Here is a 72,089-nt window from a genome sequence, read left to right on the forward strand (position 1 = left end):
CGACTTGTCGTGGCTGTTGTCGCGGCTAAAATTTGCTAAATCATACAGCCTAAAAATTCTTCCAGCCTTTTTTTCCTGCCATATTTTTTCAGGGAAGCCTATTTTCCCGCATATTTTCACGCCAATTTTTTAAATGTTTTAATTTATTTAAGAAAATATAAATGATTACAAATATAATTGTATATTAAAATTTAAAATCTAATAAAAAATATAATATATATTTAATTCATGATCATGCTAACGTCTCGTACTAATAAACCAAAATACAAAAGTACTAAAGTCAACTCTTACCACACGTATATCATCAAATGTACTGCAAAATCTTTTTCTTCAATTACATTGCAAATACAACACTATATTTTAGTGTGTGTACAGTATCACGTGTGTTACTGTATCACACGGTAAAATGAAAAAGAATAGTTTTATATTATTTTAGCTTTAATTGATTACAAATTTTAACTTTATTGTACTATTTTATTGATTTTAATAATATAATAATAAAGAATAATACTTTTAGTGTAAAATTTAGTGTTGTGATTGGAGTTGAAAAAAAAATTAGTGCTAAAATACACACAAAAATAGTGTGATTTTAACACAAAATTTAGTGTTACGATTGGAATTGCCCTAACAAACTATATCATATAACGGTCTCGCTACACTTTCCTTTGCCGATGCTCCACTCCCGAAGGTGCTGTAGTCGACATGTCTACAAAGAAAAAAATAATAATAAATAAAAAATAGTAGCAGCAGTGGCGGAGCTAGGAATTGAATTCAGGGGGGACCAAAGAAAAAATTAAACAAAATTAAAGATACATAATATATAATAAAAATATCCAATTCGATGATAAAAGTATTACATATTTCCACGACGGGTTTTTAATTTATCAAAACGATCTATAATGACTTTGATTTTGGTCTCGACCACTTTCAATCTCTCCATTTTTTAATGCTTGAGAAATGTGAGCAATTTGCTTTTCTTGGAGGATGTCGGTGCGTTTGGATGATGCTCCAACAACGTTCACCACACTAGCAACCACACAAAAAAACTCTAGAACTTGAACATGTTTTTTTGTCACGCCAACAAGTGTCAATTGAAGTTGATGAGCAAAACAATGGATGTAATTTGCGATTGGATTCTCCTTCAAAATAAGTGCTTTTAAACCGTTGAACTCTCCTTGCATGTTACTAGCTCCATCATAACCTTGTCTCCGTAGACTAGTTATGCTCAAACCATATCGAGAGAACAATCTAACAATTGACCTCCAAATCTTCACTTCTCTTCTTTGCACTTTTAGCGTGTTCTTCTATTAATGTGGTTGTTGAGTCTACTATTTTCTTTTGAAATATCTCTCCATATCTATACTCATAAAAAAATCAACACCAAATGATTAGAGAAAAAAAATTCATTTGAGACCTTCATCAAACACATGGTATGCATTAAAATATTAGAGAACTCTAATAATAAAAATACAAAATGAGCAATGCACATATGAATCATATATTAAACATTTACCTTGTTAATGATAAATAAGAAATGAGAAGAGTTGAAATGAGAAACTAGAAGAAAAAAAAGTGTATGGTTGCTATTTAGAGTTTTTTTTAACATTGAAGATGAAAGAAGACTTGTTAATGAATATTTTTTTGGCATTTTCTCTTAAAAACGCTGCTGTTTGTATTAAACAAAAAATAAAATACAAATTTTCGTCTAACTGGGATTCGAACCTGGGACACTGCCAACATTTCCCTTAAGCCTTGACCATTTAAGCTGCAACAACTTTGTGATATTATTAGTGTACCTATTATATTTATTAATATGCATTATTTAATTTTTTTAATAATTATAATTAAGCCTATTAATATTTTTTTTGTCCCGAACCAGTGGGGACCCGTGCACCCGCTGGTCCCCACGTAGCTCCGCCCCTGAGTAGCAGTAACAAATATGTATACGTGATAAGAATTATTATTTTTCCTGGGGTGTGAATGTGATGTGTATGTGACCTTTTTTTTAGATATTTTGATAGCGTTAATAAATATGTAGTCTTTCAAAAATAACAATAAAAATTATAGAAACATTAAAATAGAGGGGTTGAAATAACTTTATTTACAGGGGGTTTTAATAGTCAATGCAGAAATGGAAGTTTGGTTGTCATTATAGGTGGTTAATTTTAAATTCATAGTAAGCGATATTGACTTCAACAATTATGGAAAATGGAAATAGATAAGACTATCATTAGTTAGTACCACTGTATGCAGGGCCAACTCTGACTTTTAATAGTGTTGTTTCAATTTCACTTCCTATAAAATGTTGCGGATAGGAACTGATTAATTGCATTTTGGCACTTTCTTGATAAATTTACTGCTTGTATTTTTCCTTTTCTTTTTTATTTTCATGTTGGCCAAAACAAACTTATAGTGCTTAGTGCGTCTAGGGATTTATATATACTATTTTTCTTTGAAATAATTTCGGATCAAGAAATTCGCTAAAAAAAACCTTGAACAAAGCTTATTTGGCACTACTATAAAAATTAGAATTTTACAACGGAAAAAACCGTTGTAGAAAACTGGACTATCTGCAAACAGTTTCGCACTGTGTAGAAAGACAGCAAAAAAAAGAATACTCCGTCGCAGCTAGACGTTCTACAACGATACATAGAGGGACAACAAAAAAACGAATACCTCGCATTGACACAGTGCATTTCTCGTCGCAGCGAGACGTTCTACAACAATTACACAGTGGGAATTATATTCTCGTCGCAGCGGAAATTATAACGCTGCGGCGAGTTGAACCCGCCGAGATGTCTATATAGTAACAAAATCCGTTATATTTTGCATAAGAAATTTAAAAAATTAGATTCACTAATATATATGAAAAAAATTGTGAACGATGCTCCAAGATTATGAATGACGCCACACAACCCTCCAAGATTTTGAATGATGCCAATACTTCATCATCTCCGGCGAGGTCTTCCACTTTCGGACATGTCAAGATTGTTTATTACAACTTTACACATTAATATTATATTGAAATCTCACAACCTATGTTTCACTTTTGAACTTCAGTGCTTTTCTCCTAATTTTAGAATTTTCTAAACCAACGTTTGCTAAATGATGACTAACAATAGCATACAACCCACCACAATGACATCAAACGTCCCCTAAGGACAGAAGACGTTTACTTACAACAAAATACGAAAGCTAACAACATAGAATATCGAACGACAATATACAATACATGCACAATAACATTAAATGATAAATAAAACATTAACCGATCATTTTTTTTCCTGTGACAAGTGCTCAAATTACGTTTATAAGTTAATATAGTGATGTTAGGATTCGACACACAAATCTGACTTAGAATCAGAAAACAAAATTCGCAAAGAACAAAATTAGCACACATAGATTTATAATAATTCACTTTCCATGCAAATCATCATTGTAAGGTCTTCAGTCGTCACATCGTCGTCGATTAGGCTCCACACCTCTAACAAGTAACATAATTATAAAATCATTAGTTTAGTGAAATAGCCAAAATGTGCAGCAATCTGGTTTCAAAAAAAAATTTGACCGCAAGATTAATTTTTTTGAAAGTGATAAATTGCTTATAATAATCGTATAAATTTTTAATCCTGGTTATAAAAAAAATTGGAAAATGTAAATTTGGCTACTTTGCTGAAAATTTGAAACTTTGACTATTTTACTGATAAATAAGTTTCAAATGACTATTTTGTACAATTTTTTTTATACCAAAAACCCTTATATATACCCATCAAGTCCCATCTTTTTTAGCTCCCGAAGATCCACTTTATTTCTATTATTGATCGTGCAAAAAGCATATTCTCTCAAGAATATCACGGAAAATTGTTGTTTTTGATCAACTTTACATAAACACAAAATTTACGTTTTTATGATATTAAGTTTTAACTTCAAATATATTGCCTATGAATTAGCATTTGTACGGTAGTCTACCGTAACAAAATAGGACAATAACTTTTGCCTTTATCAAACCGATATAACTCATTTATATTTTTAGGGAAAATAACACATTTATACCCTGTGTTTTAATGAAATGTCGAGTTTAACTCTCGGTTTTCAAAAATGTCGAGTTCATACCCTCTGTTTAACTAAAATGACGAAATTATATCATTTGTTTAACTAAAATGATAAAATTATACCCTGAAATAACAACAGTGTCACGAATATTCATTTTATTGAATTTTTATTGACTTTTCATTGACGTTGACTATAATACTTATATATAAACACCAATTATCTTTATTCATTCGCGTCATATATCTAATTTATTTAAAAACTAAAAAATAAACAATAGTCACTTAATCGTGAAGAACACAGAAAAAGGCAAAGGGGTAAACATCGATAGTTGATAGTCATCAAAATCGCATATTCGAACAGAGAATCCAGGATTTAGAGTTACAATTCGAACACGGAATGAAGTCATCTCTTAGGAGGTATGAATTTTATTATTTAATTTCAATTTAAGGTTATTTTTATTTCAAAAATGAGAATTTGGAAGTTAGGGTACTGATTTAGATTTGATTCGGTTTTTCTTATATAAGAGTTAATATCAATGAAAGAGAGATTTGTGACGCTGTTATTCATTTCAGGGTATAATTTTGTCATTTTAGTTAAACAGAGGGTATAATTTCGTCATTTTAGTTAAACAGAGGGTATGAACTCGACATTTCACTAAAACACAAGGAATAAATGTGTTATTTTCCCTACTTTTTACGGCACTTTTGCATAAGCGCAGTCAAAACATTTTAACGACACCCGATATAAGGACACTATTGCAAAGTGCCATAAAAAATCTATAACAACATCCGAAATCTTGTAAAAGCGCCGTGAAAAGTGTTTGTACGGCACGTTCGAGCACAATTAATAGCCATTTATATATAGTATTATTTTTTTTTTGACATTTTCGTAAAAAATAAAAATAAAACATGAAGAACGTAGTATAGTATATATGTTGTAGAAAACGGAGCCATATGCAATACGCTATGGCAATATGTGGTCGTCAGTGTTGATAAGTCTATGTGCAGTGCCCCCAGTCAGGGGCGGAGCTACTTTATGTCTAAGAGGGGCTAATGCCTCTCATGAACTTTTAGAAATTTCAATTTTTATCCTAAATTTTTTGGTATTTTTATATTTTTGGCCTAAATATCTATATAATTTTTTCAAATTTACCTCCCCTGATTTTTTTTTTCAAATTTGCCCTCTCTAACTTGACTTTCTGGCTCCACCACTGTCCCGGTATTGTGTTACACCATGCGGTTTCATGCTACGTACGTGAGCCGCTTTTGAAAGAGAGTTTAATTTGAATACTATATTTAAAGAATTCATTAGGTATATAGCCATATTTACACTTTGAGATTGCTATTTAGCCAACGTTTGGCATATATTTAATTGGTAAATAACCACATTCACATTTTTACACGCTTCAATTGATGTAAATACGCCACCATTTTATTTCAATGCAAGGGCAAATCAGGAATAACACGTCATATTTATGGCTATTTATCAAATATTTACCAAATATTGACTATATAACAATCCCAAACGTCTAAACTTACTAGTTGCCTACATTTTTAATATTTAAATGTATATTGGTCAAGATGTGTAGTTTTAGAATTTGGTCACTATTGACATGTCACGACCCGCGAGCGATAGCTCGCCCACGAACCGCGACTGATCAACTCAAATATGTACTTAACTCATAATATAAACACATAAATTAAACATAATATTTCATAAGATTATATAATAAAATAGTTTGCGAAAATTCGGGGAAATTTTTCGCTTTTATAACTTAGAGTCTTATAGCGACTCATATACAAATATGTTCCGGAACGTTTTATCATAAGATACTAACCCCCGATTAAGAAACCCCATAGCCCATAGGTCAAGGCAATACGCGCTCGGTCTCGGTCTTCAATCTCGTTTCCCGCTTACGAGCTTTTCCCTTATCTACATTACCAAGGGACATAAAACTATGAGTCGAATGACTCAGTAAGTGGGAGTCTATCTATAAAGTAAAACAACTAATGCCATGTGACGTGCAAACAAATACACAAGAATGCAAAATGATTGCTAAATGCAGCTAGATTATATGACTAGAGCATGACTGACGCGTGACGTCACACTCTATCTACACACTGGCCGTCCCGCAAGGTTATACACTCCTCACTGCTATAACCTCCGGTCCGACTAGAGACCAGCTTCAGACTTCGAGCAGCAGTCGTCAGCTAATCTAAGTTTTAACATCTGTCTGGGATCCACTAGTGGTACTTTCTTCATCATGACATCAGCGCCACTGGTCTCTGGCATAATGAGCTCGCGAATCGCGACCTTCACCCACTACGCCCCGGGGCGCTCAAGGCAGCCTCCGGTGAGTCTTCCAGCTAACAATGAGCTCGCGATGCGCGACCTTCACCCATTGTTTCGAGTACTCGGCGCACGGACCGGCATGGCCCGCCAAGCACAAGTCAGGGACTTGTGAGTACCACCGACACGAGTTTTAATGTTTGGGTACGCTGCAGCTAGCAGCGTACACGTTAAACTTATATACAGAAGAGCGTAACGGGATAAACCCCGAAAGAAATTATTGTTTCCCTTTGAAGCTCGTTAAGTGTTTTAAGTTGAAAGCTCGAAATGCGACTTCCGAACTCTCTACTCTCGATTGAATTTGAGAGTCTATCGCTCTTCCGTCCTCTCGATTCTAACTTACTTCCTAGAGTTAGAAGAGAAGTCTAACTATGCACAAAGCAAACGTGTCTGGTTCAAGTTAGCGTTTGAACCTACCGGGCGTACCCGAACTAAGTTTTCAAGCAAGAGTGGCCGAAGCCTTAACTTTCGAGTTTATTCATTTTAGGCTTTTACCTACTCTTGTTTACTAGCAAGCAAATGCACAAACAAACAGGGTTATACCCTTGGTAAGTAGTTGACTTATGTCTCCTCACTTACCCGGAAAAGATCGTCTGGAAATTTGTTGACTTCAGGAGTTTCCTTGCTTCTCACGTTTTACGAGACTCTACACGTCCTGAAACGTTAACACGTCCTGAAGCGTCGAGAAACTAAAACCCAAAGTTGAAAACTCATTAGTCAATGATCCGAAAGGTGATGACAAGCTTAAGATTCGTTATCGGGATTCACTGCGAGTCGGTTCAGGGGTTCGAGAATTTAATTCACTTATTTCTCGGCTTTTCGGAATTTAAACTTATTCAAGACTCGTGCGAGTTCGTACCAGAGAACGAGTACGAAATAAAATCCAAATCATTATTTTGACGAGTCTTAAATAATTAAATAATCCGAAACCATACAACCGAGAATTCTAAATGAATTAACCAACAATTAAATTCTCGAACATCTCTTAATTAAATAATTAACAATTCTTGAATACAATCTCAAATTACTAAAGATAACTCGAGTCTAACGCTATAAAGCGATAAACGACTCACGAGTGAGATCGAGCTTTACAAATCCTTTTTTCTGAATTGTCAACTTTCAGGGCTTCAACGCGTTCAGTTCCGCCGGCTCTTCCTCGATCCTATCTGATCCGTGACTGAGCTGTGAAATTCAGAAAACGAACATCGAATAAATTTATAACATCCAACTCCCGACTCGAAACTTAGAACCCGAAAACGAGCAACTAGCACGAATCTCAACTTGTCACAAAATCCACGGCCCGACCGTTCGGCTCGTACTATTCAGACAGCGACTGCAAAATGAATCACAACTTTAGCTACACAAACTCAAATCAAACGATTCCAATTCCATGAGAAAGACAACTTCCGTAGCTTTCTAAAAACATATTATAAGACCAATTTCAAGAATCATAGCTATCTGAAAAACTATCTGAAATTTCCGGTCGCTGTTCTGGAAATTCACATTTCACAGCTTTGAATACCAGATTTCAAAAATTCACAACTCTTTCAATACTCCACGGATTATTACGTTCTTGGTCATTTTAGAAAGCCCATAACGTCTACTTTCATGGAAAAATACTAACAAAAATAATATCAAAGTATATCCGTTTACTCTCAGATTTTGTCCAAAATCAAACCACACAAGAAAACGAGTTCAAACCTTCAATTCAACACTCAAGAAACACCCTTGGACATAAAATGAGAGGTTCAAACCGAGTTCAACACCAAATCCCCAATTCCAAAATTCGAAACCCTAGCCCAGATTCAAGATTGGGGGAAACCGAAACCTCACCTCAATTCGTGAAATCTCTTCTCTTTGGTGTTCTCTGCCTCGTTTCCCGGCGTCGCCTCTCGGTCCGGCGCCCTCGGCGTGCTCGCGGCGGCGCTCGCTCTCTCTCGGCCGTGCGCGGGTGGCGCTAAGGCTCAGTGGCTGTCGGCCGAGCCTCCTCACCTTCAGTCGCTCGGTCTCCTTCTCTCCTTCTTCTCCGGCGAGTTTCTCTGCTCCGGCGTCCTCGGCTTGCCCGCGGCGGCGTTGGTTCCTTCTCGACCGCGTGTGGGTGGCGCTCGAGCTTGGTGGCTGTCGGCCGAGCGTCCCCTTCGCGAGCTCACCCTCGTCTCGCTCTCCCGCTCTCTTCCTCTCTCTCACTCTCTCGGCTCTCTCTCTCTTTCTCCCGCGCTCTCTTCTTCTTTCTCTTTTCTTTTCCTTTCTTTTTTTTTCGCTCTTCTTCCTGAGCGTTTCTTTTCTTGCTCACTCTTTATATATTTGGCCAAGATAGGTGATGGCATTGTGAATGGGACCCACATAAAGGATAACGTCCATATCCTTTTCCTGGTTGCATTTTATCTTGTTCGGCAAAGTGATATACCTCACTTAAGGAATATTGCCCTCATTAATGACGTGGAGAGGATAGGAACAAGTGTGAGAAATTTCCAAAATTCTCACTTGGCCTTCTTTGCCCACTTTTATATCAAATGAGTCCCTTAAAAATTGTTACAACCACGTCCTTTCATATAATTATTTAATTAAATCCATAACCGAATGGATTATAATTATATGATTCGAACCGATAATTTTCTCGTTCGTTCTCGATTAATTTAAATATATTCAAGGTTTCTCGGAAATAATTCTCGTCCTTGAGAATTTATTTCTTAAATTAAATTCCGACATATATCATCGGAAAATAATTTATTATTCGAGGCGAACTCGATAAATCCTTTATTTATTCCGAGATTTTCCATTACCTTAAAATAATTTAAATTAACTCGATAAACTTATACGTCCATCATTCACTCATTAATTTAATTGTAACAAACGGAAGCTCGTTTATTCAACGTAAATTACAAACGGCGAGATCCAAAAGTTATCCTTTACATGACATAAAGCTTAACTTGAGCACTTATGCACATAGAAAATAAAATAATAAAATTTCTCTTCTGGAGGAAGTTAATGAGATTTATTTGAGGTGAAATGTTATCATTTGTCCAAAACTAGAAATACAAACTTAATAGTAATATCATGAAGATATTTTTTTATATGGGATCTATTTGATAAAATCTCTCCTTTACATTTAGATTTACTCGAAAGAAACTTGTCTCGCCTTACTTTTGCTACTTGGTTTGCCATTTTTGTTTCTCCTTATTCTTTCTTAAAATAGTGATAGTTGTGGCAGTGATCAACAGTCATGAGATCTTTTTCTAGCTAGACAACTGAATCTTTCAAAAATATGGCTTACTTCAGGAAATACTTCAACACAAGAACGCAACATTCTTAAACACAACTATGAAACAAACCAAATAAAACAGCCCATGTTCTTAAAACCATAAAATAGTACTAAAACGAAGAATGACATAGAAAGTTAAACATCATGATCATAGATTAATGAAACTGATTCTGATGCAGATGATCATGATCAGTCACCAAAGCTGATTCGGGTTCGGTACGTCATTCTGAGTCGATGTAGGCGAGTTCACAAAAGTCTTCATAAGCTCGCCCGCTTCTTCCCACCATTTATCATCAACTTTGGCCGATAAATTGTCCTCATCGTTCCAGTCTTGCCCTTTGTCTGCCTCTTTATTATCATTTTTATGCACCAAGCCCGGAAGTTGATCAGGAACATTTTCATCTATATTACTTGTTCCATAACGATCTCCAATATTCCCAAATAAGGAAAACAATATTTTTTATTTTTTTTTTGGGAAAAAGTGATTGAATAATATAAGTTAACTGAACGATGACATGACATTGAATGTGCACTAATCCAATCTTCAGCTTGAGGATTACCTTGATGAGAAATATTGGGGTAAGATTGGTTGAAGTTCATATCAGGTTGGCTCACTTGCTGAACGCAATCTTCAGCTTGAGGATTACTAATTTGTAATTCCCAGTTCACATGCATTGCATTATATGCTTCCAATTCTCTAAGTTGCTGAAGATTCATGTTACGTATTGCTATCTTGGTTTCAACCTCACCTATGCATACATATATAATATTAAATTAGCATATTATTGAAGTATGCAAAGTGGATGAGAGCTAAAAAAGATTTATAAAGTCATGGCTTAATTTACTTGTTTTATTATTAATTGTTTTCTAGATAGAATCAGAGCTCAACAAAATTCAAACTGATATATAATCCAATTTTTGAGATTTCAGCTCAACACGAGTGAACGCAAATAGACATCATCTTAAAGAGGAATATTAAAAATATCACGTTAATAATTAAAAGTGAATGAGAACTAAGAATGAAATTTCGTGAATAGCCCCTTTCAAAGACAGAGCTAGAGAGAATCTCAAGGGGGCCAAAAAGTAAACTTGTGGGGTAAAATAAAAATATATACTTAAAACAATAATATCTAAAGAAATATTGATATTTAAGGCATGGCTTAAAATTAAGTCCTACCTATTCTTCTGATTGTGACATGTGATCATTCTAATTAGTGAGATTAGGGATCTGACTGAGTTATGGATTAGCAGCAAAAATACTTAATATTTTCTCAAAATCATACTTATATACCTAATTTTTTTTCGATGGCAAAAATACTTAATGTTACGTTTTAGTTGCACCGTAGGTACCTCTAGGCCGTTAAGTTGCATGAAAAAATACGTGGCGACGGCCTTAGATTTAATGAAAAATTAATATTTTTTTCTTCTTAAAACTAATTAAATATTAATTTTATAATACAAAAAAATTCAAAAGAAAAAACTTTATCCTCATTAGTATACAAAAATCATTAATATTTTCTTAAAAGTAAATAAAAATTAATCACATCAGTTTAGATTTTTTTTTAATCTAAAAGAAATTGTAAAATTACCATTAAAGTTAAATTAGTTTTAGACAAAGTAGTGATAAATAATTTTGTATTATAAAATAATTTAATTAATGTTTAATTCTTTTTATGAAAAAATACTATTAATAATTTTGTATTATAAAATAATGAAGTTAATGTTTAATTATTTTTAAGAAAAATTATTGAAAAATAAATTATAAAATGATATAATTAATGTTTAATTAATTTTAAGAGAATTACTAAAAAGGTGTATATAAAATTATATAATTAATATTTAATTAGTTTTAAGAAAAAGTTAATAGCGTTTTTATATTAAGGAGGAGAGACATTTTTTTTCTTATAATTGTTTTGTATCATAAAATTATATAATTAATATATGTTTATTTTTAAGGAAAAATATTATTTTTTCATTAGTTTTGGGGCTGTCACGTGTGTTTCTATCTTACTTATTAACGGTCTAGGTACCTACGTTGCAACTAAAACATAACACTAGGTATTTTTGTCACCGAAAAATAAAATAAATATATTAGTATGATTTTGGGACAACATTATGTATTTTTTCCGCTAATAACTCTATAGTTAATTACCGGAAGATATTAGCTCTTTAGCTGTTTCCTCGCACAACCGTTGATTCAGTCTCTTGTTCTCCATTTTTAGATTATAATGGTGTAGTCTGGAGCTAGACACTTGCGGAGATAGCATCGCCACACGAGCCTGCTCAAAAATGAATATTTAATTAACCAATCGTACATTATATTATATGCATTTTCAGAAACAAATATCGTTACATTTTGCGTTATGACATATTTATCACTCAACTCCTATTTGTTATAATTAGTGTTCTCCCCTCTTTATTTAATTTCACTTATATTGTATATGTAGGTTAATATGATGTGGTTTGGGAGTGGGAATAAAAATGGGGTTTTTATAATTTTCTTCTTTAATATGAAGTACTTTTCAAGCACAGAATCTATTTCCTTTTCTGTAGTTCGACAAATTAATCATAATGGGAGACCACATTAATTATTATATAGTATCATAATTTCACAAAGTACATAAGGTACTTACGATTCATGAATATAAATTCGCAACCTTTATTACAAAAAAGAAATGTGTCCATAATTTACTGCTCTCTGAAAATAAAATCCGGTGTGTCTGAGACAGATAGAATAGTACTTTGACATCAGTGATCAGTCAATGAGGGTCTAATGATTACAAAATCGTGCGTCCGTGTGTTAATTGTTGAATAACCCAATAATCTAACTACTTTAGAGATATCCTTAAAATGAACCTCCCGAATTTTATTTTTTTAGGAAATGAAAGTCATGGTTGTATATTAAATTAATTACCTCCCAAGCCCTCACTTGGTTTTCCATATCCTCAACATATTCGCGCCTCCTTCTTCTAGTTCTTTGAGAGGAAGCCCGGTTAGCAAGGATCCTAAAAAAAACACAAAAGCTTCTAATTATATATATATATATATATATATATATATATGTATATGTATGTATATGATCAATATAAGAAAAGGGAGATCGAGAGATAGAAGTCCTATTTTGATTCCGACAAAAATTGTGATAGCCATAAAAACTAAATAATAATGAATAAATAAACAAAAAGACACTAATTAATGTATCATGTCACGTAAACTCGGACATTTACGAAAACGTAAATATTTTTGAACCTTTTATTTTCATACGTGTAAAAAAGAAGAAAGAGAGAGTACCAACCCTCGGAGTTTAGCCTCGGCGAGTCTAGAGGCAGTATCGTCATGGACTCCATTGACACTACTCTCAGCCTTGCTGTCACTTCCACCAGCGATATCATCAGCAAGTGATTTTGAGATTTCATCGGAAAGTCCAGCCGGAGGAAGATCAGATTCAGAGTCGTGAACTCTGAGGAGTTTCTCCGGCAAAGTAATAAGACTAGTGTTTGGATCCGAAACTTTGCGGCCATAGTTTTCAGTTTCAGTGGTCTTAATGGCACATGGTTTCATGGGAACCCTAAGTGATTGAGGTACAGGCAAGCTCACATTGTGACCATGCCTTTTGTTAGTCGCAATCAATGAGCTCTGCATAGTTGGAACTTTTTTCTCTGGAAATAAAGAAACCGATAAAAAGAGGGAAAATTGTATATGTGTAATAACTTATATTCTATTGCTGAAGAATGCTTATTATAAAAAGAGAAAAAAAAAAAGAAATAAACATGAGCTAATAAGCTTGAAATGGAAGAGGAAGACAAAATAGCCTTATTGGTACTCTCTTGTATTAAGAAGAGGCGATATTTGTGTGTGTGAAGAGAAAAAGCCTAAGCTTAAGGTTGTTTATATAGTGAAAGAAAAAAAAGAAGGTAATGCAAAATTTCCATTTTATCTTCTTCTTCTAGTAAGAACAGCGAGGTAGAAAGACTAGGTTTAGTACAAAACTATCCCTGGTAATTAACTTCATAAGAATCTCACGTTCATGCGTTATTTTGGTTTGGCAAGGGTATTTGGTGTAAAATCTGTAGGTTTGCCTCGTGTGGTTTACGTGGTTAAATTTGTATCTTCGCGTGTTTTATTTGGAGTTTTTTTTTTTTTTATTATTCTGAGGGAATATTGGTTAGTAATTATTATGGCCACTCTATACTTTGTATTTGGAGAATATTACAGACCGAACACAACGTTAAGTAACTGAAAATTCTGAAGCATGCAACTTCAATAATAATTACAAACATTATACAAACCAATGCCTCGGGACAGCTTGCAAAATTTCCAATTTTTTTTTTTTTTTTTAATTTTCTCTTTGTTTATTCGTTAATAATAATGTACTTTCACACTCTAAGTTTGTGTTTCACACTACGCACTAGGACGCAATATTTATAAGTATATGTGGGACACGATACAGTTTGTCTGATGTGAATATATGTACATACTGTTGTTCAGAAACAAATTAGCAGTAAATACTTTTACCAAAAGTTTGCATTTTTCCAAGGAAAAAAATGCCGATTTCGTTGCCGTTTCGAGCCTCTTGATTTACGGAAATTCGTCATGCCGATGGAATTTCGAACGGAAAAATTGTGGAAATGGGCAAGTAAAATGCCGTTTTCAAATGCCGATTTCCATGGAAATTCGACGTGCCGACGGAAAACCGAACGGAAATAATGTGACATAATATGTTAAATATATATATATATATATATATATATATATATCTTTCAATTTTTAAACTTGAAATTTATGTCGACTACATTTTATAATCTTCAATACCTAATTGTTTTTGCATCAATATAATATATAATACCAACAACTCGTTAATTTCACCAATCCATTGGAAACTATATTTTATAATCTTAATACGTAATTATTTATACACCAATCTAATATATAATATTTCAATACGCACAACTTGTTAATTTGAATCTCACATAACATATTTATACCCAATACACAAATTTATACACACACATATATATGGATATATCTATGTATTATTTATATATATAAATATTATTTCTTAAATCAAGATGAGATTTTTAAGTTTTTATGTGATATATTTTTTATAATTTAATTTACAATGTTATATAAATTTATCAATAATTAATTTATATTTTAATTATGTTTTATATTAAGTTGATGGTTTTTATGTACAAATCTTATATTAAACATGTCCATAATATAACAAAGTCGATGCTCAACACATTGGTATATCCAGACTGTCCCAGGCGTGTGACTGGAGTTCGAATCTCAGGTCCAGCTTTAATTTTTAAGTTAAAAACGACATAAGCAGCAAACGACGATATTCGACGAAAAACGACGATATTCGGCGAAAAACGACGACGAAACGAAATACTTGCTCTTCGTCGGCCGTTGACCCGTGGAAATGGAAATTCCAGCCGAATTTCCGGGAATTTCTCCGGCATTTAGTTCCTTGCATTTTTCTATGTCAACCATTGTATAATTATTTTTTTTTTACTTATTTTCAACAAGTTTGCTAGAATAGTTAGGTGTTTTAATAATTACTACTCATTGAAACTTATATGTATGAAATAATTAAAAACTCGAGAATTTAGATTGCACGACGGTCATTAAAATCAAGTTTATTTTACGTCAACGTCATTCTCTTAAATATGTTGCTTGATCTAGATACATCATGAAATAAAAATAATTATCTTTATACATTTACGAGATCCCAATTTGATATTTTCTCTTTAGCTAGATTTTGCTAAGGCGAAGATTGCTTTTCGGTCAATCAATTCCCGAAATAGGAAAAAAAATCGAGGCTCTCTATATGTTCTAGAAACTAGATCAAACAGCATATTAAAGAGAACGGCGTTGACGTAAGATAAATTAATTGTTTGTACTAACCTTCATGCAAGCTAGATCAATATTAATAACATTAATGTATTTAAGAGGAACTTGTGACATTTTTCCTCTAGCTAGATTTTGATAACGCGGAGATCGCTTTCCAATTAGTTATTTGTAGATCACGAAAGGACGGTTAGCGCGATTAACATAACATTAACTTAATTCTAGCTAATCTCATTTTTTTTCTTTCAAAATATTGCCCTGGTCATGTACAATGCCATTTTTCGATTATACTAATTTTCTTAATTAAGTCGAGAGAAGTATAATATTACTTACACTACACTTTGCTAGGATGCTCATTTATCTTTGGTTTTTCTACCACTGCCTAACAAGGCAAGGTTCGTCTTGCAAGCTGATAGTATGTCCATGAGCTATAATTATATCAATTATTAACTTCGCATTTACCATGTTTAACGAGTTTTAATCAATCATACGATTCGTAAGAATTGGCTGCTATTACACGTCGCTCGCTATTAGAATGCCGTGTAAAATTAATTTTGAATATTTTGTTTTATAATCGTCTTACATGCTGCTCTTCTGTCGATAAAGATTTTTTTTTTTTTCTGATGATGGCATCTTCATATTGGAACTTTTTTTTTATTTTTTATTTAATGAACTAGTTAGTTGCAAAAAGTTTATAACATCGCCTTTTCATAAAAACGACGTAGCTTAAGTGACTTTTATTCCGTTTTATGTTAATGTGTGATTTTTTTTTTCCTGTTGAATTTATTATTAGCTATTTATCATAGCCAGAAGTCTCTTTTTTTTTTTTCTTTTTCTTTTTAATCATATAAGTCTTTCAAACTAATGAGATAGCACTTAATTTAACAAAAAAAAAATGACATCATATTTTTTTTCCCGCAGACTCTAGCTGGTAAATTTTTATGACACCCTCATCTCCCCCAGGTTTTATGAGGTAATTTATATGCTTCCTGTTTTTTTTTTCTCTCTTTATGTGTTCATTAACTGCTTACATTTTTTTAATAATAAATAATTATAATAAATTGAAGTGACATCCTATTTATGTTAATAGTGTAAATTACGCGTAGTTTGTTTCCTGACCGTTAGTTTACCAAATGTCAATATTGAGACATGTCATAAAAAATAGTTTCCCATGTTGAATACTTTATATGTTTCCCGCTTACTGAAAAAAAAAACATATATATATATATATATATATATATATATATATATATATATTCAATATATTCAAATCTATTATAAAAGCAAGGACAAGTTATTTTAATAATTAATTAGAAAAATAGTCAACTTAAACGTTTGACATTGCTAAATAGTCAACGTTTTGTAAATCTTAGTTAAATAACCATTGTCTTTTATTTACAAGCGCAGTTTTACAAGAATACCTATACATATCACGTTGGCTATTTAAATGAATTTGATAAAAACGTCTCTCTTAACACGATTAAGTCAACTAAATAATTAATTTCTAAATTTAAACACATAACACAATCCAAATTTAAATGAATGACTCACAAAAATATTCAAATAAAAACGTAGAAAAAATATGTTAATATGTGTCAATAATTGTAAATATTATGTAAATATATGTAAATATGTATAAATGTGAACTACGATTTTAAAGAGCACAAAATCAGAAAAATAATTGTTGCGTATATTTTGGGCATTGATATGCTATCAGGAATCCACGAAATAATGTAGAAATAACTGTTTTCTATATTTTTGAAAATATAAGAGAGAATTTAAAATTCAATTTTTTTTAAAAAAAATTGCCTTAAATAAATTGCTGAATTAATTATCAAAATTTAAATGAAAATTCGAAAATAAAAAGGAGGGACAAACCTTAAAAGTATAAAATTTTCTGATAGGGTCACGTCATCTTTGTGGCTATTTAACTAAGATTTACGAAACGTTGGCTATTTAGTAATATCAAACATTAAAGTTGACTATTTTCCTAATGGACCCTTATTTTAAGGACGTTATATTTATGTAGTCGATTTCAAACTTGATTTTAAAGAACTAGCCAACGTTTCATTTATTTTAGTAAATTAGTCATTTACCGCCACTTACTAAAATTAACATTTAAAATGTCAAAGACAATCATGTAAAATACTATATGATTAATGAGGTCACATCATCAAATGTGTCTAAATTTTAAACATATATAAAATATTAGCTAAATTGCAAATCCAACATTTCAAAGGGCCTAGTCCGTGAAATTTTTCTTCTTTTATTTTATAGAGATAAAACTAAACTTATGACAGTTAAAATAGTTTTGAACCAAAATCTATTAATTTTATTTAATTCAAAATTATGACCTACTCATAAGTGAGAGAAATGTCTTAATATCAAAATACCCTTATGATTAGTCATTTTATTTTCTTTAGTGTTTACATCTTTTAATTATTTCATTTAATTGAATTTAATATATTAACTACATTTAATATTTTAACTAACACATGTAATCTCAGTTATTCCAATTCTCAACCATACCTCTCTCTCTCTCTCTCTCTCTCTCTCTCTCTCTCTCTCTCTCTCTCTTGCGCGCGCGCCTGATTATATGTGTTGCTGAATGTTCACGGTGTCGCACTACATACAATCGAGGTAAGGTTCATATTTCGTTCTTAATATTATATGTGAAGTTCAATTTATGATTTCGACTTTTTTTTAAGTTTTTTGGAATCCGGAAGTTTTTGGTTTGAAGATCAGTGACATGTTTGTCAATAAATTTATGGATGTCAATAAATCTTCATAGATCAAGAAATTTCTCTGAAGATTTATTGACATCTATGAATTTATTGACAAACATATCAATAAATCTTCAATGGATCTGGAAATTTCTTTGAAGATTTATTGACTTGTTTGCCAATAAATTTTTGGATGTCAATAAATCTTCAAATAATCTTGGAATGCCTTTGAATATTTATCGACATGTTTACAATAAATTTTTGGATGTCATCTTAAAAGAATTTGGAGCTTTTCTTTGAAGATTATTGACATGTTTGTCTATAAATTTGTGGATGTTAATAAATTTGGTACATTTTCTTTAGGGTTATGTAAGTATATAGCCACGCGGCTATAGAGGTTTTGGTTTTAGCCAACCTTTTGTTAATTTTCTGTTAATAGCCACAGCAATCTATTTACAGTATGTTAAAAGACGTATGACCTCAAATAACCCTAACCAAATTCACGCCCATTATTTTCAGCCTATTAATTTAAATGGAAAAAAAAATATTTGGTCATAACTACTCGCACAAATTGAGGGAGGATTTAAAACTCAATAAATATGTTAATTACTCTCCCCAGCCCGTGAAATCAAACCCAAATCAGTTTCTCACCCTCTCCTCTTTTCCAGATCTGTGACAAGGGCAGAGGCGGTGAAGGACGAGGTGGTCAGATCGAGATCCGGCGGTCGGATCGGTGTCGAAGAGGCTGTGAGGCGCCACGTCAAGTTCTGTCAGCAGTTCCGATCGTCGAGTCCTCCGGTGAGTCCCGGCGACGATTTGATCTCCGCCGTGAAGCATATTCTCCGACGAGGCCTCGACGGTGGATGCCGACCTCTCGGGCGGTCCAAGAGCTGCTTCGCCGCCATTCCAGAGGCTCCGAGTGAGTGATTGAACCAGAAAGGGGACGAAATGAGAACAGGAAAGCAATAGTTTATTTGGATTTTGGATTAGTTCCATTTGCTTTTATAGTGATGAAAAAACACATACAGTATGGAATATGTTAATTACTTCTGATTTTTGTGATTAGTTTAGCGAATTAATCGCCAGTAGTACTATTATGTTTTGGAGCTTTTATTTGTTAAGACTGTAAATGCTGATTTGATCTTTTTTTGCTGGAATTTCAATCAGTTCTTGATCTGCATAGTTCATTCATTGATTTGTTACTAGAAAACAATTTTATTTTACAAATCGTTCATCGACGAAGTTTATCAACAATGGAATAAGAGGGCCAGAGATAGAGATAGACATACATTCTGTGTATTGTAAATAGGACGTTGATTTACAGTTAATTGTACAGTATATTCATGTAAATACAAAGCTTATTTACAGTATATTCATTGTAAATATAAAGCATATTTAAAGTATATTCGTGTAAATAAATTGAAAAAAATTCTGGAAATATTTTGGACGTTCTAAAATTATGAATATGGAATACAAAATAATATCAATAAATGAAGAATATATTTACAGATTTTATATATGATGAATTGCCACGAAAATAGAAACTAATTAACTAAAGTCAATGCTGAAAACTTTAAAATACACGATAACAATAAACATGCGTTGGGAACTTTCAAAATCTGCTGGAAAATTCAAATTTCAAATTTGAAAACTTCCCAATTCGGTTTCAATATTTGATTCAAAATTTAAAAAAACAACTGCCTAATTAAAATAGCGGCCGAATTAAATAAGGGCAAATGTGTAAAACTAATTCAATTAATAAGATGCCACGTAAGCAAGATGGTTATTTACGGGAAATTAATGAAATGTTGGCTAAAACCAAATTGCTAGTGTTTAAGATGGCTACGTAGCCAATTATTTGTTTTTTTTTTTATGATTTAAATCTTTAAAAAGTCATTTCAAATGTTAAAAATAGAAATTTAACACCTCGGTTACATTCTGTTTTATGTAGTAACGTGCGTAGACGAAGAGGAATATGCATGGAGAAGAAGAGGAATTGACATGGAGAAGTGACGGACCAAGAAGACAACTAATGGAATTTGATCCAAAACTATTGAAATAGTCGTAGTTTTGATATTATCTATATCTTATATGTTTTTTTTAATATATCGAAAGATCGTATTTTTCTTCGCCGGCGACTTCGTCTTCATTTTTACCGGCAACTTTATCTTCTTTGCGCGGACTGGAACTCTCTTCTTGGCAGGTGATTTCATCTTTGGAGTCGTTTGAGTTCTTTTTTTTTTATTATGTTCTATATTTATGATTTATTACGTATTGTATTTATATTATACATTATTTTTTTTTATTTACGTGGCCACACCGTTATTCAATTTTAATAAAAGGACCATATTTTTATGAAAGCAGTACTATAAGGTCAAGTATGCTATTTTTCGAATATCATGAGACTAGCTGTTACGATCGTACGAGTTAAGGGGGATTTAAGAGAATTTTAGACTTCTCACATGTTTAAAACCTTGATTTTTTGGAAGTGCACCAAAAAAACCTTTGTTTTCAAATGTGGTACCTGATGAACACTATTTTATTATCAAGTTTCCCCCAAAGAAAAAAAAAACCGGGTCACGAGCGTCTAAACTTAAAATCATTAACTTCATAAGTGAAAATGGTCTGAAGTTACCAATAAAATCAAATTAAGATCTACTAATTTAGTCCACTGTGCTGAATTTAAATCAATTGTCAACTCCATATTGCAGTAATAATAATATTACAAAAAAATGTAGTAGCTAGTTTGGTTCAAGCATCATGTAATGCAGAAATGGATGCCATTTTATAAACGAATAATTTATCATTTTTTCAGTTTAATATCTATGTACTAAATTATCTATTAATATATCTTGTAATTTTGCCTCACTTATTATTATTATATATATATATCTATAATATATAATAAGTGGGAATAAAAAAATCACTGTTCATATACTGTTCATTATCATTTTAACAAATTAGATGACGACACATCATAATTTTTTTTCATCATTTACTGTTTATATTGTTTTCAACCAATAAGAGTACGACACCTCATCTCTTTCCCAACTTCTTCTCTCTTTCGCCGACTTCTCAATCTCAAGCCAAACCAACAATTGTGTCCATCATAATATTGGTTTCAACCAATAAGAGTACGACACCTCATCTCTTTCCCAACTTCTTCGCTCTCTTTCGCCACCTTCTCAATCTCAAGCCAAAGCCAACAGTTGTGTCCATCAGAGTGTGATTCGATTCGATTCGATTAAGCCAACAGTTGTGTGTATCTATTTATCTAGCCACTATGAATATTCAACCGCTTCATATTCATTCTCCACACTGAGCTGGTTTTTATGCTTTTCCCTTCTTTCTATGTTTTTTCAACTTTCAATAACAAGATCATTTATTCTTATCGATTTTATATAATTGATATATTGATTTCAGGTTGATAGCGCAAGCAAAGAGGCGAGGAAGTTTGTTGGAAGCGGTCCAGGTTCTGATGGGTTTAAACCTCATAATCAGGAGAGCCTGCATTCATCTGACGGAGAATGGTTCGTGGATCGTTAGTTTAGATTAGCTTTTCAATTTTAGTTTTTGTGTCCAAGATCTTAATTATAATCATAATCCTTACTTTATGATCAGGGTCCTCTGTCCCTCTATCTTTCATTTTATTTTATTCTCTCTAAAAAATGGTTGAAACATTTTTATATCGTTGGTCCACAGTTCTCCTCTTAAAAATCGTTCATGCAAACCTGAATTGACCATAGTTCGACACTCAAAAGCAGCCAACCATTTTCCAACTTCCTATATTGAAGGTTAACTTTTTTTTTAAAATATCATTCATTGATATATTTACAAAAATTAGGACTATTTTGGATTTGTCTACAGTCAAGTTCACCAGACATTAATGAACGATTTTTTTAAAAGCGCGATATGGATGTCATCTTTGTTGCAGAGCTCGAAGTTTGGTTGGAAAGCCACGGTGGCAATGGAGATGACGGGTCAGTTGAGGGAGCTTGATCAGACGCCGAACTTAGTGGCCGCCGGAGTTTGCACTGTCATAATCATCATCCCCATTGTCTTGGAGAAAGTACTTCACAAGTTTGACGGTGTAAGTGCTTGTTGTGTTTCTTTTTGTCGCTACAAAGTGATTAGGATATTGGTCTTTGTTTTTTACTGTTTTGAAATGAAGTTTGGTTCTTTGTTTTGTGAAATAAAAGCGGAAGCATAAGTTTGATTTATTTGAATAATTTTTCATGGTTTTATTTTATATAGGCTTGCTGTCTGTATGAAACTCTTGAGAAGGTCAAAACAGGTAGATTTTACTGAGTTCTGTTTTTCAGGGCTGATATTAAGTTATGTGAATTCTGATATAGTGTGATTTTGGGTGTATCAATTTCACCGAGCTGTTGATTCTCTGGGCTTCATTTCGTTGCTCTTAACTTTAAGTATGTATCCCCATTAAAATTGCAGAGACCATGTTACCATGTTCTATCAAGGAAACGAAATCGAGCGATGAGGAACACGGGAGCACCCCCAAGTCCATGGAGTGTGGTAGTTAGCGGCAATCCCAAATCCACGACCCGAGTTAGTCTGTGGCATTGCCAAGTCTACGATGCTAGGTAGTCTGCGGCACTCTCAAGTCCATGACACGAGGTAGTATGCGGAATCCGCTCTAGTCGTTCGATAGGTTGAGACCAGAAAACATCCGCTCGTCAAAGACCTGAAGAACATGTTCCTAGCATGCTTCGCTACTTTTATGGCTTAGAAAAAAGACCAAGATGTCCTTATGGTCCATCAGGCAAGAGAACGGACAATTTGTAAGGAAATACCTCGCCTGATTCACTGAGGAATCGAACAAAGTCGACAGATTCAACGATAGAGATGTGACAACCGCGATCATCGAAGGCTTGCGCACTACCGACTTCCTAAAGTTTGTTGTCGGTCGTATTTCTACAAGAAGGACTGAGCTAATAGCGCGATCCAAAAGCTACATGGGGTTCGAGGATTACCTTAATGGGAGATAAGGCAAGAGCCAAAGTTCTTGCCGTTGAGATGAGCATGACAACGAGCACACATAATTCCGAAAGAAAAAGAACACAGGAGGTCAGGCTTCCAATAGCCAACCACCTACGACTCAGAAGCCACAACTTGCGAAAGACTTCCAAAAATACTACACGTTCACGCCGTTGAACACGCCGCCAGATCGGATCCTGACTTTGGCACGTGGCAATTTCACGGTCCAACTCCCATCCGGAAGGACCCCACAATTCGGGACGAGAAAAAATGCGATTTCCATCAACGCCATGGTCATCTAACCTCCAAGAGCTTCCACCTCATAAAGCAATTGCGAAACTCAAGGATTTTGTGCTGCGTCTGATCGGTACCGATGATCCTTCCCCGAGTCGACCACAACCCAACAAGGGAGAAGGAACGGTAACTGTTACTAACCAAACACGAGTCAGTGGCACCATCGAATTGCAACTTCATGTCGTGACCACCATAATATATGGGCTTGAGTACGGCGAGTTGGTTCGACAAAGGAAGAAATACTTGAGGGCTGCCTCAAAATTCCACGAAATTTGCTAAGTATCTAATGCACCCGATGTTGCTAGTTTTCGGACAACGATTTAGAAGCTCCAAACTGTTTGATCCAAGACCGGATCAAGCTTGAGCGTCCTGAACTCGGTATCCCGAGTTCATCCTTAGCTGTGGTTGATCCTGAAATTCTGATTAGTCACAAAGACAAGATGTCGCACACAATGTGTTGACAATGTGTCCGACAACTTTCAGATCTGGGTAGGGATTGGGTCAATGCTATGTAATCTGTTGTACGGGCTTTTTCTTTTTTACTTTTTCGGAGCTGGTTATGGTTTTTATCAGCTCTAATTATGCTGTAATCTATTTGGCTGAGCCGCTTTATTTATAAAGGCCAAGTTTCTTTTTAAAAAAAGGTGTATCAGTCTGTCAGTGAAGTTCATTCATTAGTAACTTGCATTAAGGTTGAGAAAGGCTATTTAGTAAATAATATTCCGTTGCAGAACACATATTCACAGGAATCTAACTCTTCTTGCATACATGCGGATTATGTTGTCATCAATTCTGGTTGTTATTATGTTTATAAATTTTGGTGTGTGTTTGCTCACGGCCAGGTTTTTGGTCAAAGTTACTTTCTTTTGATGTATATTCCCATCGTTTATTAATTATACTTGGTTGTTTCGCAGTTCCCGATTTCAGAGGAGACGCTGGTTGCGTGGAAAAGGTCGCGACATCCGGGTTAGATGTCTTTGCTCATAACATAGAAACAGTGGAGGAGCTTCAGAGTTGTGTTCGGGATCATCGTGCTAATTTCAAGCAGTCCATCGATGTTTTGATGATGGCTAAAGAGTATGCTCCTGCGGGGACGCTTACAAAGACATCAGTAATGTTGGGTTGCGGTGAAACACTCGATCAAGTTGTGAAGACAATGGAGAAGGTGAGAGCCGCCGGGATCGATGTGATGACATTCGGTCAGTACATGCGACCTTCGAAGCGACACATGCCTGTTTCCGAGTACATCACTCCAGAGGCCTTTGACAAATATCGAGCTCTTGGCATGGATATGGTATGGCCTCATTATATCTCTTTTAATAATAACATTCACCCATGATCACCATAGTATAAGTTTGATGCTTTGTGTGATTGTGTCATTCATTTTTTCCTCAACCCTCCATATGAAATTCAATCTTTTATCACCTACTTCGTTAATTGCAAAATATATATTTATTATTATTATTATTTTCTTCTGCATGTATCCTTAAGAAAAACTAATGAGATTTTAATCCTAGTATATAAATAAAAGTAGAGAGTCGGTAGAAAGTAGTGCAATAAAGATGCAATAAATAGAAATTATAGAATAGAGTGAGCTGATTTTTCATTTCCAAAGAAATGTAAATTAACTAGATAAAATATAAAAAAAATTGGTGGGGGGGAGTTAATTCAACCACGTGAGGTCCGAAGCCTGGGTGGCACCGGACCGTACCCTTCCGCTTTCTTAATTATATAAAAATGGTTGGGTTTGGGTTAGCCTTGCCTTCATCTTCTTCATTACTCTCTCTCCTTCACCACCGTGACCATCCACTCAACCGGAATCATCTTCCGCGGCCTCGCCGGAGTCCGACGTCATCATCCTCCGCCGCGATGCTGGCCGAAAACGCCGTCGTCTCGGACATCTTAGCGTCCGCTGTCACCGGAGGCGTAGCTCTCTCCAGCCTCCAGGTCTGGGCCCACACTGCCAAGCGAGGCCTCTTCGACCAGGTCCCACTCTATTTTCTTCTTCCTGTTTTATTAATGGTGGTCCAAGAGTTGTACAAGGAAGTTCAGTGCCTGAATCTACCAGGAATGGAAATGAATCTTTATTATTTTTTTTTTTTTTGTGTTAGTCTTAGTGTTTTTATTTAGATTGGTTTGAGCTGTGATGTTCGGGAATCTAGAATTGGTAGGTTGGATTGGAATAAATATGGCCGTTGACTTTGTTTAGTCTTGTGATTTTGTAAATTTGGGAACGAATCTTGGCATTGTTAAGTTAATTGAAGACTAAATTTGGTAATCGAAAGACTGAAAATTCCACAATGTGATTATAATAATACATACGCTGCTTAGCTTGAGTCTGATTTAGCACTTTCATTATGAACAGAGGAATTTGATTTTCTTTTTTCCTATTTGGCTTTGTTGTATAGAAACTAAATAGGAAGCTTGTGCACACAAGTATTGGGCTAGTGTTTATGCTTTGCTGGCCACTTTTCAGGTAAACAATCCAATCTATACAAAAAAAAAAAAAAAAAAAAAAGTTTGACATATATCAATCTTTTTGTTTTCGCTGATACGCGCATATCACAGTCCCGGGTCTCGGGGTGCAGTTTTAGCGGCTTCTGTTCCAGGAATCAACATCATAAAGATGCTTCTCTTGGGTCTTGGAATATGGAAAGACGAGGCTACAGTGAAATCGATGAGCAGATATGGTGATCACAGGTAGGTTCAGAATCAACTTGCCCTCGTAAGAGTGGCTCATACTCGAATATCACATCACATCATATCGAATCGTATTGTATCGTATCAGGGAGCTTCTTAAGGGCCCGCTATACTATGCCGCAGCTATTACCTTTGCTTGTGCGCTGTACTGGCGGACTTCCCCAGTCGCCATCGCGGCAATATGCAATCTCTGCGCCGGAGACGGTAATCATCGAGCATTTATATATATCAAAGATCATATAGTCACAAAAAAAAAAAAATTGAACTTATTTTTCTTGATTCAGGCTTAGCCGATATTATAGGAAGGCGATTTGGCACCACAAAGCTTCCCTATAACCGAAACAAATCTGTGGCTGGGAGCGTCGCGATGGCTAGCGCCGGCTTCTTAGCATCCGTTGGGTGAGTCTCTCTCTCTCTCTCTCTCTGTGATTCGAACAGTGGTCATGAAATCGGTCGAGAAAGTGTGCTCATGAGAGTAGTTTCGTTGGTTTTTGGTTGGCAGGTATATGTACTATTTCTCATTGTTTGGGTTCATAGAGCCAAGCTTGGGAATGGTTTTCAGATTCTTGGCCGTGTCTCTGGCCTCGGCTCTGGTGGAATCACTCCCTATAAGCACCGATCTCGACGACAATCTTACCGTTCCATTGACCTCCGTTCTTCTCGGAACGCTAGTGTTCTGACACCAATGTTCAAAAGGATCACAACCAAGCTAATATAGGAGCCAGAGTTTTGTAACTCAGCTTAGATCTTGCACGTGTCTGTATGTGATTCGAACGCTGTTGTATCTTAATACAATTTCTTACAACTCTAGAATTGAAACTAGAAAGTTGTGTAGCTCATATCTGAGTAGAAATAATCCTACTTGTAAATAGCACACACAGACAAAACAAATCATTGCAATAATTTGTGAAAGTAAAGCTTTGATTTTTTGCCTGGAAGACAAAAAAAAAATATATATCTATATGAATAGAATCAGATAAATACAACCTCGGTATTGGTAAATAGCCTATGGCTTTTGTTTCTATAGATATAAAAACAGAGATCATATTGGTATGCCCGTATACCGATACCGATAAAGACCTGATGTTTACGCAAATAAATAGCCTATGGCTTTTGTCTATGATTTGCAAAATTCAAATTGATCATATTGAATTTATTAATTGATCAAACGTCCGAAATAGCCTATGGATTTTTTGTTTCTATAGACAAAAGCCATCAGGTATAAATACAACCTCGGTATTGGTATGCCCGTATAATATAAAAACAGAAAATAAATTATAAAAATTTATCCAGAGAAAGGATAATAATCAGGTACCACAGAAACGGCGTATCTATTTCTTTTTGAGCCACCATTTTTTTGTTTTTTTTTTTTTCACACTTTCCTCTCTTCTTTGGCAGGCGAGTTTTTCCATGTCCGCGACGACTCAACTCCGTCTGCTTCGTCGTCGCTGAAACCCTTCCTGCGAAGACGATTTAAGCAGGGAATCACAGCGGCGACGCAGATGAAAGAAGCGAAGACCGTGAAGAGAACGAGCATCAGAATCTTGCCGTGAAACGCGTACCGGTGGTCCCGCACGAACGGAAGCTCCCCCTGCGCCGCCGCGGGTCCGTTCGCCGGCGCCGCCGCACCAATCGTCGTGAAGGCGCTTGGTGTGCGCGACTGTATTGTTGCCATATAATATACTTAACGCTATTACTACTTCTATACTAAATAGTAAATACTCTTATCGCTATTTCCAAACACTGATCAATGGTGGGCCATATTGCACCTTCTCACTCCTTTCCTCATAATTAAGTGCAAAAAATAGAAAATTAACAGTAATTTTGAGGATCGAGGAAAGGTGAGAGTGAGACCACAAATATGGTCACTATTATTATAATTATTGATTACCAGGTATAAAAGTCTCGGAAAATTTTACAATACATATTCTGCTTGTTGGGTGTGATGGATGGGACAGAAGGGTTTGTAATTGGAACTACACATCAATGTGCGAGTCACGTTCGTGACGTTCAACAGTAACAATCGTCGTGTTTTCAAATAATTCAAGGCACGGTTCTTAAAATGATCATTATGATGATTAGTATTTGGGAGTTGATCCTACGGTCAGAACTGGATGATGAACATGGGAATCCCTGATCAATCGGTAGTCTATGTAAGAGATACGGATCATATCAAGTAGGGTCAGTTGTACTTGTATTGTATCACCGGTCATAGATGTCAAATAAGAGCGTTAACTATAATTTCGTGCAGGTGTTTTTCCGCGTGGGGTTTTAAACCAAAGAAGTTTACGCAAATAAATAGACTATGGCTTTTGTCTATGATTTGCAAAATTCAAATTGATCATATTGAATTTATTAATTGATCAAACGTCCGAAATACTCTTTCTCTATGTAATTATGATTTCAAAGTATTGACCCTCCTCGAGTGTATTCGTTGCCTTGGCTAATGTGAATGATTTGTATTTGAGTGTTGTAAATAATATTAGCTAATTATAATTAAGGGTAATTAAGCTAAGTAGCCTCCTAAAAATAGCCAATTTATTTTTAGCCAACGTTCTGTAAATAAGTGGTAAATAGCCCGGACGATTTATTAACAGCCAAAATTTGACTAGACTACCCTTTTTCATTTTCCCGCCCCGTTTCATTTTTAATCAGCACAAAAATTTCGTAATTAATGCTGGCGAAAATCTAGGAAAGTAATTAAAACCGTGTATATGCGTTCACACACAACCGCCCACATTAATTTCCATAAAAAAAGAAGAAGAACCGCTGCAACGATAATATCCTCTCCAAATCTGTTGCAGCGATTTCTGCAGGCTGGTGCTCGAGCCGTGCCTGAGAAGGAGATCCTCAACCGGGTCAAGCTACAGTGGCTGGCGACGCACGCGAGGGAAGCCGCGAGCGACGATGGCGGAGATCGAGTCGCGTCGGACCGTCGGAGAGCGCGCGCGAAGAAGATCCAACCGGCGATGGCTGGGAAAAGCGCGCGCGAAGAAGATCCAACCGGCGATGGCTGGGAAAAGCGACCACGAGCCGATCCAAGAACCAAGCCGCGAACGAGTCACCATCGCCGGTCCATTTTGATGGTGGTCACGTCACCATCGCCGCCGGTGACCTCCGAGGTCCGCGTAGGAAGAGACAGACATGATTAAATAAGAACAGTTTTTTTTTTTTTTTTTTTTGTTGCTGTTCATAGAAAACATATTTACAGCTGCCTCGTGTAAATAAGAAGCATATTTACAGTATATTCAGTGTAAATAAGAAGCTTATTTACAGTATATTTACAGTATATTTGAACTGAAATAAAAATTCTGGAAATATTTTGAGCACGAAAATTCTGGAAAATATGAATATTGAACTGCATCCACTTCTTCAATAATTTCGCCATTTTTGAATATTGAATAATTAAAACTTGCTGTAATTTTTTTCAAAATTCAAACAAAAAAACTTCCTAAAAACTTGACGAAATTTTGAATAATTAAATCTTGCTGAAATTAAAACTTGCCATTTTGAATAACTGCTTCCACGTTTTAAGTAACTGCATCCAAATCATAATAACTGCAGCCACGTTTTCCATAAATTCGGGATTTTGATTATTGAATAATTAAAAGTTGCCGAATTTTTTTTCAAAATTCAAACTAAAAAACTGCCTAAAAAAGAATTACATATTCGGTCAATCAAGGGCAAATGAGTAAAAAAATCTTCTTAAATGAGCTGCCACGTAATCATCTAGGCTATTTACGGATTATTAACAAAACGTTGGCTAATTTTAAATTGGCCGAGTTTCAGTGGCTTATACAGCCAATTTTTTGTATAATTAATGATTAGAGTCTAATAATTTCTAAAAGTCTTATGCTATTTAAATTATGTTGCATTCGTAGAAAATAACTCGTACATAGAGTTGCGAATGAAACAAAAAAAAAAAAAAAAAAAAAAAAAAAAAAAAAAAAAAAACTAGTGGGTCCGTCTCCGGTGGTCCGTGACATGTGTAACGAGTAACGACACGACGAGTCCAATTCATTTACTCAGTTTTTGGCTCTTGATAGCGACGTTCGAGGACAAATTACTGTGGGGCTTAATAATTAAACAAGAAATTAGAATTTATCTTAACACCAACATAAAACATCAATTCCGTTGTCGTCCAGCGGTTAGGATATCTGGCTTTCACCCAGGCGACCCGGGTTCGATTCCCGGCAACGGAAATTTTGTTACTTTCTAGTTTTTTAAGATTTATGTGATAAAGCTTTTATTAATATTTAAAATAGTACTAAAGTAAACACCAATCCGTTGTCGTCCAGCGGTTAGGATATCTGGCTTTCACCCCGGCGACCCGGGTTCGATTCCCGGCAACGGAACTTTTTAGTTCTATTACTTTACTGGGACAGGTGTCAAACCACGATTTGACGGAATCAGTAGCTGGAAAAATAGGCGCAAACCAGCGAATCATTCGCGTCTGCAAAACCCCCCTTTTTTCATCAGACACTCTCTACATTGGCTCTCTGCAATTTCGTCATCCGAATCAGAATAGCGACTCTAGGCAAGTTCAGGTCTCACAGGTTCACATTCGTGATAGATCTGTACAAACACGCTCTCCATTCTACTTGAAATCCCTAGGTTTTTTTTCTTTTTTTTTCCTTCTTCTTTCTTTTCCTGTGAAATCACAGTTTGTTTACCACAACGAGGACTTAACTATAACCTTGTTCGCAGGCTATAAAGAGATTAGCATTAATCAGATCACTAGTAATCCTTGATGTCTAATGAGGATGATTTGTCTCCTCACTCTCAGGTACATCAACTGTTTTTTCGATTCTCTGTCGAATGCAATTTTTTTTTTTAATCAGATCATAAGCAATCGAGCTTAGTGAAATCGACTCAAAAGTAATTAATTGGAATCGGTCTGGTCTCAGCTCTCGTCTCATTTCCTGTGGGACCTGCTGGACTCGATAATCGCTGACGTGGCGTCGGAGTGTCACCGGATAGCCCGGCTGGGTCTGGAGCGGAGCGTGGAGGAAGAGGAGTCGGAGATTAGGGCATCGGCTCAGGCGAGGATGAGTTTGGCCGACCCAAGCAACAGCGCCGAAGCCAACGGAAAGTACGTTCTCGACATCTTCGGGCAGACCCACCCTTCCGTCGCCAGCGACCTCTTCGACTGCATGAACTGCGGTCGCTCTGTCGTCGCCGGAAAGTTCGCTCCTCATCTCGAAAAGTGCATGGGAAAGGTCCACAATTCCCTAATTTTAACCAACCCTGAAATAGATTTACTCAAATTCATAATATATGTATCACAGTTAAGTGGGTGATTTGGGTTTATAATGTCATGATTTTACTATTAATAATCTCATTGCTAGTTGGTTACAAGATGAAACTTGAAGATACTTAATATGGTATCGGAGTCCCAACAACCTCAAACGGGTGTCATTGCTAATTGGTTTTGAGATGAAAACTCATGATACTTCACACGGCGAGTACTGCTCAGTAGTAACTATAATGGAGTATTAGACTAGAACCCTTTTTTGTTGCTTCGCTATTGGTTTATGGATTTGTTGTTTGTGGTGCAGGGAAGGAAGGCTCGTCTGAAGGTGACGAGGAGCAGCGCGGCGGCACAGAGCCGAGGGTCTCGGGGCGGGCCCGCCTCGTCGTCCCCGTACTCAAACCGTCTGTCGAATGGGACATCGAGCCTCGCTTTGGATGAGTACTCCAATGGCTCGCTCGACGACCACCATTGACGACGAGCAAGAGCGGATCTTTGTTCCCGCCACAACGTATTGCTTCTAACAGGGTGTTCCCACGGTTGTTTTGACTGGATTATTAGTTATCTATCTATCATATCAGTAAATATCAATTGATTTTCCTTGTCACACAGAAATCCAAATATTAGTGTCAACTATCTATTGTAGGCTGTTTTGAGTTTTAGAGTATCTCTTATTGACAGCGTGAGTCCCAATGTAAAATTCTCTTATTTTTTATGTTTTGAAGTTTAAAAAAGTGATGTGATTTTTGTTTTGTTTTTTAAACTGGTTTGCAATTGGATAAGAGTTTCTAAAGGGAAAGGGAAAAAAAATAATGTATATAATTTCCGTTGCCGGGACTTGAACCCGGGTCTTTCGGGTGAGAGCCGAATATCCTGACCAACTAGACTACAACGGATCTGTTGGCGAGTTGAGGATTTGAATTAGTTAAAAAATATAAATTTCATTTGATTTAATAAAAAAATAGCACTCGAATTGGAGACACCGATGTATTTATGAAAACACGAAGTAGATCAGAAATTAGTAACTTTTACTTTTAGGGCTGAAGTTGGTCTTGTAAATCTCGTCTGAACTTAATATTGAATCGCCTGACCAAGTCCAAATAAAAGCCTTTATTTTAGATTTGTACTTAATAGAGATAAACCACCATAGTTGGGCGGGTGACTAAATCTCTACAAGAACTTATGTGTTTTGAATGACAAAAAGGTGGCCATAACTCTTCTTAATAGCAAGCATTGACCAAGCATAATCTCAAACCAAGAATTGTACATAGATAGCATTTGAATATAGCATCAAAACTTTTTAAAAACACTAATATTCATTTTGATACAAAAAAAATTTACATGGAAGAAATTGAAAGGCTCTCTCTTTCATGTATCAGTCGAAAAGCTCCCATTGGTGAGTGATTTTTGTGGAAGATTTCACCGGCGCTGAGAGGCTCCCGAGCCCCGACTCAAAGGTCTCCCACTTGGTAGTCACTGAAAACGCCTCGCTGGCTCTGCCAAATGGACTCGAACCGCCGTTATTTGTCCTCGCTCTAAGGCCATCGAGCACATCGACCAAGCCCTGAACACGCCTAACCTGTTGACCACAATCTATGTTACAATTACCATATTTTGTCACACCGTGATCAAGCCCATTCGGGTCACCAAATACTCCGACAAACCTCGATTCGCCTCTGCGCTCTGGCTTCCCCGTCGGCCTCTATCAAATCAAGCTTGAGAAGCTGAGTCATGAGAAGCTCGGTCACGACGACGAGCTCCTTATCCGCCACCCTGGCGACCCCACCGCGCATCGTTGTTTCCAACGCCACGACCTGAGATTATCGATCTATTTCAAGGACTAATTGTTTGAAGTGTTTTGTAGTTTGGAATTCGGATATAGCCCAAGCTTACCTTTTGAGAGAGCAAATCCACCTCGGCTCTCACTTGGGACACGGACTCGTAGGCCTTCGATAGGCCTCGGTTCTTCTCGATGGCCTCGAGCTTTCTTTCTTTGCTGGCCGGGTCTTCGAGTAATACAATCTTCGACGAGTCTTTCACTCCCGCCATGTCCAAGCACTCCTTGTCCTCCTTCTCTTTCCCTCTGAACAACACTCTCTGATCTCTCGGCTCTAGACCCGTCTCACGGGCCAAAACCCTTTTCAGGTCACCTTTACCTCATTAAAAACACCGAAAAAAAATTCTTGTAAGAAAAAAGAAGAAGAAAAAAAGGTTGATCTTGTGTGGCAAAGTAAAGGACATTACCAAAAGTGCAGTGAGAAGGGACGGTGATATGATGGTGATAAGAGGCGTGAGAGACGCTGATCTTTATCATAACGTGCCCAGAAGAGGCTTCTTGGTCGCCATTGATATCTCTCTTCTGTACAAGCATACCACCAGGCCTTAGCTCCCACTCTATCTCCCTATTCTCCCCAATGCTATTATTATTATTACTATTACTGTTACTATTAATACCCTTCTTCTTGTTATGGCTCACACTCGTGCCTTTTCTTGAAATTGAGTATCTTTTCATTATCCTGGACTACAAGCTAGCTAGCTATCCAATTCCTCAATGAGAAGAATGATCATGAAAACAGAATATGAGGAAAAAAAAAAAAAAAGTAAAGTTTTTTTTTTTTTTTTGGAGAGAGAGAGATTAGTGTTGTTGAGTCAGACACATGAACGAAAAGACACAGAGGGACATGGACTACTCAACAAAATATCAATTTAGAGCCTAGGCGGTTGGTCGGTTCTGACCTCTAAAAACAGTTGGTGAGTTTCCTTAACAGAGAGAGAGAGAGAGAGAGAGACAGAGATAGATAACTTAACTCAAACACAAACCATTTTCCTTGATCACTGCTGAAAATAAGAGCTTTACTAAAAGGTGGCAATATTGCATTTAAGGCTTATTTTGCAGTTAATGAATTTTATGGGCGGAGAAAGATTGACGCCTCTATTTTTTTTTTTTTTTTTTTGGTTTTAAATATATTTAGCATCTGCACTTTTTCAAAACCTTGACACCTTGTTCGTATCTAATATAGCCAAATAGAACTTTAAGTTTTTGCAAAATAACCATAGTTTGTCAATTATAAGTAAACTAGCCGAAATAAGATTAATCTAGGTTGGATTAAATTTAATCCCAACGAATTATAAAGACAGAATATAAGCTTTATGAAGACTGAATTAAAATTAATCGAAGCAGGATTAAAAATCATAATACTCTCAATTGGCTATTTTGCTATACCTAATGAAACTACGACTATTTTGCAAAAGTCATAATTTGAATTGGCTATTTCATACCATTTTTCCTTTTTGAAATTCATGTATTTTTGTACTTTGAATTAATTTTGTTTTCATTCCATCTACGCAACTCAGCGGAGTTCGTAATTTTCTAATAATCAATTACAACATAGCATTTTATCATTAAAAAATATTTAAAAAAAAAAATTTCATAACTAACTTAAAACATGTATCACTTTTCATATTTCGCTCATATTTTCATAATATTTAATCAGTAACTATTCCTCTTTTTTTTCGGACAAAAATACCCAAATGTTTCAGAAATTTAGCCTAACAATTATTGAAATTTGATCACTAATTATTGAAATCTGGTCAACAACTATTGAAATCTGGTTGACTGTTATTGAAATATACTTAACCGTTATTAAAATATGGTTAAAAGTTATGTAAATTTGATCAATAGTTATTGGAGTATGATCAATAACTATTGAAATTTGTTAACTGTTATTGAAATCTGGTCAACAACTATTGAAATCTGATTAATTGTTATTGAAAATAGTTATTTATGAAAATTAGAAAGTTCATCGGTTAATATTGAAAAAAATTATAGAAAACGATTACTTTCGACTATTTTCACAAAACATAAAGTCTCATGGAGTTAAGCTTAAAGCCCACATATACAAAGTTTAAGAAGTATAGGAATCGGCTTTAAGGTGGAATTAAAATTATCGTCAAATTATCATTTAATTAAAAAATAGTTAATCTTGTATTATCTTCTCAAATAATCATTTTTAATATAGGAGAATCGAAATTGTTAAAATTCATAATCCCATTCATAATCGTTTCTTTTCTCTACAAATTTGAATATAGGTTCGAATTCTAATAATTTTTGTTGCTAAGCTTTTTTTTTTTTTTTTAATATTTGGTTGAGTTGTCTAGGTTTGTGACCTAATCCTCTCAATATCTACACACCTCTTAGTTGCTCCTTTGTAAATCTCTGTTTTTTTCATTATTTATCATTAAGAACTTCGTTTATAGTGAGTTCATATAATAAAATTCATAATAAGTTCCATGTATTTTTAATCGTCAATTTTAGGTTTATTATTAACCGCATGTACAGTATATATTGTTAACCATATATACAATAAATATTATTAACCAAACTATGTTCATTAGTGATTCATGGCTATTAATATCAATGTAGGAGAAACATCGACCGTCGACGAGATTCACACTATGGTGATAATATGGTGGTAAATTGTTTGAGTATTTGCTGTTTAGATATATAACGGGAATATTGAATTGTTGTAATTTTCTTAAATATATAGATAATTACACTAAAATGATGAATTTATCACAATTTGTAAATTGAAGAGACCACATCTGCAAACAAAATTTATTGTAATTGCTTATGTATGTGAACTTTTAGTTGCAACTGAATAAATTTTAGGAGAGTGCTTATAATAGCTTAAATAATAATAATAATAATACAAAAAAATTAGAAAAATAGCCAACTTAAACGTTTGATATTGCTAAATAGCCAAGGTTTGGTAAATATTAGGTAAATAGCCATAAATGATGACGTGGCTTAATATGGCATGACTATTTACTTAATATTTACGTTTGTAAATATATAAAATTGGCTATTTACATAATATTTACCAAACCTTGGCTATTTAGCAATTACCAACGTTTAAATTGACTATTTTGCTAAATTACCCATAATAATAATAATAATAATAATAATAATAATAATAATAATAATAATAATAATAATGAACGCCAAGTTGTTGTAAGCAAGGATTGACTTTTCGGGGAAATCGACCGGAAACCGCCTTACCGGAGAGTACCGGTATCAGTTCGACATTTACCGTCTTCGTTTCAGTTTACCGGCACTTTCCGGCTACTTCCGATGCTTTCTGGTGGTTTCCGGTACTTTTCGGTGCTTTCCGGGGGTTTTCGTTCGTCGCAAGCTTTTTTTGTCAACTTTCTTTGGTTTTCGGTAGGTAAGTTTCGGGGGTTTATTAAATTTTTGGATTTTTCATTTTTTTTTATCATTTTTTTACTTTAATCCATGATTTCAAGGGTTTGAGCAATGAATATGAGTTTATTGGTTGTTTTGTATAGTTTTCTATGTATTTTTAGGTTTAATCCGAATTAAAATGTTGATTTTTAATCCGAATCTGAGTTTTTTGATGTTGTAGATGATGATTTAATGATGAATATATGATGTTCTTGAGTAGATGTTCTTGAAATCAATATGATGCTTATGATGTTTAATGATGATTAATGATGTTTTTGAGTTGAATATGATGATTTGATGATACATATGATGATTTATGATGATGAATTGATATCATGTATTTGTTGTATAAATTATGAAGTTTGAACTATGAAAAACATATTTATTTTTGTAAAATATTTGTCTGAATACCCCTTGGTTTTTACATTTTTTGTCGTTTTTCTCTATGGTAATCGGTTTTTTGTCGGTATCGATTTCTTTTTTTTGTCTGAATACCCATCGATTTGCCCTCCGGTAAGCAGTTTACCCCCAAAATTGAAATCTCAGTACGATAACGATAATGGTAGGGCGGACTTTGGTTGTAAGATGTTATTATTCTTAAAAAAAAAAAAAAAAAAAATTATGAAGATTCAGGGAACAACAGTTATTATTATTACCGTACATGTGCTGAAAATTACTAATACAGGTTAATATCGTATCGTACTTGTGTAGTTGAGTTGAGTTGAGTTGAGTATACTGTTTCATGCAAAATAATATTTTTTAATAATAATAATAATATTTTTTTTAATAATAATAATAATATTTTTTAATAATAATTATTATAATAATAATATTTTTTAATAATAATTATTATAATAATATTTTTTTATAATAATAATAATATTTTTTTTATTAATAATAATAATAATATTTTTTTATTATTAATAATAATATTTTTTTATTATTAATAATAATATTTTTTTATTATTAATAATAATATTTTTTTAAATAATAATAATAATATTTTTTATCAATAATAATAATAATAATATTTTTTTATCAATAATAATAATAATATTTTTTTATCAATAATAATAATAATATTTTTTTATCAATAATAATAATAATATTTTTTTTATCAATAATAATAATATTTTTTTATTAATAATAATAATATTTTTTATTAATAATAATAATATTTTTTTATTAATAATAATAATATTTTTTATTAATAATAATAAGATTTTTTATTAATAATAATAAGATTTTTTTATTAATAATAATAAGATTTTTTTATTAATAATAGTAATAAATATACTAATAATTTTAAATAATAATAATAATAATAATAATAATTTTTAATAATAATAATAATAATTTTTAATAATAATAATAATTTTTAATAATAATAATATTATATTGTGACTAGTGAGTCATAGGATTCTTCTGAACTACTCTACCGCGAGTTTGGTCAATAAGTTTGATTACGATTTAGAAAGCTGGATAGCCATCCAAAATATAATTTGAATTTCCATCTTAATAATTATTGAACTTGTTTTGGTTTATAGCAAAATTGAATATATCAGGACATTAATTTCCCCATCCAGGTCATTTTTGAGCTTTATCGGTCGTTAGTATTTAATTAATACAACATAAATTCGGAGACATAAGTCAATTTTGTCCAAAAATAAAAAGCAGTGGCCAAATTTATCTCACGAATATTAATTGATGCTTACGCTATTTTTTCTTGTTAGTCCTTTAACTTTTTCTTTGTTTTCAAAGTTCTGTGTTTTTATTTATTTATTGTATTTTGTTAATAAACAAAGTTACCTATTGTAGATTTTGCACCATATATTTATGCTTAAAATTGTTTTGAAACTAAAATTAGATATCAAAAAATAAAATATACTACTGAATCTCAAAAACAAATTCAACAAATAAAAGAGACTTTTCATTCAATAACAGATAAAATACTTACAAATACATATATCAAACACCAATCCACAAAGAAAGGTATGACATCAAATTGAATAAGATTCAAAACTAGAATCGAATATGGCACATCATGTGTAAATAATCATACACATTATATTTATAACAACTTCATGGCACCCGAGGGTCACCAACCACGAGAAAAGACGTCTGAGTACTTATACAGTCAAACTTCAAGTAGATAAATCAGAAAGACGAAAAATGTGATTTCGGGATATAAACCCACAACTTAAATGTGAAAACACAAAATCATAACTCAAACATAATAATAATAATGTATAAAAAAGATGTATAAAACAAAACAAAAATTATGGATCTGGCAAATCCAGCTGAATATTAAATAATCATAAACTCGTAAATATATAGATTGGATAAATTTAAAAATAAATGTTATAAAAGTCGTTTAACAGCATCAAACAAAAAATATATACATTCTTTTTTAAAAATAACCTTTTCTTTGAAAAGTCTTCATTTATTCCTCAAAAGTACGGCCTTTAATTCAGAGGTCTTCCAGTTATAGTGTTTTATGAGCATGAAAAGACACATGAAGAGGAGCCTCAGTGCTTTTAACTTGTTAGGAATTTTCTATATAACCTCTTGAGGGCACAATAATTGACTATATATCAATGCATCGAGTATAACTCATATGCATTTTTGTTGGTGCTATTTGTGCTTTATTTTGATTCTTTGTTTTATTATTCTCCCTCATGCACTTCCATATGAAGCACCGTTAATACCTTACAATGGCGCTCTAAGAAGCACTGAGACTAATGTAGCACTGCATTGATAAATCGCCGTTGAAAGGAACGACGACGTTTTACCGCTAATAATCAGGGAAGATTAGGTTTCGCATTTCTTATTAAAGTGCCATTGAAAATGTTAAATTAAATGATATTTTGGTTTGTCACAGTCAAGGATTGAAATTCTGTGAAAACCGGACGTAAACCAAAGTAACCAGAGTTTTGAACATAATTATTGCCATTACATGAGTTGACTACATATGAACAGGTACGACTATCATTTAGACGGGTACTTGACTACATATGCTCATTACATGAGTTTGTATGGTTATTGTATGCCCGTTCCCCCGGTGGTTTATCCGGAGTAGTCATTTTATTGGTTTTCGTTTTTGTTAAACTATGTTATTTGGGGGACGTGTTGAACTTTTTCATTTTGATTTGTACTTTTTATTGAACTATTTCATTTAGTTTTGTGTTGGGTTGTGTTGAACTATTTCATATGATTTATTTTGAAATTATTTGAATTATGGCTTTGTAATGAAGATATTGTAGACTATTTCTATTTTTATCCTATGTTATGAACAAAGTTATATAAATATTTATTCATTGGATACTCCTCGGTAAATCCGGTATTTGACGGTTTACGACGTTAACGCTAACTTCATCAATGCAGTTTACTTCTTCCTTTACCGTATACGTACATTGGTAAACCATTGGTTTACCATGCTATACCAGCAACATTTGAGTCATGGCACGACAACAGTAACAGTATTTCGATCATTGGTCAAAGCACACATGGTGGGCGGGTGTTGGACCGATAATAACAATGCTATTTTAGAGGAAAAATTTGATGGACTAGGCCACTTGAAACGTTGGATTTGTGAAAAATATTAAATGATAATTATTCACGTTGTTTGAAAAAAGTTATGTGTGAAATTACTTGACGTGATGTTAGATGGTTGTTCAACTAAATTGTTGTGACTACTTGTTGAACAACTGATTGATTTTAGCATGATTAATTAAATTAACAATCAATCAAACGATAAACCGAAAGCAGTAAACGACACACCAAATTCTTAACTCTGTTCGGTGAAATAACATATATTCAAGGGGACTGATACGTCCGGGGTGAAAGCAATCTACTAACTCAAATAGTCAACTGTACATGAATATTAAGTTTGACGACTCTTTGCTGCAAATACCTTCGTCTATGACTTTCTCCGATGGATTTTGCAATCTAAGTTCCCATTAGATTTGAGACTCCTTCTCACTTTCACCTGATCTTCTCCCGAAGATTCACAAGCATATTTTTTTGGAATATTCCCCCTATATTTTTTAACACCCTTATCATAAAAAAAAAGTATTTTATTTATTTATTTTAACAAACATCTTGATGATTTGATCATGTATGAATAGGGTTAGCCCACACTTGTGTCTCGGTCGATTTGGAATATTTTGTTTTCATATTAAAAGTTTCAGAAAATTGAGGTGTTATTGCATGTGTTGTTGACTGATTTTTTAGTCGTAATTTCTCATGGCAAGATGTCTTGTAACATGACCCATAATATGTTGAGACATCTTGGTCGCTGCTTTCAAATCTCGCGATATCTTATTTAGTCTGATATCTTTGGGAATTTTTCAGTTTTTCTGAAGATTGTTTGTGCAAGATCTTCTACGAATATTTTCTATGCATGTATGGGTATGAAATTCCTATTACTTCTAGCCGTGTTGACCACTATAAAAGGAACCTATTACCCCTAGTGTGTGTGTATGTGTGTGCGCGCGCGTGCGTATGCGTGTGTAATTCGTGACTATTGTTCATGTTCATTGTAATCGAAAGAAACAAACACTTGTGTGACTGTTTGAGTGGAAGTTAGGGTATCTCAAATTTAGGGGGGAAATTGAGTTGAAATTAACGGGTAATAATAGTAAAAAGCCTGTGATCACCGATGATCATTCATATAAGACCATTGTATATTATTGACTACTTATTGATTAGTGGATTTCTTTTCCAATGGGAAACCATCTTCTAAAGGTAAGTGACATTGCACTAAACTAGGTCAACAATTGATTGTGTCATTTACATTTATGCATTTTTTTAAATTGTCTATCATTCACAAGATCATAGTTTTACACTCATTGTCCCAACATGGTGTGCGACATATTGTCTCTGTCTAATAAAAATTTCATGAAAAATTTTAAAAAAAAAACTTCATTAGATTAAGTAAAACATCATGGGAATGAAACACCTATGTAGCTCTTGAATTGTCCTTTAAACAAGACATTCTCTTATACTCCTCGAAAATAATAATCATCGATTCTTTTAAATATCTTATAAGAGTATTACATACGTGTTCATAATTTGTGCACTTTTTTTTTATAAAATAATTTGCGCACTTCTAAACATGTCGATTTTTAACACAGGGGACGATGCAACTAATAAATTGAAAATTATGACTTGACTTGAACACCTTTCATTATATTCATTATTGTTGTTAATATATACATTTTTTTACATAGGTTTTTTTTTTTTGTATTGTTTTGTTTTATGTTAGTGATGGTAATAAGAGATTGTTTAGCAAATTTAATTTTTTTTAGAAACATTAAATATTATATTTAATTTCTCCTACAATATTCATTTGTTTATAATAATAAAAAAATATTATAAATAATCATAATGGCAAAAATATAATTAGATGACGACAAAAACAACATTAATATCCAAATATGACATCGCTCGCTCCACGTTTGCCACATTGACTAAGAACTTCGACGCATCGTTTCACTCCTTCTTCGATAAATGTCGTCACATCCAAATACGGCATCGCTTGCTCTACGTTTGCCACATAGACTAAGACCCTCGACGCATCATTTCACTCTTTCTTCAATAAATGTCGTCACATTTACTAATTATTTTTTAGCTACGTTATAATCATCATTAAAGCTATCGTCATAGATGTACGATCTTTGAAGATAATAGGTAGTAATGTGGAGATATTCCTTGCAGCAAGAGCACACAATCATTCTTAACTCTAGTAGGAGATGTACAATTGATATCTATAATATATTATAAGTCAGAATCATCAAATCACTATTCATAGACTATTCATACTTTTTTAACCAATTAGATGACGACACGTCATAGCTTTTTTCATGTGACACCTCATCTCTTTCACAACTTCTTCTCTCTCCTTTGCCGACTTCTCAATCTCAAGCGAAAGCCAACCGTTGTGTCCATCAATGTGATTCGATTCCATTAAGCCAACAGTTGTGTGTATCTATTTATCTACCCACAATGAATTTTCAACCGCTTCATATTATCTCTCCAACTCACTTTCATTTTATATTCCTCTCTGACTGTTCAATTCTCTGTAAGTGCGGGTGATGACCGATATTCGCCAGTTTCGTACGCCTGAGAACAGTGCGGCAGCGATAACCCTTCGGCTAACAATCAGCCTCTCTAATTAGGTTTTCTAGGATTTCATTTTGACTACACCGTCGCACACCCCAGGCTGCCACGACGCTCGGTGAAGCTTTTCAATGGTAAGTGTTTTTCCTTCATTCTATGTTAACACTAATTCTTTTCAAATTGCTTTTAATAATCGTGCAGAGTTGATCTAAGGTTTCATAAACGCACTTTGTTATCGGTTAGACTCTCCACGCGGGTCACCAGTTTGTCCCTCTCCCCCTTTCAATTGGTATAAGTACGGTAATAGAAGGTAGAAGAATACACGTTTGTGAGGTTTGACTCGTTATTCTTGAGCAATAGATATTAATTAATTTAATTTTTTTATTCAATTTGTAATCTGTTAAATTTTATTAGGGTTTCAGATTATCAGTATTCATGGATTCGTATTTTGGTTGTGGAATTGATGCTCTCATAATCCCGAGAGACGGATGGGTATCCGATACATTTCTGTCATCGGATAGATGGTTGGAGTGGGGGGATAAACAAGCCCGGAATCTTCCAATCGACCGGCAAAGAAGACTAGAAGAGTCTCTCTAAAGATGTAGAGATGGAGGCTTCTCCGATGAGTGTTCTCAAAGAACCAAGGCTCCAAAATTAAAGGCTTGCATTGGTGGGATCTCCGAGCATTAATGGCATTTTCTTGTACAACTGTAACTTCTGCGATTGTAACATTCTCTTCAATTTATTGCTGTAGGAACTTGAAACATAAAGCTTTAGAAAATATTATATACATGTGGAAATTTTCTTATATGCTCGATGTTTTTTGTTAATTGTTTTTTTGGTTCAATTTTCTGATCTCTTTGTACATTTTGGCTCTTATTCAGGCGTTCACTGAATGAAGATCTTCCCTGGATTAAGACCATTGATGAATCGTATTAATCTTCTCCTTGATCTCATCTGAGTGGGCGAGAGATAGAGTGTGAGAGCTTGAGTTATCTATAGACTCGTACCTTTTCTCTACCTTTGGAGATCGCTGCGTGTGATTTGAGAGGAGAGATAATGATCTTTATACTGAGGTAAGGCTCTATATCTTTGATCAGAGTTTTTAACTTAAAGTTGAAGATGTGAACTCTGTATTCTAAGTTCAAGGTCTCAAAGCCCATTGGGCTGAATCGGCCCACAATCCGCTCTATATATATATATATATATATATATATATATATATATATATATATATATATATATACACGGAAATCTTTATTCGAGTCTAATTCGAAGTATTCTTATATGTTACACAATTACCTGTGGGAATTCTAACAATATTTCTTTAAGGAAAAATTACAGGATTAATGTTTTAAAGCGCAATATTTTTTCTAAAAAATATTGATTTTTCAACTCCTTTTAAAAGTAAATAAACAAAGTTAAATATAGCACAAATTAGAGAGTAATTTTTTTATTGAAAAAACGCACATCGTACAATTTTCACTCTCTATTTCTTTAATAGCATTAATTATGATCCGAGTCAATCTGTTTTAAATATACACATTTTAGCATATGCTTAAGTACATAAATAAAAACAACTGACGCAAATATACTATCATGTATTGCATGAAAGCAATAGTATTTACATTTTCTTTATAAGCATACACCACGTCTTGATCAAATAATAGATGCAAAATTAATAGTAAGACTAATAATAGAGGCGTACGGAAAGCATACCATCTTCTATGTGGGCCAATCGAATGTGTGCGGGGCCCACAATAGATCCTCCGTTGCTCGGCCTTTGGATTCGCAAATCGCTTTGATAGTGAGTGAATGGCGTGTCTGTTTCTTTTTCTGGTCAGCAAAAAAATGAGATATTATTATTATCCGAAAGTGGACAAGCTCCATCAATTAGACCAACTCCCATTGAGATGCACATTGCATCAATTTTTAGAGAATTTGCTCCAATAAAAAATGTAAATGTTGATCCATTTTCTATATCTCTTTGCAACAGTGGTTATCCAAATATATATCATCATTATTCATATATATAAATTTTATTTAATACCAAAATTTTTAATAATTCTAAAATAAAAAATTATACGAACTAACCCATGTGAAATGCTGAAATTGCAAACAAGCCAACGTTTCAAGATTTTTGTTCAAATAACCAATTTTGATAATGTGACAATCAATCCAATTTTTTGTTTCCAATTTTACCCTTTTTGTTTAAATGTTTAATTGAATAAAAATATAATTATATAAATGATTTGCTTCTGATTTTATGCTTGTATATTAAGATCTCATTTATTATATATTTCTCTCTCCAATTGTTACATTAAAAACATTTTATTCTCTCTCTCTCTCTCTCTCTCTCTCTCTCTCTCTCTCTCTAAGCAACAACGCCGGATCTACCATAGGTTGGAGCGGCTCGGCAAACCATAGACGAGAACTGCGTCAAAAAAAAAATAATCAGAAGGCCGGCTGTCGCTGATGACTCCAAGGTCATACATGGCGTCTCCACCGTAGGGTTTGAGGAGTCTATCACCGAGAAATCCATCGTCTCCGCTCATGCAAGGGAAAGAACCTTTGGCTTCGACTCATTTTGCAACCTTTCTCGTCCTTCCAATTCGGTGCAGTTTCAAAACCGTACTCCATCGATAACTCGAGTGGTGGTATCTCTCTCTCTCTCTCTCTCTCTCTCTCTCTCTCTCGTGGTGGTACATCACTCTCTCTCTCTCTCGCTCTCTCTCTCTCTCTCTCTGCAAATTTTTCAAATTCGGATTCAGATGTGTATTTGAATTGTAAATGGGCGAAATTATCCGTGTTCTCTTAATTTTCTTTATTCTATTAACTTTTCTTACAGTATTCTCTTTATTTGCTATTTCTTACATTATTCTGTTTATTTGCTTACAATACTGTTTAGATTTTATTTGATTTTTTTCTCTGTAAAATAGTTTTTTTTAATATGGACGAAAAATTTAAAATAAAGAGAGATTTGTGAAAGGTTTGAAAACACAATTCATAGAATTAGCATATCCAAATGAGTTATTTCTGTAACGCTCTCTTATTATTTTTAAAAGAATCGGACGCCAGAGTAAACGAAACAAACTGATACTAATTTAAAACTAATTGATTAATAAAATAGCCAAATTTTGTAACTTTTAAAAAATGTATTAAAGTTACAGTCCGCAATTTTTTTTGTTTGTCACTGCCAATACAAATATTGGACCCTATATTTAAAAAAATGACCAGCTATTGAACCTTGTATTTAAGAAATTTACCTCTTTCAATATATTTATAGAAAAAAATATCAATAATTTGTTGCAACTACACATTTCTTTGACTTCTTTTAAGATTTTAGCTAAATTTTTATTTTATTAAAAAAATAGTTCATCATGCCTACAATAAATTAATTAACTAAAAAATAAATTTAACTAAATTTATCATTTAGTTAATTAATTTACTACAGACTTGGTGTGGACTATTTTTTAATAAAATGAAACTTAGACAATTTTTTAAAAGAAAAGTGAACTATTTGGCTACTGGTCTAATTGCCCCAAAAAAATTCATATTTGGCATTAATAATTTGTTTTTTATTTTGACTATTTTAATAATTATATACAAAGTTTGACTTATTTGGAAATATATTAATTCCAATTGCATATTTAGCTAAAACACCATATTAGTAATACTAAAATCAAGAAATTTTGTTGACAGAAATAATAAAAGTTACAAGAATAAATTTAGTAAATTAATACACCCATTTTCCTCTCTCTTTCTCTTTTAGTCTTTACCCCCTCTATCTTTATTTTTAATTATTTAAAATTATTAAGACTTGATAGGTTTATATATGTAATATTGAGCATAATACGTGGGCAATTACTTTATTATATTAAAAATAAGAGATAATTACTCCAATATATAAACAATTACACAATTTAGAGGAGTTTTGTAGCGACTTTAAGTTTTAAGATTAATTTTGTAAATTAAGTTAATCCAAGGACGGGAAAATTATGTAAATTAATTTTCTAAGAAGTATTTCCAATATTTTTGGATTTGGGATGATAATTTTATCGAATTAATTTTAAATATATCAAGGTAAGGAGAAATCTCGAAATAAAATAAAGGATTTATCGAGTTCGTTTCGTATAATAAATTATTTTCCGAGGAGATATTCCGGAATTTAATTTAAGAAATTAAATTCTCAAGGACGAGAATTAATTCCGAGAAACCTTGAATATATTTGAATTAATCGAGAACGAACGAGAAAATTCTCGGTTTGAATCATTTAATTAAAAGTTCGATCGGTTATGGCTGAAGTCACAAAATTTTGTGACAAGGACGTGATTGTAAGGTTTTCTGGACTCAATTGCAATAAAAAGCTTGAGTTGGGGTTGGTTTACAAGCGGTGGAGTTAAGAGGGATTTATTTGCAAGAATTTGAAGAAATTCTTCTACACTCTTCTTCTCCTTTTTCTCTTCTTCGATACTTTTCTTCTTCTTCTCCTCATTGCCGCTCGTCACCTGCAAGAAAACAGAGAAAAAAAAAAAAAAAACAACATCCGACAACCAAGAACAAGTCTCGGCCGGATCCTCATCTTCATCTCATTTTCTTCTTCTTCGCTTGTCTTCATCCTCGCGTGCGCGCCACCACCTCCAAGACAGAGCTTCACCGCGCCGTGGCCGAGAAGAAAACGCCGCGCGCTGTCAAGGACACCGGACCGAGAACGAGCACCGGTGACCGAGAAAGGAAGTGCCGATGAGTTGAATCTCACGAAAATTGGTAAGAAATCGAAACCCAAAACTTGATTTCGTGATTTAGGGTTTGTAATCCGAAATTGGGGATTTTGATTTTTCTTGTTTGATTTCGTGAATCGATGAGTCTTGGTTGTTGTTGAAGATTGATTTGAGATGGGTTGTTGAGATTTGTGGATTTTTGGACTTGGCCGTGAGTGTATTTCTTGGCCGTGTGATGTTTGTTTTGAAATTATGATGTTTGGGTGATTAATGATTTGAGAATGATTAAGTATGGTTTGTTAGCTCGGGTTCGCAGTGATGATTAGAATTGTGACATGTTAACGTGTTTTGTCGCTTTGTTGTGAGTTTTACTTGTCGAGGGTCTAGACTCGAGATAGGCTGGCTACGCAGAGCCCACAACGACTGTTCGGGGCGGCGAGGACGAGGTCGGGAAATGACGGAGCTACGCGCGAGCATCGACGAGGCGAAGCCGAGACCGGGTGAATAACGGCGTTCGGTTTTGGCTCAATGACTCGCGCAGCGTCTGTTTAGATTTAGTGAAATTATTTTGTTTAGATTTAGTGAAATTATTTTGACGTTTTTATGTAGTTACGACGTTTAAGGTTATTGTATTCGAATCGTGCCAAGTTAGTACGTTAATATGTTTTACTTTAAGGACCATCTCGATGTAAGTTGTAAAGAGAAAAAAAAATGGATTATCTCGTTATTATTATTAAGCTCGTTTAAGGATTTTAAGAGTTAAGACTCGATTGTGAGTTAAGGTTGGATTTCTCGGTTACTCGAGCTTAGTAACAATAAAATTTAAGTATTTCTTTTGGAATTCGGAAAAGAAAAGAACGATACTTGCTTGCTAGAGTTACCTTTCGGGTTTTCAGAGATTGATCGTGGATTTTCCGTTCGAGTTTTCTTGTTCTCCCATCGTTTGGATTTTTTTATTCTGAGAACTTGGATTCCTTATAGTGGATATGTCTTTGGGTTATACGATTCTTTTAAATTGTACGTTTGAGTTTGAGTATTGTGGATTACTCATAGGATTCTGATTCAGGATCGGTTTGATTTACCGTGATAGGACTCAAGACTGAAAGTCGTTTAGAGGGTTCACAGAGTAAGTGAACGTCTGGAGTCTCGGTTTTAGTGAATATTCAGGTTCACAGGACGAGCGAACGTCTCGTGGAAGAGCGACATAGACGCTTACTCTCGAGGTAGGTTATTATAACCCTTCTCTCATGATTTTATGGTTTGGCCTCAAGTATATATATTATTTTCGAAATGAAAATGGTTGTGAACGTGCCACGAAACCTAAACCGTTCTTAGAAAATGTGGCGGAACTTCATCTCAGGATATCTGATCATGAAGTTGAGAATATTTTCGATATTATACATATATCCCGTATTTGCGAAATAAAATGTTTTGTATATCCTGATAGAGCCGGAAACGTATATATATGAAGCGGAGAGTGCAATCGTATATATATAAGGGTGTGGAGAGTGCACCATTCTGATCAGAGGACTGTCACGGGTTATGTTGACAAGGGCTCAGGAAATAGTATACGTTTAAATGAGCGTAGATGCACATTTAAATCCAATTGCATTTCTTGCATTTACATTTCTAGCATCAGCATTCCGTCATTTACATTTCTGTCATTTACATTCATGCAATTTACATTCCTGCAAGTTATACTTGTGCGTGTATGGTGATTTACACGTATAAGACTATTATTATACTTGTACGTGTATGGTGATTTACGCGTGACAAAGATATTATTATTATAAAGTAGGTATTATTTTCGAAATTTTTTTTAAAAATCAAACCATTACTATAGCACCTACTGAGCCTCAGGCTCACCCCTATTTCCTCAAATTTTTCTTATAATCAGGATGTGAGAAGGAGAAGGGTTAGGAAGACCTCGGGATTAAGTGCGGTCGAGAGTTTGAAGGTTTTCGTTGGATAGACTATCAAGTGTCGAATGTTGGTTTTATTTTTCGTTTTCTTTCTTTTATCTTTGGACTTGTAAAGTAAATAACTGAGTATGCACCGTGGGATAGTTATATAAAGTTTATTAGTTTATTTTATATTCAATAATCACACCCCACTTTCCCGCGGCGTGACAAGTTTCGTATTAAGGACACACGTGGCACTTAGCACTTGGACAATACACTCTTCTAGACACTATTTAATCACTTACAGCTTGTATAAAACTCTTTTTCTTGATTACTTGGATACACAACTCAAAGACAAACTTATTGAGAGTTGGCTAAGGAACCAACTATCAACTCCTAGAACAATTTAGACTTGTAGAGTTAATCACTAAGTTCGAAAACTCTAGACACTTGTTTTTTTTATTTTTCATATCTTAAAAATCTTCACAAAATATCTACCACAATTTCTACATGATTCTAGAAGCTTCAAGTTGATTACGACAATTCAATATGTAACAAGTTAATATGATATCTCCAAGCATAGTTAATATTGGATAATAATGTATTATCAAAGATAATTCAAATATAATATTTCTATTTTTGACAGATTAGGGTTATAAAAAAGCTAGATTACTTGTCACAAAATCTCAAATTGACAAATTCAGATTTGTTATTTGCACAAATTTGTAGTTTGAGCACCAGTAACTCACATGCCTTAACATATATATATCAAGATAAGAATAAAAACTACCTTCTGGACCTTTGAAGAATAAGATAAACTCGGAATTTTCAGATGAAAAAGTGCCAGTTTGAACTCAGAGACGAAGTATTTTGGCTAGAAGACAAACAAGGATGGTTCCTTTAAACATCCATTTTTTTTTTGTTTACTTGTGATAGTAATTACTTCATTTATTTTTCATTTTATAAATACTATTTCATAATAAACGTTAAAAAAATTGCTCAGTGACATGACTTGATCATACGAAGCCGACGAGAGAAAGTAAGAAAAGTGAAGGGAAGATTTTTGTATTGAAATGAAGTAAAAAAGTCGTTAAAGAAATGTCAGCGTGTGACATAATAACACTTCTAGCTCAGCACTCATGCTAGATTGGGCCGGCTGGCAGTAAAAATCTTCTCTAATACCCCAAAAAAAAAAAAAAAAAAAATTTACAAAACAAGTTGTATTCATCTAAAGTTAAATTACGTATGACCAAGATCAATTTTTTTTAAGGATATATGAGAACTGTGTAAACATAATTTAAACCAATCTAAATGATCAAGATCTTAGAATTATATGATTTTCACCTATCATTAGAGATTAGAAAAACCTACCTCGATCTATGACGAGAGCGACGACGACGGTGGCGAAATCATCGAAATTGATTTCTCTCTCTTGACCCCTTTAGTCTTGATAGCTTTCTTGTGATGGCTCAAGAAAACTGCATAATGCGTTGAGAGATGACCAATCCCTAGGGTTAGCTTTATATAGACCCCACCATCAGGGTATATAGGGAAATTACTTTTTATTTATTAACCAATAGAATTTGTCTTATTTGTTATTAAACTCTAATAGATAATACACTTGTGCCACATTATTTCCCACATACAAAGCCCACTAATGGGCCTTAGGAAATACTCGGTCACATTCTTCCACTTGGCCCATGTGTCATGCCATATACCTTAATAATAACCGTAATTGCGCATAGTATGAGATAAATCCATCATTATATTGGTTATATCATAAAGTCTCTTTTAAGCATGAAAACTAATAGGGATCATAACAGTTGTACGTCAATTTGTCGACATAGTCCCTTCCATCATACCACAATACTAACTTCACACTTAACATGACACATAATAAGGTATTCATAATGGTCCGAATCTTGAACATATAATGCATTCATGTATATACTAATCATAAAAGAAAACAAGATTCATTATTTCATATCAGAAACAAAATAAACGAGCTCAAAGTGTCAATCACATGAACATAAAACATAAAAATAACATCAACGATGACATCAAAGGATCCTCATTCTTTCGACTTGTTCAGTAAATGCCTTTGGGGAGAATCATTTCGTTAATGGATCTGCTACCATAAGCTTTGTGCAAATGTGCTCGATTGACACCCTTTGTTTCTGAACTTCTTCTTTAACGGTAAAGTAGTTTATCTCCATATGCTTAGCATCATTCGAATACTTGTCGTTCTTAGAAAAGAAGACTGCTGCGGAATTATCACAGTAAATTTTCAGCGGCTTGGCGATAATGTCGACAATTCCAAGTCCTGAAATAAAGTTCCGCAACCATAAGCCATAAATCTTAGGTCAAAGCATGCTACGATTTCAGCTTCAATAGTGGATGCACCAATGAGAAACTACTTCACACTTACATAAAATCACTAATTTGATTCAAAGAACAAACAACCAAAAGAGGATTTTCTGTAATCCACGCATCCGGCAAAATCTGAATCTAAATATCCAATCACCTCAAGGTGATCAGATCTCTTATAAGTGTGCATATGATCTTTCATTCATTGCAGATACCTCAGTACTTTCTTTGCAGCTTACCAATGATCTATTTCATGATTACTTTGATACCTGCCCAGCATTCCGCCCAGCATTCCGACATCAAAACTGATGTTTGGCCTGGTACAAGTCTGTGCATACATCAAGCTTCCAACAATAGACGCATAAGGAATTTGTTCCATTTGCTTATGTTCCAATTCATTCTTTGGACATTGATTGCGACTAAATTTGTCTTACTTCTGAATTGGAACCACACTTGCAGAGCATTTGTCCATCTTGAATCTCTCAAGAACCTTATTAATATATGCTTTATGAAACAATCCCAACCATCCTTGTGAATTTATCATGAGATATCTCTATCCCGATAACATAGAATGCCTCATCCATATCTTTCATTTCAAAGTTCTTACAGAGAAAATATTTGGTTTGACGTAATAAACCAAGATCGTTAATAGCAAGCAAGATGTCGTCAACATACAAAACCAGAATTATAAAATTACTCCCACTGATCTTCAGATATATACATCGGTCGACGATGTTTTCTTTAAATCCAAAAGATGTGATGGTATCGTTGAACTTAAGGTACCATTGTCGGGAAGTTTGTTTAAGTTTGTGTATTGACTTTTTCGGTTTATACAACATATGTTCCTTTCTGTCAACCACAAAACCTTAAGGTTGATCCATGAACACTTCTTCATCTAAATTCTAATTTAGAAAAGCAGTTTTCACATCCATTTGATGGAGCTCTAAATCATAATGAGATACCATAGCTATAACTATCCCCAGAGAGTCCTTTTTAGAGACAGGTGAAAATGTCTCCTTGTAGTCAACACCATCTTTCTGAGTAAAACCTTTGGCAACGAGTCTGGCCTTGTGCCTTTCGATATAGCCATTTGAGTCGAGCTTGGTCTTGAAGCCCACTTGTACCCGACTCGTTTACAACCTTCAGGCAATTCAATAAGGTCTTAAACTTCGTTGTGATCTATTGATTTTAGCTCTTGTTTCATGGCGTCTAACCACTTCATAGAATTCTCACTTTCTATGGATTGTGAAAACAAATTTGGATCATTATCAATTCCTAAGTCGTATTCTGATTCTTAATGCGACTTCTTGTGGTTCATCTATGATAAGTTCATTTGGTACGACCTCATTCAGTGGTGTTTGGTCGTTAATTTGTTGTTCTTACAAATCATTATCATGGTCAACACGAACAACAACAACAAAAACTAGAGAAGAAGGTAGAGACAAATGTACTTGCACTCTAACTTCTTGGATTTCCACATTACGTGGTTCCAAACTCTCACTGACTTCACCATTTTCGATGAACCTAGCATTACCAGTTTCAAAAATTATCGTATTATGGTTAGGACAATAGAATCGATACCCTTTAGATTTTTCTGGATAACCAATGAAGAAACCACTGATTGTTCTTGAGTCCAGTTTTCTTTCATGTGGATTATAAATTCTTACTTTCGCTGGGCAACCAAAAACATGCAGGTGCCTTAAACTAGGTTTTCTTCCTGTCCACATTTTAAAAGGTGTCTTAGGAACTGCCTTACAGGGAACCCTGTTCAATAAATATACAACGGTCTTTAAAACATGCATCCACAAAGATTTGGGTAAAGAAGAATAACTTAACATACTCCTAACCATATCCATTAAAGTACGATTACGTTTCAGGAAATCATTCCGATAGTGTCTAATATTTCTACAGAAATGGCATGTATCTTTGGCTCGTTCCTTCTTGTGGATTTGGATAGATGACTGATTAAGCTTTGATAGTCCTTGCTTGCCTTTTCCATTATTCTTCTGTGGTTTCTTTCCAGCTCCTTTATGACCAACGAGATTGGCAGAATGATACATACATCCACAAAAATTTGGGTAAAGAAGAAGTACTTAACATACTCCTAACCATATCCATTAAAGTACGATTACATTTCAGGAAATCATTCCGATAGTGTCTAATATTTCAACAGAAATGGCATGTATCTTTGGCTCGTTCCTTCTTGTGGATTTGGACAGATGACTGATTAAGCTTTGATAGTCCTTGCTTGCCTTTTCTATTATTCTTCCGTGGTTTCTTTGCAGCTCCTTTATGACCAACGAGATTGGCAGAATGATTTTCAGGTTTCTTAAGCCTTGCTTCCTCTTGAATGAGCATACTTTGTAATTCATGCACATTCTATTTATCGTTTGGAGTAATGCATATGAAATGTGACATACTCAGAAGGTAATGAATTAAGGATGAAAGTTACTAGGAAATCTTCATTCACTTCCATTCATGTTTCAATCTTGCTGCAAGATTCATCATATCAACGATATGCTCATGGATAGTACGAGAACCATCAAATTTCATGGTGGTTAACGTACCCATTAGTGCCACAGCACGAGACTTATCAGAAGAGTCGAACTGAGAGCTATCTTCCACAGATTTCATAGATCCCTTAGCACTTTCAGTTTTCTTAAATGTGGACTTGATGTTGTTTTCTACAGTCATTCGCATAAACATTAAGCTCAGCCTGTTAGATCTTTCCCAAGATTTATGGAAAGATCTCTGCTCAACGCTGCTTTCTTCAGAAGGAGCAGCGAGTTTCTCACTTAAGAGAGCTAAATCAGGATCTAGAACACTAAGGTGAAACTGAATTTGTTCAGACCATTCAGAGAAATTGAGTCTATTAAACTTAATAAAAGACGTAGCTTGGGAGTGATAAAAAACGTGAATAGAGGCTACAAAATACATAATATATATGCTCACACATAAATGATTTGATTAATAAACTTTATCTGTAATATAGATTAAAAAACATAAATAACATCAGGTATATATTGTAGTTACCTTTGGGCAAAACAACAATATATACGATAAGGTAATATAATTGATGCTTAAAATAATTTTTCACATAATAGGTAATTGACATACTTAAATTAGACATATTTGCAATCTTTGGATATACTAAACATATCTAACCAAGCATATCAATTTACCACCATAATGTTCATGAATTATAAAACGAATAATCAACCTTTGGGCGATTCCGAAAGATTTTATAACCATGAACTTCAATTTACTCATGATAAGAACCAGAAAATACCATAATGTCATTTAACTTAAAAGTATAGCATAAACATGAGTAATTGAATTATTTAATTTGATACAAAAAATAAAACATTATAATTTGGCCATTTTGGTGACTACCAAATTAATCATAATATAGATATCAAACTTAAAATATAAACTTGATTATGGCTACATAAGACTTTATCAAACCACGTCACTTTGGTGATCAGATTTAGTATTAAAAAAAATTAATTTTCCACTCATAAAACTTAAATGTGCTATCACTTTGGTGATTAACAACACAAGCAACCATATTCAATGAATCGGAAATAAACTTAAGCACCAAATAAAAATTAAACCAAAACCAAATTTTGATATGGTAAATGATTAGGCTTTATTTATTCATCAAGTGAATAATTCAAAACTTTAATTTACCAAGAATCTCATATGCATTTTCACATCATATCCAATTAGTCATGATATAAAATAAACTTCATAAAATAAACAATGTAATTGGCATGATAGACAATTTTGATCGTTATAAGGTCAAAAGAATTAGACCATCAATTTCCACTCTCCTAGATCCATGCATTAAACCCAAATCAAATAGAAACACCGATTAAAAGCATAAATCCGCAATAACTCACAATCAATTATTCATGATATTGATGAGCAATATTCCTAAACCCTAAACCCAGATCACATCAAAACGCAAGGCACAAGATAAATATGTCCGATAAAGGCACATATTTTAATCAGCGATTATATATGAAAATAAAGAACAATTTCAAAAGCAGTTTCTAATGATTCTATCATTCAATGATAAAGATCGTGTTTCAATAATCGTTGAAAGGAAGCTTAAGACACCAATAGACTTTATTCGGTGCTCGATTCACAGATCCAATGAAAATAAATGCAATAACAATAATAATTTGCAGCGTACATGAAATCATTCTCGTTCGGAAAATCAAAAGTTTGCAATCAAGGTTCTGATACCACATGTAAATATAATTTAAACAATCCTAAATGACCAAGATCTTAGAGCTATATAATTTTCACATATCATTAGAGATCAGAAAAACCTACCTCGATCTATGACGAGAGTGACGACGACGGTGACGTATAATCACCGGAATTGATTTCTCTCTCTTGATCCCTTTAGTCTTGATAGCTTTCTTGTGATGGCTCAGTAAAACTGCATAATGGGTTGAGAGATGACCAATTCTTAGGATTAGCTTTATATAGACTCACTATCAAGGTATATAAGAAAATTACATTTTATTTATTAATCAATAAAATTTGTCTTATTTATTATTAAACCCTAATAAGTAATACACTTGAGCAACGTTATTTCCCACATACGAAGCCCACTAATGGGTTTTAAGAAATATTGGTCTAACAAACTGAAGTGGAATGACAAACAGTTACATATGGATAGAGCATATGGAGAGAAAACAACAGGCTGTGATAGTAAAAATATGAAAGGAGATCTGTTTTGTTTTATTTTATTTTAAAGCTAATGCCAGGGAAAGTTGTTCCAAACTTGATGATTATGGGTGCGTTGTTGTGATTACGAAAATGGCAAATTGTGTTGTCGCTTCGGCTTTATGCCTTTTTTTTTTTTTTTTTTTTTTTTTTTTTTTTTTTTTGTGTGGAGAAAGTTCGGCTTTATACCTTTCAATGAAGTTTATTTTTTTTTATTATCAGACTTAATGAAGTTTATTTGCAACCAAAGAAGACTTGGTTAATAAGAGCATAAATTTAGAAATAGGATCATTTATCCCCTTTTAATGTCTCTTTTCTGGTGTCCCTCCAATTAATATAAGCCATCATTTTACTTAATTATTAATTTATAAATTTAATAATTATAATTTAAATCCGGCCCACACACATCCACTAGCTTATTAAAATGAAATGAATTTACAAGCTTATTAATTGTAACAATAAGACAAAAGTCAGCCAAAATATATTTTTTTTGGAAAATATTAATGATATAAAGTCAAGCATTTGGCAAACAAAATTATTTTTGAACCAAGGGGATCTTATACGATCCAATAACGCCATTATTGAGTAATCTACAAAAATAGCCGACAAAGCCTCGGAGTTTTGGTATACATTTTTTTTTTCAGGAAAGCTCATTTAAATTTTATAATTTAATTGCTGCGACTATTTTAACAAAAATCATACCGCTTCCCTCTTCCCTAATTCAAAACTTCTTTAGCTCTTTCAAGAAAGTAATTTTAAATTGCTGGGAATATTTTTTTATGATTTATGCGCAGATCCAATATCACTTTCATATAACTTAAAAATAATGGATTTTTTTGTCATTGTTTAGATTAAATTAAAATTTAAATAAATATATTTTTATGTAAATAAAATAATAAGATTCAACGATTTAAATATAAAGTTGGAAGCTTATATTAAAAAATTTAGAAGTATATATGGAGGATGTTTTTGTTTAGTAAAGCATATCTTATCTAAGATTTCCAGATTTAAATATCTTATATTATCATTTGAAAATCACTAATATGCAACAGCCTATTTGACATGTCACGATGTCAGTTTTGCTCCCGACTGTTCTAATAGTTTACTATCTTAATAGAAAAATTAAGTGTCGCATGCCTTTTAAAATTAATAACGTTTTTATGGTTAATAAAGTATTCATTATTATTTTAGTAAACTAATAACTTTTTATGTTTCTCGTTGTTCTCTTATTGAATGCCCCAAAATTATGTATAGTTTAAGCAACGAAATTTGAAAAATTTACCCCGTTTTGGTTATGTTTTCTATCTCTGTTTTCTGTTTTCTGATTCTAAATTCTAGAAAACAGTTTTAGAAAAACTGTTTGGTTATAAATTCAGAAAACAGATTAGAATCATGAATCTGTTTTCTTTGAAATTTGTTTAGAAAACAGAAAACAATGAAAAGTTGTTTTCTATTTTATCTCTATACAATTGAATGAAAAACATAACCAAACAACATTTAAAATATTCTGAAACCTAATTCTAAATCTGTTTTTTAAATTTAAAAATTAGAATCAGAAAACAGAATTTAAAAACAGAAAATGAGTTTAGAAAACTAAACCAAACGGCCCCCTAGGGTTTTAGAGATTTTTTTTAGAAAAATTATATTTTAGTCAACGTTTCGAGATTTTTTTATATTAAAATGGTCAAATTGATGACGTATCAGTTAAATTAAAATGTTGTGTACCGATTATATCCTTGTTGTTAATCAATAAGTTATATATGAAACGTTGAAATAAAAAAAGAGCATTAGCAATTGGTGGCGAGAAGAAAAAGCGAAAGCTTGCTGATGACCAGAAATCTCCGTGAGTTGCGTGAACTGCGTGAAGTAGAAGTCGGCCGAGAGAGGAGGTCACCGAAGTTGTTTCGTTCTTCATGAGAGTTCAAATTTACAGTGTTTGAACAAATTGGAGATTTTATTCTCTTAAGAATTTTGGCATGATTCTATGGAGGTGATAAGATTGTGAAGCTCACTGGTGTTGTCTTCGTGATCGAGGTAAGGAAATCCTATCTATTTTGGTACGAATTTGAGATGGAAGTTTAGGGTTTACTTTGTTCTGTTGTTTGGATTCCGAAAACCTGAAATTGATTTGGAATGAAGATTATAGGTTTTTCATATTTGTGTTTTGATTTGATGATTGTTGAATTTCTGGAAATTAGTCTTTGAATATTTGTTCTTGAGTTTAGAATTCGAATTGATGATACATTGTCGTTGAGATTTTTTTTTTTTTTTTTTTTTTTTGGAACTTATCATTTGTTTATTTTGGTTAATTTGACACATAATATTGTTGAATCCGAGATCTCTGTTTTTCGTAACTTGTCATTTGTTTATTTTGGTTAATTTGACACACAATATTTGTTAGAGATTTATTAGTATCTAGCCTCTACTAAGAGGGGAGATTAAAATAGTAGCCAAACTATCAATTTATTTTAAAAGATAGCCAACATTGATTAAAGTCCCAAAAATACCCTTCTCTTCCACACCCAAACACACAAACACCACACCACCATCTTTCTCTCCAATCCACCGGATCTTTACCGGAGACTCGCCGTCGCCGGTGTCGAAGAAAGAGCTTCGGACTCGATCGCCATCGCCTTGTGTCCCTTCCGGAGAAGCTCGTACCGGTTCTTCTCACTGGTGGTTCCGAGGTTGATTCCGACATGGTTGTCGCTCAGGTCGCCAAATTCCGGGTTAAATCGCGTGTCGAACTCGAGGGCGGCAGAGGCGGGGCCGGCGCACGCGGCGGTGGAGATGCGATTTCAGATTCTAGGGTTTTTCGTCGACATTTAATCGGTTTAACTGTCTGTCACAGTTAATCTAATTAACTGTCACAATTAATCTGATTAACTGTGACGAACTTCTTCCGGAAACGATTTCGAACATCGGCGAGTCTCGCGATCGCGCCGATCCGGCCGTTCGAAGGTCGCAAGTTCATGTGATAGTTAAGCAGATTAGCTGTGAAGGTTAATTCGATTAACTGTGACGATCCTCTTACGGAAACGATCTCGAACAACAACGAGTCATGCGGCTGCACAAATCCGATTGTTTGAAGGTAGGGTTGAGATTTCGCTGTTTGAAACTTTGATGAAAACTCGAATTCCGGTGCCAGAGACAGTGGAGATGAAAGTTAATAAGATTTTATTGTTGTTCTTGTTACAGTTAATAAGATTTACTTTGTTTTTGTTACGGGTAATGAGATTTACTATTTTTCCTGTTATCGTTAATATTATTTAGTAACAGTTAATAATAACAACCCTTAAGGGTATTACTGGAATATTGGAATATTATTATAACAAATTGGCTACTTTTCTAAATATGTTAATAGATGGGCTATAATTTTAAAATAGGGGGATGTTTGAGCTAAATACTTAGTCCGTCCTATTTGTTATTTACGGAAATTAACCATTTTTTACTGAAATTTACAGACATTAATAATGCTACCAGATTTCTGGTATGGCTCGTCAATGATGTTCTTCATGTCGAGGATCCGTGGGGGGTATTGTTCATGCGTGTGTCAGTTGCTATATCACGGTTACTTATTATAATTGATATTTAACCTTGATAATTGAGTTTTTTCAACTAATTTTTAGGATAATTATTTTATTTCTATGGCTTTTTGTCATTTATTTTATTATATATATTTTTTTTTCAAATATATTGATGATTTTTTTTATTCTAGCATTAATTTTGTGTTTTATATCTAATTGTGAGTTTAATTTTGTATATATAGCTTGAATTTTAAGATCCCTAATTTTGTTATCCCTAGTTTGAAAAATAGATCGACCTCGTAAAAAAATAAGGTCCATTAAGTATATAGCCATATTTACAGTTTCAAATTTTCTATATAGTCAACGCTTCATAAATCTTAGGTATATAATCATGTCCATGTATTTACACGCGTAAATTAACGTAAATACCTCACCATTTCATTTCAATGAAATGACAAATCAGGAATGCCACATCTTGTATGTGGTTATTTATATAAGATTTACGAAACGTTTGTTATATAGCAATCTCAAACGTTTTAATTGACTAATTATCTAATTTTTTGAAAAAAAGTATTGCTTGGCAGCGAAAGAAAAGCATAGCTCCCACCTTTTGTGTTTTTGTGGTTACGTGATGAATAATGGATGCATCACCATAGTAAATATCGCCTTGCCATAGTCGACACTTGTAGTACTAGTGGAGGTATAGTACTCACAGGGGTTGTACTTACGCTGGTAGTTCGCATGATGGCCACAGTTTTGGCAGATTGCTTAGCCTCGTTCATCTTCAACGCAAGAGGGCTCGATCAATAAGCTATTACACACTCTTTCGAGAGTGGCTGCTTCTAAGCAAACCTCTAAATTGAATATGTGGTGATAGGTATGGATATGATATGGGGGTGGATATGGTCGAGATAGTGGTGGTCACTACTATGAAAGTGGTGATAAACGGCGCCAAAAAAGTGCCCTTAAATATATATTACTGCGCTTTTTAGGCGCGGTCTCGTGTGATGTTAAAACTTAAAAGTATCAGACGGCACCTAAAATAAGCGTTGTCTATAATTGCGGCACGTAGGTGTCACGTAGGAGAGACACTGTAAAACTTTAGATGACATTTCTACATAAGAGCCATTTAAGACTTTAGACGACGTTTATATTGACGTCCCGTCTAAAGTGTGTACGTGGCTGCCACGTGTTAGCTATACAAGCTTTGTTTTTTTAGGGTTTTTTTTTTTTAAATAATAATTTCGTTATTCACTTCTTGTAGCTTGAATTCAATGCCAACAACAACAGTGAAAGGAGAAAACAGAAAGTATAAATCTCTATTGAGTTTACTTGCGATTCAAGTAACTAAGGTTTATCTAGGAATGTAATTAGGAAAGAGGCTCTTTTTAACTGTATTCTTCAAATATGAAATCAGCCTTCACAGTCAGCTTTCCTTACTGAAGGGTTAGGCCTGTGAATCACTGTGGTGTAGGGACTGCAGTGAAATAAATAATATTAAATATATTGTTTGGTTCTCATTGCAGATTTGGGAATAAGGGTTTCGAATAATTTCTTACCTTGAGAACGTATCCACTCTGCAAAATAAATCAGATAAAAATAGTTAACTAACACGTGATTCTGAAAGAAAAAAAAAAAAAAAAAGATGGTCTAAGTCACTTTTATTTTCTCATGCAAGACAATCGTGTTATCTTCTTCAGAACCAACAATCTATTAAAATCAACGCTCTAATCGAAATCTCATCTCCGAATCGATGAAAAATGGTAAAGAGAATGTCAACTCACGGAGGGATATCAGCATTCACGTTTTTTTTTTTTTTTAAGTTACTTACTGAATTTATCGAATAACACGACCGATTTATGAAGCAATGAACTTATTCATCTACAAATCTAAACCGAGGAATATAAAGACACTACTTTTAAAGCCTAATCGACGAACACCAAATTCAGGCAACTAATAATGCCAACAAGAATAGTAGTAAAGTAGAGATGGAGCATAACTTTGTCATTGACATTAGCGCCCTTAAGCCTCTGAGTGTAGAGAAACCGCCCAAGAAAAACTATGTATTGCCGACCTCAAATATGATTACACACATTAAAATGCCTTTTTCAGAACACGCAACAATTTCATATCCAAAAATAGAATCACTTCACAAATCAAACTCAGAATCAAAATTCCAAAATAAATTCAACACATCAAATCTGAAATCGAGCATATACATTTCAAACTTTAAATCCACTACACATCACATCAGCGACCCGCTCAAAATTAGCAACACAAATTCGAGCAAACAATCTGAAAATCAGAAATACCCAAAATCATGAGTCAAAATCGAACCAAATATCATTTCAAGCTTCACAACATGAAAACCTCCGATTTCTTTTTCCAATTTCGGCCAAACATGAGCAATTTCTAGAAATCAAACCTTAGAGCATTGAATCAAAGCTAGAACGAGCAAAACACTAGTCCAATAACAAGTAATCCACGAAAATCATCAAGCGAAACACAAGCCCTAACTTATGAAACCCTAATTCGGAATAAGGATATTTTAAATCCTCATACCTCGTGAAGCACACGAACTTCGGCGTGATACTCAACTCGATCCAGGGGCCAAGGTAGTGGATTTTAAACTCTCGGATTCCTCGGCTCCTCCTCGTTCTTGGATCTTTGGCTCCTCGGTTGCTCTGGCTAATCGATACCGTAATCTTCCAAGATGTAATCTCCAGAAGGATACCAAGGTGTGTGCCAACTCTTTACTCACTAATTAACAAGGTATCATAATAATTCTTTCTTTCTTTGGAAAGTGGTATGAACAAAATTTTCAACTCTGTGAGAGAGGAAAAACGTCCACAACACTAGGGGATGGGCTGCCGAATCCAAGAGTGGAATTGAGATCTGATGGACGATTTTTGCACTACTCCAAGCCCTCTATTTAAAGCTTTTTGGCTTACCTAAAATAGAATATGCACTTACTTGATTTGATTTGATCTGATCTTATTTTATTTAATATGAGATATTTATTCTATGAATAGAACAAATCAAATATCACCAAGATACTTTAATAAATAAAATATTCAGATCATATATAATATGTATTTATTTTTTATATTAAAATATATTATTCAGGCAATTAAAAATATAGAAATAACATAATTAATATATTATCTATTTCTCATAATAAGATATACTATTTTATAAATAAAATAGTAGCGAATATCACCATGATACTCTCATAAATCATTACTACAATAAATGCTCACCAAATCATATCATATTTAATATATAATATTTAATTTCTATTTAAGAAAAGCCTCAATCTTAGAGATTTGTTAACAAGTAGCAACTTAATGAAGGGTCTTTTTAAAATAATAGCCAAAGTTTGTGTTTTATTAAGTAATTAGCCAAAAAAAAATTAATTTGCCTAAAATGTCCTCTCTCGATCTATCGATCACTACCAAACCAAAAAAATTTCTAGCCACCGTGAAACCAAAGGATGTTAGGCGTTGGACCCGAACTCCATAGATGCCGAGCGAGTGATAAATCCTCGACTATAGATTGCAATACACCCACCGAATCCAGTCTCTCTCATGTTCTCGCTCTGCACGGTGTCGCTCTCCACCATCGCCGCCCATCGCCCCCGCGTCGTGTTCCTCTCCGAAGAACCTCATTTTGTCCACGTCGCCGAATCGCCGTCGTTCCCAGTCGGCTTCATGCAAGTTCGACTCCAATCGACTGGTGAGGGAATCCAGGTCACAACTCCAATCTTGAAATCGCAGGAAGAAGCTAATATTTGAGAGTTTCGTCGCTGAATGTCAAGACCTCATTTTTTACGTAGATGAGTGACACTTCGTCGGAGAATGGAGCAATGTTGAAAGCTATCCAGTTAACGGCGGCGTTCAGATCTGAAGGTAGGGATGAAATTTCGCTGTTTGAAACTTTGATGAAAACTCCGATTCCGATGCCGGAGACGGCGGAGATGACAGTTAATATTATTTACTCTGACAGTTAATAATAACAACCCTTAGGAGTATTATTGGAATATTGGAATGTTATTATAATAAATTGGCTATTTTGCTAAATATGTTAATAGTTGGGCTATAATTTTAAAATAGGAGGGTTGTTTGGGCTAGATACCTAACCTGCCCTCAATCTTATTGGGCTTTGATCAAACAAATTCAAGGCCTATGTACCTCATTGAACATGTCTACCACAAGCTCTTTTGGGCATTGTGAGCTGATTTAAATTGATCTTTTATAAGCTCATTTAAATCTAAGCGGTATTCTAAAGTTATTTAATACGTAACAACTTATTCGTAAAATACTTTATTATGAATGCGAAAGATATTGCAACCAAGTTGCAGTGGGAATTGTGTATTCATTTATCTAATTATTACGAGTATTAGGGCTGTACAAAACCGAACTGAAAATCGGATAAAACCGATATCCAAACCGAACTGAAACCGAAATCTGGAGCCACGTCAGATAACCGAAATTCGGATTCGGATAACTGATCCGGTTTAAAAAACTGGACCGATATCGGATTTGATTTTAGACAAATTTGGATATCGGTTATATAACCGAAGTTTTTTTATTTAAAAAATTAAATTAAAAATAATTAAACATAGGTCTTTCACAACCACCTAGACCATGATTTTGAAAAAAAACAAAAAAAACCTTCACAACATTTTTTACCTAACTTTTATTTTTTTATTTTTTAGACTATGAATTATTATTTTAGAGCTTTATATGACTCGTTTTGTACTCGTATTTAAATCATTGTAATAATTTTAGAACTAGATATGTATTTTAAAAACTGGATAGCTGGTTTGTTTAAACCGGATATAAAACTGGATCCGAAATTTAAAGAATCTGATAACCGAATTTTGAAAAACGGATATTGGACCGGATATTGGATTTAAGAAACCGGATAACCGAATATTCGGATAACCGAATTTCGGTTTTAGACTAAACTGGACCGGATATTTGACCGAATTTTTAAAAACCGAATATTCGGATTCGGATATAAAAAATGTAAGAAATCGAACCGAACCGATCCAGTTTCAGCCCTAACGAGTATGTCTATCCATCTTTATCAAAGTCACTTTGGTAACTGAAGCTCCCACGAATCCGAATAATTAGGCGAAACCTCTATTTTCTCTCATTCATTCGTTTCGTCAAATCTTGACGTCACACCACAAGATGAGCCAAGACTGCACTCTTCTTATTATTAGAGTTATATTTTACTCGATGTTGTGATACGAATCCTCTAGGTTCAACTCGTACATAGAAATATCAATTATTCAGTTACACTTTTCGTACATACTTACTACGAAAGTGCTCACAATCAATCAATTTTAAAATCAAGCCTTAGGTGAGTGAACATTTACCTTCTTTCATGGAGGCTAGATTCCGTATCTGTGAATCACTTTCCACGCTCAGATCATATCCCGAATTCACAAGACATAAGTATTTAGGCATCTGTGACCACTTCATGATTAAGATCAAATCTCACTGTGACCATCATAGCGACCCTGATAAATGTGTCGTAACGGATCCTTAAACGACACATCAACAACCAAAGTATGTTCATGCCATATACACATACCAAATGTGTCGAATGCTCCTACTAAGTGATCAGCTTTTCATCAGTGTTTCACATATGGGATTTCAATCCAGCTATCCAAGCCTAGATTAATCACCGAATATGCTTTAGTTAAGTGCCCGAACTTAGATGCCCAAAATGAAATTCAATTAATATGGAGGCTATGGATGATAGCTGTTATTGATTCTAAATATAAAACAACGCATGAATCAATAATGCTGATAAAGTAAATTTTTTATTATATTCAGTAATCATTCCTCTTTATTTCATTATCTTCAATGATCAATATTCCTTACAGAATACTTGTTGTCTTCTCTAATTTGTAGCACTTGAGAACAATATTATGATTTGTAATGTATACTTTGAGCTTATTTAATTTGTTGTCTTAAATATGTAGCATTTGAGAACTATTTTATTATTTGGACTTGAAGATATATATATATATATATATATATATATATATATATATATATTAATATATTGATTTTTTTTATTATATTTTGTTATAGGATATCACTCGGTATATGCGTGCAAGAATCTAGATCAGGGGAATGGCTAATTTGCAAAAAAAAAAAAAAAAATATCAAGAAAGGTTGATTTATAAATTTTGAAGATAAAAAAAATGTAAAAATAAAATTAAAAGTGGATAAAAAAAGTGCAAAAAACAAATTTTGAGGGAGGTAATAGTCAAACTTGAATTGATAGTGGCTTCGTGCATGATATCAGTGATATACCATCGATATTATCAAAATATGAATATATATAAGATACAATCGATATAAATTGTCACTCAGTTTTTTATTAGTTATTTGATTTTTTTTTTGTTACATCAATGTAATTAAGTAGACTGATAAAATATTAATTGTATTCTAATATGTTGGTGTAATAAGGATATATACCGTTGCATGTGATTTTACAATTCTATTATATGTGTATGAATATTTTTATTTATTATTTATATCTAAATTAATGAGATCAATATCATTAATTTACTCATCATCATGTGACTTATCTATGTGGTAACAGTTTATCCACTACTATTTTTTTCTTGGATTTCTACATAATACTTATTCGATATGTAATTAATCAGTAAAATTGAAGTTGCGGCATATTAACATTAAGCGAGAACTCAATTATGACTTACAGTGATAAAAAAAAAAAAATTATGACTTGTAGGTATAGGTATTGTGTTATATATGTATATGTATATGTGCATGAGCCAAACCCTAGATAGAGTACCAATGAGAGCATTTGGAGGTCCCACACTAACAAAGCATATGCGAGTTAAATAATTAATATTATCGTCCAAATGCATGAGGCGGCACACTATAGAACATTTGGAACAAATACATAGGTCCCGGCCATTAGCTGAGTAAAAGGGATTTGTGAGGATAAATGGATAAAGATGATATTGGGATTGTGGGAAGGGGAAAAAAAAGACTCTTTCATGGAACATACACAGAACCAACATCACACTCACTCACTCACTCATCTCCTTCTTGCCCACTCCAAAACCGATAAGCTTTGCCATCCAAATCAACATGAAAGGATGAATCATGGAAAATATATATTGCTGAACCCACCCAATCACTACTCTCCAAACAACCCATTAATCCCCCCATTAATCTCTCCCTATTTTCTCTCTATTCTTCGCCAATAATGTGAATGGTTTTGAGTCCATTTTTGGTAATTACGATGAATTAGCATTTGTCAAATCAAGTACATGCAGTACAAGCTATACAAATTTACTCGGAACACCGGGTTTAAACTCGAGAAATTGCATCAACTTACAACTTCTCATCAAAAATTTAATTTGACCAAAAATACTACTAAATCATTTATACAAACAATTTTACCCTTAACAATTGATATCAATAATTTATACCAATTGTTGACATAGATGTCAACAATAGATGTCGAATGTTGACATTTATGTTAACAAACAAAGAACCCAAAATCTCATAGATGTCAACAATAGATGTTTTGTTGATATCATACTAATGGTAAAATTGTATTTGTACACGTAGTTTATTAGTATTTTTTGGTCAAATTAAACTTTTGATGAAAAATTGAAAAAAACTTATCTGATGATAATTGAGACAATTTTTCAATTATATATATATATATATATATATATATATATATATATATATATATATATATATATATAGTAGACCGAGCCAAGAATCATAAATTTGTTCGAACCCATAAGTTTATCAATTTCACGGCGCATACAACTGTTTTTGTGTATTTCGCTGGGGAAATTTATAATTTCTTGAATTCATGATTTTTTTTTTTGGCAAAATATCTATTTATGTCCAATCAAGTCTAAATTTCTATATGAGTGAAAGTGTTTCAAACTTTTTAAGATAGTGCGAGTCGACATCCAAATTTTTAAAATCCGGAAGCCATTTATTTCATTACAGCGGCGCTCTGGGAAGGCTCTTTATAGGATATTTAGTTTAATCACAAGGTGACTCATATTTTATAGCGAGAACAATGGGTTTTGAACTTTTAAACAGGGTATTCACTTAACAAATTTCTTAGTAACTAATTAAGCCACTAAAAATTTGTAAATTAGTAAATAATCAATTTTTCGATTATAGACAAATAGTTCGAAGATTCCATATATATATACATTTATATATTATGTAAATTTGAATATTTACGTAAATTTGATCATATTAATAAAAAAAACATGGATATTTACTTACAATTAACAAAAAAATTGGTTATATAGCAATTTTATTATGTTTATAAGACTATATCTAGGAAATCCTTTCGTTAATGATTAGCTAGATTAAAATTTTGAGTTTTTTTAAATAGTACACATTTAATGATAAACTAATTATTAATAAACATAAACGGGATGAATATAAAATTATTAACTGCTAATTAAAATTTAAAAGAAAAAGAAAAAATAACTAAGACAGCAAAGAAAGTAATCTTACACAGAAATTAATCAAATCAACGAATAAAACAAAACAAAATGAACTCATTCAGAATTTCAAACCCCAAAATTTAAAGTTTACTATTTGTTTATATATATATATATATATATATATATATATATATATATATTAATAACAGTTTATAAAGATATCTATTGATTAATATCAATTGCAAATATAAACGAACAGAATTGAAGTGCAGTTTTGGAATTAGTTTTCACATTATTAAAATAGACTTTTGTTTAAAATTTTAAAAAGTTGACGACTAACTTTAATATTCCCATGTTTTAAAAAGGTTCAAATCCCCTTATGATGTGTAAAAAAAATGTCATGTTGAATCTTAAATATTTATCCTTCTAATTTGTGTTTGAATATGTAATGTAATATGTAATGTAATGTATGACGTATTTTATATACACATAAGATTGAAAATACAAATAATAATAATAATTAAAATAATAATATCTTGATATGTGTGTGTTCATTTTGGATAATGATGAAGTTTCTTCCAACACAACTGACTCATGATTTCACATGACACGTAACCGAAATTGAGATTTTGTAAAGTAAGATTGGAGTCTCAGAAGTGAAAAAACAGAATAGCCATGCGCGATAACACAATATATATGTAGATCCACAAAATACAAAGAAAACTAGCTTTTATATCCACAAATACAAAGAAAATTTGTATTTATCGATAAGCCATGATGCTAGAGATTTAGTGACTTAGTGATCAAGTAAGTGCTCAAATTGAAAAAAAAGGATGATAATTAGTAATTTATAATAATATATCAACAACACACGCGCAGATACATATACAAATATATCATCAACCCATAGGTAATATTGAGGAGACCTTCAACTACCATAGTAACAAAGTAAACGCATCAGCTAATATAATATTTATTATGAACTAGTGTTAATAATTTGAGTGATTTGTAGCGTGTGTGATGTTTAACAATGATGTACAGAGATCTTTTATATAAATATATGAATAAATAAATAAAACCCTGTAGAAACAGATGGTGGGTCCTCATCCACTCATTGGTCACGTTAAAAATGCAAGCTAGCTCCAAAGTATTCTTCAGAAAAGCAAATGTAGAGAGGACAATATAATGCATGCAAAGAAAAACAGAGCAGACATGTTATGTTCATTTCCTTGAAGGTGCACTTCTTGTGGAGTGATGAATCATCAAACCGAGGGACCCAAAGTTTATATTTTTCTCTTGTTATTAGTTGTTGTTGTGTGTGTGTGTGCGCGATATCAAGAAAAGAAAATTATTTATTCATAAGCAAAGATTAGAGCTAGTGGAAGGACCTAATTGTATGTGATTTGCTTTGGGTGGAATGTGAGAGCTTTACCGCATATGTGCCATCAATTGTAATCTTTTCCCGTAATAATGGGATTTCTTATGATTAGTGAGGAAAAGGGATGTAGTGTTGGAAGGAACTAATAAGGTTTAAGAGACCCCTAAAAAAAGGATTAAAAAATAAATAAGAGCATAGATGATGGAAAATAGAAAAGTGGATAATAGCGACGGTTAGGGTTTGATATGAGCCATTTCGTGAGTGCTCTATGAGATGAAAGGACTTATCGTGCGATATTTGTGTTATTGGAGCTTCTATTTGACGTATTGCTAATTTCTATTTTTAAATCTTTAACTTTATGTATTGATTTTGGTATATGATTGTATTATACAAAAAATCCTTATTCCATTTGACGTATTTTCTTCTGTTTTGAAAATATTGAGTAGTTTGTTTAGCCTCCAACAGTAGGAAGCCTAAATAAGGAGGGGTTAATATGAAAAATAAAGTTTAGCGGAGACTAATTTGTAAATTTTAGGATAAAAAAGTAAAACAAATAAAATAAAAACTGACAAAAAATGTAAATATTTTTTTAAGGGGAATATAGCCTTCCCTGGACCCCCAGTGGCTCTACTTATAGTACAAGTATATATATTATTTAATTCTTGATTTTGTGGTGATTCTGATCCTCATACAAAAATATATTTTTTTCCCAATGGAGTGTATACAAATTGGAAAAAAAGTTATAAAAATAATGAAAATCATGGACAAGCTATTAATTCAAATAATAACTAAAAAAATCTTATTTATTCATTAAACTTATTATACCATGAACAAATATATATATATATATATATATATATATATATATATATATATATATATTAGAGAACGTTTAAACTATAATCATATTTTCTAGTTGAAATTATATTTTAAGTAGTTTATGAGTTAAAAAAATTTGAAATAAAGTAATCATGCTATAAAAGGATCAATATAATTACAAGATTGATCAACATTAAAAAAATATTCAAGATAGAAATAAGAAAAATACAGCTTGTGGTATTGACTATTCAAGTAAACCACTCTTATTTTTTTGTAAAATGGATGAAGAAAAGCGCAGGCCATTCTTCAATAAATAAATTAAGTGGTAGGGCTTGGCTGTTTATCCTAAATTGTATGGACTAACCGACAGCGAGGAAAAAGGTTTAAAAACTAGACCACTTATTTTATTTGATAATAAAAAAATCCAAACCCTAGTTTTGAGTGCTGTTTTTAATTATGATTTAAGGTTCAATAATATCTGGAAGAAGACAAAAAGTAATAGTACTTATTATTAGTATACTAAAATCCAACTTGATTATAGAATGGTACTTCATTTACAATTATAATAAAGTTCTTGAACCGTTTTCTCAACAAACAAAAGGAAAAAGCTTGTGATTAGGGATGGTAACGGGTACGGGTAAAGCCGGGTACATCTATTCCGTTATCCGTACCCGCTATAATTTTTTACCCGTTACCTGGACCCGTTTATCCGGATTTTGAGACGGGCCGGGTAACGGGGATACCCACCGGATAAGCGGGTTAAAAATATTGGACCCGTTACCCGTTTACCCGGTTTAAAAAAAGGGTAGCGGGTCGGATAGACCCGCTTACCCGTTTATAAAATAAAAATCCATCAACAATATAAAGTTTAAAAATAATAAAATTTAGATGAAAAATATCAAAATGCTACTACAATATAAAGAACATTAAAATTCAAAATAAATAAATAAAAAATACAAAAGAAGTCTTCATTGCAAATTGATCATCTTCATTGCAACGCTATCATCTTCATTACAACATATTAAAATTTGTTATCTTTTTAAATATTTAAAAGTTAACGGGTCGGGTCCCGGGTAACCGGGTACAGGATTACTATTCCATTACCCGTACCCGGACCCGTTAAAACCTTAACGGGTATTATCCGTTTACCCGTTTACCCAAAAAGAACGGGTATTACCCGACCCGAATAAATCGGGTAACGGGCCGAAACGCGGATAACAGGTCAAATTGCCATCCTTACTTGTGATCAACTTCACATATAAATTGGACAAAAAATTATTTACAAATTTAAAACCTACGTTTGGAATATTTA

The 72,089-nt window shown here is 33.4% G+C and overlaps 3 protein-coding genes, 2 long non-coding RNA genes and 3 other non-coding genes across 11 annotated transcripts; 5 read left to right on the forward strand and 3 right to left on the reverse strand.

Annotated features, from left to right (window-relative positions):
- Positions 1-5,742: 5,742 nt before the first annotated feature.
- Positions 5,743-8,891, reverse strand: LOC149381686 (uncharacterized). 2 transcript variants are annotated; one of them, XR_016293951.1, is made up of 4 exons: positions 8,236-8,878; positions 7,476-7,735; positions 6,982-7,091; positions 5,743-5,985 (listed from the first exon to the last, which is right to left on the reverse strand). It is a non-coding gene; the product is annotated as an uncharacterized LOC149381686 (long non-coding RNA). The 2 variants fall into 2 exon arrangements; XR_016293950.1 differs by lacking the exons at positions 5,743-5,985; positions 6,982-7,091 and having other exon boundaries at positions 7,374-7,735; positions 8,236-8,891.
- A 16,244-nt stretch (positions 8,892-25,135) lies between these two features.
- Positions 25,136-27,015, forward strand: FOLK (Phosphatidate cytidylyltransferase family protein). Its single transcript, XM_089601886.1, has 6 exons — positions 25,136-25,515; positions 25,938-26,005; positions 26,098-26,229; positions 26,318-26,433; positions 26,514-26,628; positions 26,732-27,015. The coding sequence occupies exons 1-6, from the start codon at positions 25,267-25,269 to the stop codon at positions 26,907-26,909; spliced, it is 858 nt and encodes a 285-aa protein (XP_089458012.1). The 5' UTR covers positions 25,136-25,266; the 3' UTR covers positions 26,910-27,015.
- A 3,344-nt stretch (positions 27,016-30,359) lies between these two features.
- On the forward strand, positions 30,360-30,431 carry TRNAE-UUC (transfer RNA glutamic acid (anticodon UUC)). Its single transcript has one exon. It is a non-coding gene; the product is annotated as a tRNA-Glu (tRNA).
- Positions 30,432-30,512: 81 nt separating this feature from the next.
- TRNAE-UUC (transfer RNA glutamic acid (anticodon UUC)) lies at positions 30,513-30,584 on the forward strand. The gene has a single exon. It is a non-coding gene; the product is annotated as a tRNA-Glu (tRNA).
- An 85-nt stretch (positions 30,585-30,669) lies between these two features.
- Positions 30,670-32,204, forward strand: LOC149381690 (SAGA-associated factor-like protein). 3 transcript variants are annotated; one of them, XM_089629901.1, is made up of 4 exons: positions 30,670-30,843; positions 30,937-31,015; positions 31,137-31,448; positions 31,788-32,203. In XM_089629901.1, exons 2-4 carry the CDS (start codon positions 30,980-30,982, stop codon positions 31,953-31,955), a joined length of 516 nt encoding a protein of 171 aa, XP_089486027.1. In that variant the 5' UTR covers positions 30,670-30,843; positions 30,937-30,979; the 3' UTR covers positions 31,956-32,203. The 3 variants fall into 3 exon arrangements, with proteins under 3 accessions (XP_089486027.1, XP_089486028.1, XP_089486029.1); XM_089629902.1 differs by having other exon boundaries at positions 30,681-30,766; XM_089629903.1 differs by lacking the exon at positions 30,670-30,843 and having other exon boundaries at positions 30,980-31,015; positions 31,788-32,204.
- A 99-nt stretch (positions 32,205-32,303) lies between these two features.
- On the reverse strand, positions 32,304-32,376 carry TRNAE-CUC (transfer RNA glutamic acid (anticodon CUC)). The gene has a single exon. It is a non-coding gene; the product is annotated as a tRNA-Glu (tRNA).
- Positions 32,377-32,684: 308 nt separating this feature from the next.
- On the reverse strand, positions 32,685-34,265 carry LOC149381692 (BAG family molecular chaperone regulator 4-like). Its single transcript, XM_089629818.1, has 4 exons — positions 33,725-34,265; positions 33,374-33,630; positions 33,145-33,294; positions 32,685-33,059 (listed from the first exon to the last, which is right to left on the reverse strand). Exons 1-4 carry the CDS (start codon positions 33,990-33,992, stop codon positions 32,856-32,858), a joined length of 879 nt encoding a protein of 292 aa, XP_089485944.1. The 5' UTR covers positions 33,993-34,265; the 3' UTR covers positions 32,685-32,855.
- Positions 34,266-47,337: 13,072 nt separating this feature from the next.
- LOC149381693 (uncharacterized) lies at positions 47,338-49,903 on the forward strand. The gene is made up of 3 exons (XR_016302007.1): positions 47,338-47,609; positions 48,654-48,786; positions 49,461-49,903. It is a non-coding gene; the product is annotated as an uncharacterized LOC149381693 (long non-coding RNA).
- Positions 49,904-72,089: the final 22,186 nt, after the last annotated feature.

The sequence above is a fragment of the Urtica dioica genome, chromosome 11 (assembly GCF_054948205.1).
Source record: "Urtica dioica subsp. dioica isolate 48M chromosome 11, U.dioica_male_clone48M_v1_H2, whole genome shotgun sequence".
NCBI classification, from domain to species: Eukaryota; Viridiplantae; Streptophyta; class Magnoliopsida; order Rosales; family Urticaceae; genus Urtica; species Urtica dioica.

Excerpts from the sequence above, each read along its gene's own strand:
- FOLK (XM_089601886.1), top strand. The coding sequence starts at position 25,267 with ATGGTTGGGTTTGGGTTAGCCTTGCCTTCATCTTCTTCATTACTCTCT. Across the intron at positions 25,516-25,937 it reads AGCGAGGCCTCTTCGACCAG|AAACTAAATAGGAAGCTTGT; the intron begins GTCCCACTCTAT and ends TTTGTTGTATAG. Across the intron at positions 26,629-26,731 it reads GGCTTCTTAGCATCCGTTGG|GTATATGTACTATTTCTCAT; the intron begins GTGAGTCTCTCT and ends TTTGGTTGGCAG.
- LOC149381690 (XM_089629901.1), top strand. The coding sequence starts at position 30,980 with ATGTCTAATGAGGATGATTTGTCTCCTCACTCTCAG. Across the intron at positions 31,016-31,136 it reads ATTTGTCTCCTCACTCTCAG|CTCTCGTCTCATTTCCTGTG; the intron begins GTACATCAACTG and ends GTCTGGTCTCAG. Across the intron at positions 31,449-31,787 it reads TCGAAAAGTGCATGGGAAAG|GGAAGGAAGGCTCGTCTGAA; the intron begins GTCCACAATTCC and ends TTTGTGGTGCAG.
- LOC149381692 (XM_089629818.1), bottom strand. The coding sequence starts at position 33,992 with ATGAAAAGATACTCAATTTCAAGAAAAGGCACGAGTGTGAGCCATAAC. Across the intron at positions 33,631-33,724 it reads CCCTTCTCACTGCACTTTTG|GTGACCTGAAAAGGGTTTTG; the intron begins GTAATGTCCTTT and ends AATGAGGTAAAG. Across the intron at positions 33,060-33,144 it reads GAGCGCAGAGGCGAATCGAG|GTTAGGCGTGTTCAGGGCTT; the intron begins GTTTGTCGGAGT and ends TGTGGTCAACAG.